This window comes from Rhinatrema bivittatum, chromosome 12, assembly GCF_901001135.1.
Source record: "Rhinatrema bivittatum chromosome 12, aRhiBiv1.1, whole genome shotgun sequence".
Taxonomy (NCBI): Eukaryota; Metazoa; Chordata; class Amphibia; order Gymnophiona; family Rhinatrematidae; genus Rhinatrema; species Rhinatrema bivittatum.
Window position 1 is genome coordinate 12263386 of NC_042626.1, and position 70433 is coordinate 12333818.

Here is a 70433-nt window from a genome sequence, read left to right on the forward strand (position 1 = left end):
TCTCACAATGATGGGGATTTAGGCTGGCAACACCGCTACTTACAGCTGTTCCCCAATGGCAGCTCCTTTCTAGGAGTGGAGCAGGCCCATTTAATCCTTAGTTCTGAGCTCCTCAGGTGTATCTGCATGAAGACATTAGGCAGTGGTGAGCAGCACCAACGTACCCGAAGTTTTCTTGTACTAAGAACGTTTTCCATAGATACAAAATGTGTGCTCTGTAAAATCTCATTTGGAGAAAAAGTGTTGTGTAACTGCAAGCTGTTATTATTAATAAAAGAGGGTATTATCTGTATTTATGTAATAGGACTGGACACGATCCCTTTCTTCATCTAGAAAAGCGAGGTACAATAGCAGCTTAATGGGAGATGGACAGAAAACCATGAACAGCAGCTGAAGTCCAAAGCCCTACCCATAATCTGGGTATTTCCTGGTGGTCCGAGCTTGTCTGGAAACTGGTGGGATAGTAAAGTCCCCAATTTTGGAAACCCCTGCCCTTCTGGGAAAACACCCAGATTGAGGGTCAGCAAATGCAGCGCTTCAGACTCTTCAGCCTATCTCTTCATTTTCATGAAGAAGTAATAAAACTGTACCCACGAAACAACAGGCTCTTAAAAGTATCTCCTACACAGGCAAAATCATCCTGAAGGTCTGCGCCGAATATTAATAGCTGCAAAGCACAGCACAGGCCTCGTGAAACTTTTCCTAGGAGCGTGAAGTGCATTTTCATGAACGTTTTTAATTTTCCCCTTGCAAATGCATTTGAAATGGATTTCCAAGAAAAGGCACTTGGAGAAGGGGATGACAGCGACATGAACAATGAGGGCAATATGCAGTCCTATGTCATTCTGCAGTCTGCCTTCATTTTATAAAGGAATTGCATTGGAGAGGAAGTCAGATGACACTCGCATGTCTGTACTATGCAAAACCAGCACTTTTATGATCACTTTTATGAGGCTTTTGCAAATGTGTGAATGAAAAGCAGAGCAGGAAAATGAATGCAATAGCTCTGCTCTGATTAACAAATGTCTTGCCCGCCCTCCCTGGAATTCTGCCTCAGCTTTCAGGTTATTTAAACTTTGCCATTTGTGTGTTCATTGAGCTTTATGGTTTGAACAGGTGCAGGACAAATAATCTTCTTTCAGCAGGGAACGTGCTTTAGGTAAGAATTATGCAATAAAACTTGATTTGTTCCCCCCCCCCCCCCCAAATGTCTCAAAAGAGAATTTGCACAGAGAAGGCAAATAGTCACTTTTTCCAGGAATACAGAAATATAAATTTGCCTGACCTTATAAAATCTGTGTATTTAGGGAGAACAAATTCAAGTTAATAGGATAATCAGTTTTCTCTGCATCTTTTCTACTTAATCAAGATGCTCATTTGGGAGCAGCGGCTCCATCTCCGGCTGTTTGGAGGAATTGCCCCCCCCCCCCCCCTGATAAAGAAAAACAGGGAAAGGATCCATTTCACTGAATCATACCTCAAAGCACTGGAGCAATGTCAGCAATAGCAATCCTTGTACACCTGGGTAAATAAAACCTGTTGTCAGAGTTCCATCGATAAGGCAAATGCGAGCGTATTGAGGAAAAAAGGGACAGGCAAACAAAATTTTAAAATATGTTCCTGAAATGAACGTCCTATGAGCTGTGAATATTTAGCAGTTCAAGATACAGCTCACCGATGAGACCTGGTGGAAGGAGAATAACCAATGGGACAGTGATATACCTGGGCACAAATTATATTGCAATGATAGGGAGGATCAACTTGGGGGGGGGGTGCTTTATGTCCAGGAGGGGAAAGAGTCCAACAGGAGAAAGATCCTGCAAAAGATTAAATGCACATTTGAATCTTTATGGGTAGAAATCCCATGTGTGTAGGGGAAGAGTATAGCAATAGGAGTATACTACCATCCACCTGGCCAAAATGATGAGCTGGACAGTGAAATGCTAAGAGAAATCAGGGAAGCTAATCAATTTGGCAGTGCAGTAATAATGTGAGATTTCAATTACCCCAGTATTGACTGGGTAAATTTAACATCAGGACATGCTAGAGACATAAAGTTCCTGGATGGAATAAATGAATGCTTCTTGGAGCAATTGGTTCAGGAACTGACAAGAGAGGGAGCTAATTCTTAGTGGAATGCAGGATTTGGTGAGAGAGGTAATGGTGGTGGGGCCACTTGACAATAGTGATCATAACATGATCAAATTTGAACTAATGACTGGAAGGGGGACAATATGTAAATCTACAGTTCTAACACTAAATTTTCAAAAGGAAAACTTTGATAAAATAAGGAAAATAGAAAAAAAACTGAAAGGTGCAGCTGCAAAGATTAAGAGTGCACAATAGGCATGGACATTGTTTAAAAATCCCTTCTTAGAAGCGCAGTCCAGATGTATTATACTCATTAAGAGACGTGGAAGGAAGGCCAATTATCAGCATGATTAAAAGGCGAGGTGAAAGAGGCTATTTTATTTATTTATTTATTTATTTATTTACTTATTTTAAGTTTTTCTATACCGGCATTCGCGATAAATATCGCATCATGTCGGTTTACAATTAACAAGTAGATAGGGAACAAAAAGGCAATAAATAACATTGATCTAAGTAATAATAATAAAATAATAGTAATGGTAGTAAAAAACATTAAACAAGAGAAGGCTAAGGAATGCAGTTACAATAAAACAAGGGAGTAATATAACTTGGATCAGAGAAAAGAAGCAGGGGTTTAAATATAGATAACAATATGCCAGTCAATGTGCTTATAGCGTTGAAGAATTGCCCTTATGAGGCCAAAAAAAACTTCCTTCAAAAATTAGAAGAAGGATCCATCTGAAGAAAATAGGAAAAAGCATAACCATTGGTAAGTTAAATGTAAAACATTGATAAGACAGGCTAAGAGAGGCAAAACCTCATAATAAAAACTTTTTAAAATATATCTGAAGCAGGAAACCTGCGAGGGAGTCAGTTGGAACATTAGATGACCGAGGGGTTAAAGGGGCTCTTAGGGAAGATAAGGCCATCATGGAAAGGCTAAGGGGTCGATTTTAAAAGGAGCATGCGGCCATCCATGTGCACACAGTTCCCGGCTTGCACTCATGCATATGCTGATTTTATAACATGCATGAGCTGGCGCGCACATGTTATAAAATCTTATAGCCGCGCATGCAGGGGGAGAAAATTTTCATTAAATAGATGCAACAATGCAATCAGACCTTCCCCAGTTCCCTCCCAGTCCACTCCAATTAAGGAGCGGACTGGGAAGGAACTTCCCTACCCCCCTACATAAACTTTCTGTTGCGCCGGTTGGCCATGGCTTCCGTGGCCGACCCTGCTCACCTTTCCTGGCCACTGGTCTCCAGCCCAGGGCCATCTGATGCTGACTCTGGGCCTCCGGCACCCTGCACGGCCTGCTCCGCGGGTGAGAGGCCTTCTCCCGCGGCGGGAGCATCAGGAGTTATTTACTTTTTCAAATAATAGAAGGACTAGATGTACTCCATGAAGTTAGCAAGTAGCACATTTAAAACTAATCAGAGAACATTCTTTTTCACTCAATGCTCAATTCGAGCTCTGGAATTCATTGCCGGAAGATGTGGTTAGGGCAGTTACTGTAGCTGGGTTTAAAAAAGGTTTAGATGAGTTCCTGGAGGAGAAGTCCATAAACTGTTATTAATCAATCTGAGTTAGGGAATAGCCACTTGCCTTGCCTCTTATGGCATTAGTAGCATGGGATCTATTTGTTTGGGTACTTGCCAGGTACTTGTAGCCTAGATTGGCCACTGTTGGAAACAGGATGCTGGGCTTGATGGACCATTGGTCTGACCCAGTATGGCAACTTCTTATATTTTTATGCTCTTAAGAAAAGTGTACAGGCCAGTAGTACACCTGAGCATCTGCAGTGTATACTGTTGGTCTTCCTGCATCACCCAATGTCAATGCAGTGTGAATAAACTGTAATCAGTGCCCACTGGATGATCATACCCTGCTGCATCAGCACACTCATTGCCCACAGAATGTTCTACACTTGGAATCTACGTCATGTGTTTCTACTGCGACCTCCAATACTTTTCTGCTGTTGGTGCCAGTCCTACAGAATTTAATTTGTAATTCTTTTTTTTTTTTTTTTTAAATAAAACTCCAGTTTCTATCTCCAACCCCAAATAAACAGTAAATGGAAGCAAGGCAGCAGCTGAAATCTAGGCAGATTGTCACGTGAACCATTCCTTAACTCCATCTCTTGCACTTGCTCAGGACTCACATCCCACCTTTTTTAGCAGTGTTCACACCATCCTCTAGAAATGATTAAACATACACTATTGTGCAGCTCTCATATCTCAGGAGAGTGTCCCCTGTCCAGTAAGTTGCTATGGGAATAGTCTCCCTGCACAGCCCTTTCATAATGCTTTAAAATGTTTCTATGATATAATCAAGGCTCATGAGCCTCTCCTGCACAAACAATCCCTGCCGTCTCGTTAATCAAAGATGCCAGGCTAGAAATGTTTGTGTCGGAAGTTTGTGAGCAGGGCTGATCTTGTCTATCTTTTCTTGTCTCTTCATATCCTTCCTGAAGTACTGAATTATTATTATTGAACTCATAAACCAGCACCAAAGGGCCTCATTGAGCAAAAATGGACAATTATTTGGCAAACTCAAACTCCAGACAAGGGGCCAAAAATAGACATTTGATTGAACAGCAGATAAAAAGGCTTTAAAGAAACCAAACACTATAGAAAACTTGAGGGCTTTAACTCTTAGCTTCACCTATTTGCTTGACCTGTGAATCTTGTAGATTTCATATTTTGTCTCTAAGATACAAAATAATGTGCAAAATTAGTCATGGGGTGCTATAATTCCCCATATTCCAAAATAAGTTGAGAGACAATAATCACCTTATTTATAATTTATTTATTAGGGATGTGCATTCATCACATCTGTTTCGGCAGGTACACGCATGCCTCGCCGACTTTCTAGCACACGTGGGAAACCAAGAAAGGAAGATGGATCATCACCTTCCAATGCTAAACGTAACCTGGAGATTTAACTTAAGACCTATTAAAAATGGTATTTAACCGGAGTAGCTTATATTCCATTTCCTGGTTGTTTCTGAATACAGAATTATGCTGCATATCTGCGGCAGAATCCTAGAAAATCCTTCCAATTGCAATCCCAGACTGCTGAAACCTTTGAGAAGCATCCAATAGTGACTAGGTCAATAGGTGAGGAGATAACTGATAGGAGATCTTCCAGTGACCTCAATTAATTTGCATTCATTAAATCTAAGTCAGTGACAATTCTGCCTACCTCAACTCTGTGTGTTCCTGCCCTCTGGTGTTTTTCTTTAGAAATGACTGTGATCTCGAGATGTAAAACTGTGTTGTATTTCTGTTAATCAGAAAGCCATTTGGGCTGCAATTATAAGTTAGAAATAAAAATGGGCAAGAGTGTGTATCATGACCTTTTCCTATGTGTAACCCTGACATGGCGGTATATGCAAATTATACTCCCACATTGTCACCAACAAGGGGTGACATCAAGGACAGTAAACTAAATGGGAACTGAAAGCATGTGCAGACTTTCAGAACATGAGATCTTGGAGGTAATGATTAAGTTCAAACAATCCAATTATTCTACAAAGGCCACAACACTAGACCTAGACAGCATGAGCTCAGTCTTCTTAAGCCAACTAATATAGTATACTCCTGTTATTCTTCTATACTTAAAATCCAATCTTCCATGGATGCCCCTGACAACTTCTGTTTTGGGAATTCCTGTCGCTCATCATTCTCTAGATACAACTGCTATCTTCTTGCAAACTTATAGACACATTTGAAGGCACCTAGGCAGTTTCAAAAGCTCACGATAGGTCTTTTTTGTTGGTCTCTTCTGGCTAAGATCAGAGATGGTGCACAGCAGGAAGCTCATGAGCTTTCCTCCACCCCCTTTACTGGCTTCTCCTCTTCCACATAGGGCCATTACTGTCCTCAGGTAAAAAGGTTTGCATACCCCCCCCCCCCGCCCTGGGTTAGAGATATGAGCTGAGAAAATAAATAAATAAATAAATAAATAAATAAATAAATAAATGTTTTTGTTGATACTTTATAAAAATATCACAACCTTTAAAGATTCCAGTTTTTCTAAACTGATCTAAATTGTACTCATTTTCTGAAAGCTGCAGTGGAGCTTCACTTGCTTGCCCAACTTAAAATATGTTGATTCTGGAGCTTAACATATAGGATGGTGTGTGGAATGAATAGGTTTTAGGTGACCTCTGCTAACTGGACTAAGGAACAAAATAAAAATCAAGCAGTAAGACAGCAGTGAAAACCAGAAGTGATTCTACCAGTGAAGGAGACAAACGCAAACAGAAAAATAACCTCATCATCTATGGAGAAATAATTTCAGTGTTTGCTGATAACCTCACTGAACATTTATCCTTATCAGGCAGAAAACAGTGTTTAACTGAAGGAATTGTAAATTGAAGACATTATTCAACAATTTGGGGTAACCTAACATCTTTGCAGATAATAATATCCAGTTCTATTTCCATCTTAAAAATGACCTGAGCAATTGCTAAAAATAGTTAATATGCTTGGCAGAAATATCTGCAAGGCTTAAAGAGAATAGACTTCAACTGAACCTGAATAAAACCAAAGTGCTTTAGATTGGCAAACAAATCCCAGAGCAAGACTGGCAAATTCTTACAGATGGCACTGCACTTTCAGTCAGTGCACAGGTAAGAGATCTAGGAGTTTACTTAAACACAGATCTGTCTATAGAAGTTCACTTTTCTAGGGCCACTAAAAAAGGTTTTGGTGAACTTCAGCTACCAGTGCTATCTTTCTGGGAAAAAAAAGGTGCAGGCACTCACATGAAGGATGCATGGGTGTTTTTGAGGGACACAGGGCAAATCAAGTAAGTGAAAGAAAAAGGTACTGGAACTTAGTACCAGCAAGTACCTCCTGAAAAAAAGGCTTCTCAGCTACTAATTCCAACAAAAAGACTTAACATTAATTCAGACCTTAGTAGTCTTGCAAATTGAATACTCTTTATGTTGGTCTGCCATGAAAGTGGCAGAAAAGTCTTCAGCGAGGTCAAAATTCAGCCACTATTGGTTATCAAGAATATATAACCCTATACTAGCTTCTGATTAAATAGCTCTGCCAATTTAAATTACTGCTAATAGCCTTTAAAACTAGACATGGAATAGGGCCTATCTATATAACTGATCACTGTATACAAAACTTGCTTTTGATTCCAGTACAGCTCAAGCATGCCTGGCAAAAATCTGAAACAGTTTTCTCAGTTATTGCCCTGGGTCTTTGGAACTCTTCTAAGGAGCCTTAGAAGAGGATATGATGTATTTTTAAAAAGGTCTTCACTAATGTGGCGCAACAACAATGTGGATGGTATTTGAAGACCTTTTATTTCTTTTGTGAAGATATTCTTGCATCTTTTGTGTGTTTATATATTATGTTTAAATTGTAAAATTGCATTTGTGAGTTTTATTATACTTTTATTTTTGGTTTAGAAACATAGAAATGTAGCTTAGTCTGCCCATCTGCCAAACTTGTAATTATATTTTGTTATATCGTTTGTTGTACATCGCTCTGTATTTAACTGATTAATAACATGAAATGAAAAAAATGAAATGGTATAATTAGGGCAATTAAATATTTTTTTAAAAGCCTTTCCAGTAGGGAGAGAAGCCAGTCAAGACTGGAGAATCCAGTGGAGGTTTGAGAAGACAATGTTCCAACGCTTCATTATGGCATAACATGATGTTTCCCCCTACTGCAGGATTGGTTTAGGATTTTGTTTTCACTTGCACTGGGAGTGGGAGTGGGAGAGAGTTGAGTAGCTTGTTTTGGTAGCTGCTTGGTTTATTACGCAATAAAAATAGGACATTGCAATCAAAAAGAGCTTCAGCGCCCGCCGCCTGCCTGCCTGCCTGCCTTCCTTCCTACACAGAAGGAGGCCCATTAAAAGAATCACCAAAGCTTTTTGCTACACGCATGAAATAAATTCAAAAACAAGCATACATAAACGCTGTTAAGCAAGCAGGAAGCGAGAAAGAGCCAAGCGCCCCTCCTAAATACCCAGCACTACCCAGCCCCGCCCCCTCGGCATCTGACTCCGACGCATGCGCACAGCACAGCCGCCACCAGCGAGTGCGTTATTCAGGCTAGAACGTCTTCCTAGTTCTAACGCTTATTCTTTATTTACCAAAAAAACTATAAAACAGCTCCACCCAAGCACGCGGACCTCCCAGCAATACAAGTTCCGTTTTATTAAGGATATCGCGGGTACTTCACGCTTCTCAGTTCGACCTTTGACCCCCCTCCTCTGAGCCCCTGGCGGGCAGCCCCGTGCCACCCCGCCCTCTCTCTTTCTTTCTCTCTCAGGCGGTGGCGGAGCTTGGAGCGTGCACAACGTTTCGCGTCTGTCATAGACTTAAAGTAAGTCCCAGCCCCGCTGCCCTCTTTCTCCGTTTTGACATTTTTTAATGATTTTTCATCGCTGCAGTGCGTGCTCCGCTGGTGAAGCTTCCCCCTCGCCGGCCTGGGACTTTTCTATCGGGGCTGCCCGGCTTGGGCTCGCTCTCCGGCCCCGTGACGTCACTGCGGGCCGACCTAGCAGCGAGCGAGCTGTCTCGTGCATTTTGCACGTGCTTTGTGGCCCAGTAAGAGTTACTGAGTTGTAAGGCACCCGGAGCTTGTTAGATCATGACTTAGGTGGGACTCTGATTCCTTGGGAAGAGCCACAGAAAGTAACCGCAAACTCTCTCACCAAGACTGTTATAGTCGCCGGGTGGACGTGATCACCTAAATCTGTGAACAAGTGATTAGGTACTTAACACAAAGTGCATTCTGGGATGGTTCTGTACGACCTATAAATGACTGGGCAGTTCCAACCAAATCACTTAATATTGGACACATTCCTCCTGTGACTGTTAATTGCAATTTCTTAACCGCTATCCAAACGTATCACACATCCTACCCCAACCCCAATTCTTTACACAAACTCTAAAGTCAAGCCTATCCAATGCAGATTTTGCCCTATTGCATTTATAGGGACTATCAGGCCGAAACCCGCAATTGGACGCACGTTTTGGACGCGCTAGCTTTACCCTTTATTCAGTAAGGGGTAATAGCGCGTTGAAAACGCGTGTCCAAAACCCCCCCCCCCCCCCCCCCCGAGACTAATAGCGCCCACAACATGCAAATACATGTTGATGGCCCTATTAGTCATTCCTGTGCGATTCAGAAAGTAAAATGTGCAGCCAAGCCGCATTTTACTTTCAGAAATTAGCGCCTACCCAAAGGTAGGCGCTAATTTCTGCCGGCACCGGGAAAGTGCACAGAAAAGCAGTAAAATCTGCTTTTCTGTGCACCCTCCGATTTAATATCATGATGATATTAAGTCTGAGGTCCCGAAAGTTAAAAAAAAAAATTTTGAAATGGGCTCACGGGTTGAAAACCGGACGCTCGATTTTGCCAGCGTCCGGTTTCCGAACCTGCGGCCGTCAGCGGGCTCAAGAACTGACGCTAGAAAAATTGAGCATCAGCTGTCAAACCCGCTGACAGCCGCCGCTCCTGTCCAAAAAGAGGCGCTAGGGACGTGCTAGTGTCCCTAGCGCCTCTTTTTATTGCAAACTTTACTGTATCGGCCTGTATATTTTTAGACATTGGTACTACGATTAAGAAGTGACAGAGCAAAACCAGACCTGAATTAGTCTGTTCAGATTAACCCAAATCAGGTGATAGCCCTAACATCACACTACCATTGTAATGCATCCTATAATTTACTTGTATATTCGGGAAATACTATCCATCACACATTCTCCACTGACCAGATGAGGGGAACATAGCTCACCAAAGCAAGTCACAAATAGATTAAATTAGTTTAATAAAAGGATTTCTCTACAGCTTGTTTTTTGTTGTCTCTTCATGAAATCAAGGTGAAAACCTTGATGGGTGCATGATTATCCAGCAAGCTAACTTCTTTTGCCATGTGTTAATTTTAGAATGCGTTACGTGGCCGCTTACCTGCTTGCTGTCCTTGGTGGCAACAACAGCCCATCAGCCAAGGAAATCAAGAAGATTCTAGACAGCGTTGGCATTGATACTGACAATGAACGTCTGAATAAGGTTGTATATGTCTGTTGTTTAAAAAGAAATTGAAGCTCTGTCAAAGTTGTGACCATGGTGAAAGTCAGTCCAGCCCCTTTTTTGCAAATTGTGGTGAGATATGCAGGGCCTTGAAAAGTAATAAGGCACTCATAAGCCACCTATTTCTGTGTAGTTTGCAGGATCCCTATCATTTCTACCAAAAATAGACGACATCCCCAAATTCCCGAGAAAGACTTATAACCTTCTCCCTCTCTTTTCCATATAAAAGGTTATCAGTGAACTTGGGGGAAAAAATGTTGACGATGTTGTCAATGCAGGTAAGACTTTTTATCAACAGGATTAGCCCTTGAATGTGATAACAGGCATCTAACTTTGAAATCCAGTAGCTATATGAGTAGAAATGTGTGGTTCCTTTTCCTACCCAGATCAGTCCAGATAAATGGGTTTTGCATCCCTACCAGCAGATGGTACTGCTACATAACCCAGAGAGCCACCTGCAGTCCCTGTCTCCAGTATTTCTCTGTCTCCAGCAGTTGGTAGAGGTGCAAACCTGCAGTTCTGACTGGCAGTTTGGAGATAGTGTGGCTTGCTCCCTGACGTGCTAGATTCCTTTTTGGGCCATCCCTCAGGTTGAGCCAGGCGTCTGGGGGCTTGGAAACACCTGTCTCTGCAGCCCATTACACCCAGAGATTCTGATAGCCAGGAGACTGGTTCCCTCTTGCCTGGGCCGGCTCTTCCTGCTAGCTGCTGCTCAGGGAAGTACCCTTTTTGTTTTTGTTTTAAGTTTAAAAAAAAAAAAAGGAAACATAGAAATGATGGCAAAAAAAGACCAATCGGCCCATCCAGTCTGCCCAGCAAGCTCCCACATTTATTTTCCCATACTTAGCTGTTTCATTGACCACCAAGTTCAGGGCCCTTGTTGGTAAAATGAGGCACTCAGAAGCCATCTATTTCTGTGTAGTTTGCAGGATCCCTATCATGTCTACCAAAAAATAGGTGACAGGGGTGCCTGTGCAGCTGGGAGACGGTCTCTGGGCATTTTGGGCAGCAGGAGCTGCTGGGATCACAGGAGGGAGGGCTGAAGAACCAAACAAGGAGCATTGGAAGGGACCCTGTGGAGGTTGTAGGCCCCATTCCTCCGGACAAGCAAGATCAGGGGAGGTACTCCATTTAGTTCGTGGTTCCCAAGAAAGAGGGCAGTTTCTGACCCATTTTGGACTTGAAAAGGGTCATCGTAGCGGTTATAGCAGTGGTCCTCAGAGAGTTCTGGCGTCCTTGGATGTGACCGTGGCATATCTGCATATTCCCATTTGAAAGGATCATCAGAACTTTCTGTGGTTCAAGGTGGTGGGGCAACACTTCCAGTTTTGAGCACTTCCTTACAGCGTAGCTATGGCACCTCGTACCTTCACCAATATGTTGGTGGTAGTGGTGGCAGCCTTGAGGCAAGAGAGAATCCTGGTCCATTCATACCTGGACGATTGGCTGATTCAGGCAAAGACGAAGAAAGAATGTTGGCTACCCTGAGGTCTCTGGATTGGGTAATCAATGTAGCGAAGAGTCATCTGGTCCCGTCTCAGTTGTTGGAGTATCTAGGGGCCCTGTTCGATAATCAAAAGGGTAGAGTGTTTCTGACAGCGGGCAGGTTGTCAGTGCCGAAGGTCTGGGATTACTTACAGGTTCTGGGCTCCATGGCCTCGACCTTGGATTTGGTTCTGTGGGCCTTTGTTCATGAGCGTCCATTGCAAAGGACACTTTTGTCCAGATGGAATCCGTTGTCGGAGGAGTATCAACTGCCGTTACCTCCTATGAGAATCCAGGTCCAGTCTCTGTTGGTGGATGTCGAGGGCCAACCTGGAAAGAGGAGTGTACTATATTTGTAAGAGTCGTGAGATTCCGACAGGTCTCAAGGTGCATTCGATTAGAGTGCAGGTGGCCTCTTGGGCGGAATGTCAATTGGTGTCTCCCCAGGAGATATGTAGAGCCACAATGTGGTCCTCTCTTCATACTTTCACTAAGCATTACAGATTGTATGTGTGGGCGCAGGAAGAGGCGTCTTTTGGTGAGTGTTCTAAGAGTGCGTCTTTCGGGTTCCTGCCCGCTGTGGGGGTGCTTTGGTACATCCCGTTCGACTGGACTGATCTGGGTATGAACAGGAAAGGAAAACTGGTTCTTACCTGCTAATGTTTGTTCCTGTAATACCACAGATCAGTCCAGAGACCCGCCCCATTTGCTGCCGGAAGACTGAATTTCCTAGTTTTGGTATACCCGACCTGTTTAAGAGTTGATATTTTTTAGATTTGCATATTTCTTTCAGTATTTAGAAGCAGTGTGTTGTGAAGGGTCAGGGGTTTTCCAACCCTGTGTGTTTCCGGTTCGCCCTAGAAAGGGGCAGGCTATTTCCATTTTTTGGCTTGGGTCCATGTCAATACTGAGGGGCTGCAGGTGGCACTCTCGGTTACATAGCAGCGCCTCAAAGGTTTTGTTCTCCTCCTCCATCTGCTGGTAGGGATGCAAAACCCATTTGACTGGACTGATCTGTGATACAGGAAGGAAAATTAGCAGATAAGAACCAATTTTCCTGTATAACTGCTTATTTGCTTGCCTGCTGTATTCCTTGTGTGTTACAGAAGTTGGCAAACCTGGTCAGCTGCTCATTGGGAATACTTTCGTATAATTTCTTTGAGAAAAGAATTTGGTTCAGAATCAGCTGTGAGGCAGGTTTGGAGGCTCGGTTGCTATTGCAGCTCAGTGCCATGTGGAGAGCCAAGGTTTGGGTCTTCTGTTCCCCAGGCCGGTCGCCGATGGGGGGATATCGCGAAGAAAGCATTCACAGCCGATAGGGAGGGAGTTGCAAAATGGTGACTCAAGATTGGATGGATTATTTTGGTCTTATCTGCCAATTTTCACCATGTAAGCTTAGGTTACATTACATAGAGGCCGGATTGAGGACCATGATGGCAGGGTTCCAACTAAGGGCCTTTGCTGCAGTGACTGGGTTGGGGATATAAAACAGGGGACAGATTCCTGCGTAGTTACAAACAAAGACTCGTAGCACCATAACTCCCAATGGATGCTGGTTCTGATGGAGCTAGAAGCTTGAAAGCGGAAGGAGGTTGCTGAATTCTTACAAAGCCTGTTAAATGAATTGAAATACTGTGAACGCTTTCTAAAGTTTTATGTAAACAAAATCTGTGGTAAGCTGTTTCATAGCCTTGACGTGCATTAACTGAAATGGTTTGTTCCCCAGGCCTCGCCAAGCTAGCCTCGGTCCCAGCAGGTGGTGCTGTTGCTGCAGCTCCCTCCGCAGCTCCTGCCGCTGGTGGGGCTGCTCCAGCAGGTAGGCTCTGGACAGCTTTCTAACACAACCTGTTAAGCTGGTTATGATGTAGTTTATTGTTGAGCTCTGGAAGGGAATTTGGATTTCAAGTTCATAGTCTGTGTTGGTAGTCCTGAAACCTTTTTCTTCAGCCAGATGTTGATGTTCCAGTAATGGTTTCCTGGGTTTGCAGGATGATTCAATCCGTGCGTGAATGGGGTGTAGGGTTGCTTATCGTGATTATTTGCTTTGTCTCCTCGTTATTGTTGAAATGTGACACTGCCACTGCAGTGTGAAATGGGATGAGGAAACCGTGTGTGTTTTTCAGTAGTATTCCTCTTCTCAGCTGCATGAATAGCATTAATTTATTTTTTTTTTTTAATCTTGTAGCTGAGAAGAAAGAGGAAGAAAAGAAGGAAGAATCAGAGGAGTCGGATGAAGATATGGGATTCGGGCTCTTTGATTAAATGCGTTTTGTTTCTAAAATAAAAACTTGTTCATAAAAAAAAAAAAAGTAAAAAGTTTATATGTTTGTCTGTCTCTTGCAAATATTGGAATTGCATCTGTCGCAGTCATTTGCGGTGGTTGCTGGAAGACTCATCTGCCCTCCGTGGCATGCAGGATGCCAAAAAGCAGTGAAGCAGAACTTGGAAGATTAGGTTGGTTGCCCCCATGATCAGGCGTGACTTGCCGGCTGCTGCAGAATCCTCGCTGCTCTTTCTTTTTGCCACCGTTCAATCACTGAGTGTATTTTTTTTTTGTCTCCATGCAGAACCGTTTCCCCCTGATTGTTGCAGTAAAGCATGGCTTAGCTCATGTGCATTAACTAGCAGAAACATACCTTGGCTAGCGGCCATGTCAGGGAAGGCATGTACTTCCACCATCCGTGTTTGCCTTTTCATGACGAGAACTGCCACAGCAGGGATGTGGGCTTTAAAAGACCTTCAAGATACGAGCCTAGCACATAAGGGAACTTACTGCCTCCATCGTTGTCACTTTAAAGTTATTTCCATATTCCTTTTTGACCCACTGGATCTGGCACCATAGGCCTTCATTTGCATCTATCTGGGTATTTCCCCCCCCCCCCCCCCCCCCCCCCTATTTTATACTGCCTCAACCTTATTTAGTGCAGTCATTGCAGGGGCCAGTTTTCAGCTTGGGGGCCATGCACCAGGGCCCCTGGAACCCTGCAATCATGGCTCTTAAATCTAGGCACTAGATGTCGCCATTGCACAAGGACTATAACTCCTTTCCTCTCCAGGGGCTGTGATTGCTACCTCTGCAGCATCCCAAACCCAGGAAGCAGAAGGCCTGAGCCCGGGCTCTCTGCATGGCGTGTGAATATTGTAAGCAGCTTCCTTGCTGATTCCCCTACCTGAGAAGGGCCATAGGTGTAGCAGATCATGCAGGATGAGATATGATTGGTGACATCAACCAATTACCCCCAGAATGTATGACTAACTTCAAACAATAGTCAAATAGTAATCTTGTTAATTGACAGGCTGGAGCATTGCTGCATGCCATGTATGCTTTTGAAATAGTGCAGGATGGCAACCAGTTTTCAATGTTGCAATTCAATCTTAAGTATTGTAATTTGAAGCTAATAAAGTTTCTGTTCTTGTGTGAGCAATAACCTAAATAAATAAATGATTCCAGTACTTTGCAAACCTTTCCTGTGCCCTCGAGATTGCATGTTCCAGGCAAAGCTCTATAGGGGGGAGGGGGTAGTTAACCAGCCAAAGGACTCGGGCTTGGCTGCGTGATCTCATTCTGTATCGTTTGACCCAATGCCTGGACCCATCCTGTTTTTACTCTTCAGTCTGTTAAGGTATCGGGATCATTCGACGCTGCACCTTTTACAGGTGTTTGGAATTTCTAGTGTTTCGATCTTCGTTCCGCTAGGAACATTTCCTACGAGTCAACACATGGCTCTCCCCAAAGTCGGCCTGGTGACCCTACAACCTGGCCGATTTGCAGGTCATCCACAATGAATATGCATGAGCTGTATTTGCATAGACGGCATCTCCAATGTATCCAAATCTTATCTCCTGCATATTCATTGCTGATATTGTTACACTTCATGTTAAAAGCAAAAAATTCAATAATAAGCCACTACTGCATCCCAGTGCTTGACCACTTAAACGGTGGCAGTAGGCCTAAATCGCCCGTTGCACTGGTGTTCTTTCTTGAGCATTGGCATCAAAGTAGAAGCTGCCCAGACCCCAGCACTGGTGGCAGCAGTTTGTGCTTTCATCGATCCTGACGCGAATGCAAAGTTTATAGCAAAAGGCAAATGGAACAAAAACGCTTGGTCATCATGTCTGACCATCTTTCTATTTTAATATACAGCTCTGCTTTAATATTTCAGCATTTATCTTCCCTGATGCCTGCAAAATTTAGAGGTTAACGTGCCCTATGGGCGAGAGCTGCCTAGAGCCGTGCTTCTCAACCCAGCCCTCGGGGCACGTCGAACCAGTCAGGTCTGCAAGTTATCCACCAAAAATATGCACGAGAGAGATTTGCGTACAACGGGGGCAGGGTTTAGTCATTAGGGATATCCCGAAGATTACACTGGCCCGGGTGGGTCCCAAGTGCCAGGTTGAGAAACAGCTTCCTGGTCAGTGCTGGTCCTAGGGCTGTGTGACTGCTGCAGCCGCAGGAGGGCATCACTGCAGCTCCCTCCCAGCCGCAGAGGGCATCACCAGGCCTAAGGCAGGGCCCGGTCCTTGGTTCCGTCCCCATGCATTCACTTCAAGCAGCAGAGTTCAAACCCATCCTTGGCTCCTCAGCAGTGCAAGCAAATACATCTCATGCATATTTATCAGGGACATCCTCAAAACCCGACTGGCTAGAAGGGGCTTGAGGACAGGTTTCAGCATCACTGATTTAAAGTTGCCTAATTCAGCGATTCCCAAACCTGTCCTGGTGTCCTCATGGTTAGCTGAGTTTTCTGGACACCCACAGTGAAACCGCATCAAATACATTTACATATACTGTGCCTCCAATGTTTGCAAATATAATCTCATGTGGATATTCTGAAAACCTGACTGGCATGGGGTCAGTAGGAAAGGTTTGGGAAGCCCTGGAGTAGTTAAAGGTATTTAGTTAAATATATTAATTTAACTAATTTATTATGTACCTGGAAATAACTCATGAGCTATCAACTCCATTTCCGCAAAATGAGAAACACAGCTAAATGTTTCTTTGGGAGTCGCTTGCTCCTGAGCTGATTATCTTATAATTATTGTAGGTAATGTAAAAATGGTCTTTGCCTATGAGAAGATGAAGGTTTTAGCTGTGGTGGTTTGGAGCTTTCTCCTGGTTCTGGTCCTGGTTGCCACCTCATCCCAGGCGGATCCAGGCCTGGCTTTGCCCTGTTGCACGCAGCCAGATGTACTGATTTCCCCTAAGAAAAACAAGAACTACAACTCCCCAATTGTGGTGGAGGCATAATCAGGACTGGCTCAGCCTCTCTGGGTTGTTCTGGGTAAGGTGATTAATGAATTCTCTGTTTTGGTTCTAGCTATTGCTGCCTGCGAGAGATGGGGCTCCTTTGCTGAAGTCATATCCCACTGCCTCACATTTTGAAATGTGCACGAAGATGACATCATCTGTTGGTCACAGGTAAGGACAGATATTCGGCTTCTGGCAATCTTGTCAGGTTTTCCCCTACGATGACCAGCTGGTTCTTTTTTTTTTTTCCTTAGGACAGGCAGATCCAGAATTCACCCTGCCCAGGTCAACCAGAAGAGTCTGAGCCAGGCCTGGTTTTGCCCTCATTGCATGCAGGGAGTTGTAGTTCTGATCTTCCCGGCAAAAAAAAGTAGCACACTGCATCTCCGCGCATTAAGCAGATCATTGGCAGGACCGTGCAGGGCAACACAAAACATTGTGCCGCAGTTCCACGATGGAGGAGGCTTATATAATCTGCCTTGGCACGGTCTTAATTTCACTGGCAATTGCCGTGCCCTTTAACCGTGGCTAGACACCGCCGGGCTGATGCAATAAGCCACACGCAAAAGCGTGCGTCCAAATTGGGCGCCTGATGCAGTAGGGAAATGAGGTGCCGCACTAAAAAGGAAGCGCTCTAGATCAATTGTGCGTCCCTAGCACGACCTTGGCATCGGGTGCCCAGGAGACGTGGCTGTGCGCCAGCCACGGGTTAGGAAAACGGGTGCTGGTAAACCGAGCGTCTGGTTTTTTCCTAAGCTGGCTCCCGTCAAGAATCATTTTTTTTAATGTTCCTGCTTTCTGAGGTTCCTCCTCGCGACGATTCTAATAGGAGGAGGAGGAGAACCACAGAAAGCAGGATTCATTTTGGTCTTTTAGTGAGCCCTTGTCGCCAAGGGCAAGACTTAACGCCCGAGGCTGGCGTTAAATTTACTGTGCTAAACATTGTGCGTCAGGCGCGCTGCATTTTTTTGCACGGGGTTAATAGCCCATAGCCTCATGAACATGGCATTTACACGTGGTGACCACTATTAGCTAAGCGTGAGTTTGGCCGGGCTTTTTGAACACGCCAATCCCCTTATTGGTAGCAGGTGTTAGCCTAGCGCGTCCAATCACTGGTTAAGCTGTGCGCTAGCCTGAGCGCACGATATTGCAGCGGCCCCTGTGTGGGAAACAAGAATGGCCAATAAACCTACGGGGTTTCTTAGAGCAGGTTTCAGAGCTGTTCAGCACTCTGGTCTGGACAGCTCCTATGACAAACAGATGGACAGACAAGGGCATGGCCTTTAATAGCAGGTTTTACGTTTTTGAAACAAGCTGAAAAGGGCAGTGGGTCGGCATCATTAGCATAGCCACGCAGCGGCTGTGGGCAGTGGAAGGACCTCTTGCCCCATCCAGTCGCTTCTCTGCCATCCCAACCGGCATGTCGCCCTGTTGCATTGCCAGGCACCTCCCGCCCTTGCCCTCAGCCCTACCTCGTGTCTGATGCAGTTTTGTCTGTCCGGTGATTTGCTGCTGTCTGACAAACCACAAGGCTCGATTTTACAAAACAAAAACCAGTGCTTTATTATTATCCCTCTTATATACATACAGTGCTTTATTATTATCCCTCTTATATACATTCAGGCATTGCTTGGGTCCAGCCCATCCAAGGCAGGAGACACCCCCTGAACATCAACAAGATGGTGGAGCCCAGCGGGGATTTTCTGCCGGGTTACCACTCGAGTGGGAGGAGGGAGGCTGCCACTGGACCTGACCCGGCACCTTTTTCTTATATTTATTATTTAGACCATTACCACTGGAGCGTTTGGCAAAGCGTGCGGTCTGATCCGTCTAACCCCTCTCTAGAAATGGCGCAGAAGCCAAATTTCGGTGAATGTCAGGAGGAGTGCCGGCAGCCAGTCCATCCTGCCACTGCCACCCGTCGATTACGTGCCTTGCGCACTGCAGGAGTTGGGCAGGTGCCCTATCACCCCGGGACCCTTCCTGGAGCCTGCCACAGCAGCTGCCCTCAGGTCACATTGATTTTATAAAGTGCAAAACAGAAAAAAAGAGTTAACGTTTCAGAGCCAGCTGCAGTCTCATGGTTAGAGTCCTGAAGAGATCCCAGGATATGAGTTTGACCCACCTTCACCACTGAATCTCTGTGAGCCTGGGGAAGGCCCTGTGCTTGTCTTAATGAGGCTCTCCCTCCGGATCGTAGTGTAAAAGTTAAAGATTATATTAAATGAGCGTCCTTTTCCAGCACATGCTGTGGTCTCAGGTCGTTTGGTTTTCTCTGCAGCTCTGCCTTCTGCAGCTCTTTCCACTGCTTTTCAGTTCACAGCGATTGACAGTCAGAGGAGGCGTCCAGCTGCCACTTTCCTCTTCCTTGCCTCCAGCACGTGGCCCCGGAGAGCCGGCCTCTCAGTCTGGACTTGAGCACCTGTCCAGTCTGTCCGTGTCACTGTCCTGTTAAGATAAAAAAGGCAGAAGGTTGCTTTCAGTCTGAGGTGGGTCTGAGCCTGACCTTTCAGGAGACCCTCAGGTTGCAAACGCCTCTGTTAACCCCACAGTCCCATACAGATGTGTTTGTGTGCATTTTGGCAGTAGGCGCATGTTGGTGGATTACACCCGTTTCCGGTGTCACCATTTTTTCTCTCTCTGTGGGCCAATGAAATAAGATCCATAGTGAAATTGGCGCTATTTTTCAGCGCAAAATTCTTCTAGCGGGGGGGAGGGGGGGGGAAGCGGGTGCCTCCACAGGATGCAATAAGGGAACGGCAAGCTAAGGAGATACATGCAGAAAATTCACATGAGAAATATCTGTGCAGATATGCGCGCTACAACGCGTGCTGAAGACCCACCCTATGCAATAAACCGGTTGAAAGCCGAGTTAGGGGTGCGGGAGTGGGGACTGAACCCTCTTTATAATCCTTCATTGACTGCATGGGAGCTCTAATGGATGCCAGTGAATGGGGGAAGTGCAGCAGAGATCTGGAAGGGACTACAACAGCGTTCAGCATTTCTGTCATGTGCCTGCTTCCTCTCTGACCTCTCTTCTGGCTTCTGTCACTTAGTTGTTTTTTTTACCTCCAGACAGGTGCTTACGCTTAACTCCTGCCCTGCCCCAGGCGCTAAAAATCCCTCACTAATGCCAGCGTGGACTTCTGCATTGCCCATGAATAGTTAAATTGCCTCTTTGCCTGGCATCAGCATGGACTGGTACTTTTGGAGCGGGTTTGTGTGCACGTTTTATTGCGCACACGCGTAAGATTAGCATGGGGAAAATGCAAGTAATACCACTCACAAAAGCCTGCAGCAGGTTTACCACAGCTTAGTAGATTGGCCCCTGTGACTTAGTGGGGTTTCACTCATGTGCACCCCTAGTTATGAGATCGGCACAGAGCCCGCCTTATGTGCATCAGGGCAATCCTTCCTACTTCTAGTGCTGCTATAGAAAGGATAAGCAGGAGGAGTAGCAGCCTGGATTGGCCTCTGTTGGAGACAGGCTGCTGGGCTCGATGGACCCGTGGTCTGACCCAGTATGGCAGGTTCTTCTGTTTGAATTTATTCTTGAAGTAAGTTCTAGCTGCTTTTTGGGTTTTTTTTCTCTCAGTCTGGTTGGGATGGCTGCCCACTTTCACAGGCAGAGATATTCAGATAGAAACTGGACGATGCTTATAAATTCTTCTACTTACATCTATTCACGTGACTACAAACAAAAAAAAAAAAGAAAAACAGAACCAAAACCCTGGCAGGTATCGAGCACCAGCTAAAGATTTGCAAGGCTGTAAACTGGGCTGGTTAGGGGGTGGGGCGAGTTCCCCCAGGACCCCACAATAGAAAGAGGCCTAGAGAAATGATTATTTGGGACTTTTTTTTTGGGGGGGGGGGGGGGGAGATACCTGTTAACAGAAACAAAATAAGAAAATGAAAAAAAGATTTCCCAAACAAAGGCAGCAGCAGCTCAGCGAGGCCTGGTTCATCAAGACACAGAAGGGGAGGAAAGCTTTAGTGAATCAGGAGCTGAGCTTGCTCTGCTCTACCACTGCTTCCACTGGGTGGTTCCCCGTCCGTACCGGCGCCCGTGAGCTGCTTCCTCTGTTCCAGCCTCCACCTGCTAACAAGTGACCCCCCCCCCAGGCTGGAGTTTCCACTCGGCGCACTTACCAGGCCCATCTTGCGGTAGAACTGTGCGAAGGTGTCCTGGAGGTACTGCGTCCCGAAGCCCATGATCCTGCTCACGGGATAGTTGGAGATGCCTGCGACCTTGGCTGTCAAGTGCACCGTGAAGGCAAATTTCACCTCCTCGGGCGTTCTCTCGCCAGTGCTGGTCTTCACTTCCTTGTCCACGTAAACGTCCGCCAGTTGCTTGAAAGTGGTGTAGGACATGTCTTGGAAGAAACTGTTCAGCCTGGGGTCATCCTTGATCTGGTTTATATCAATAAGAATTGCCGGGGAGGGAGGACATAAAAATCAGTATCAAATAATGTACACGTCTGTCAGATAACACTGACATATCTCAGGCATTCACCATTGGCCTTGTGTCTGCATGCACAAGGCCAGCGATATCACTGGAAAGTTTCCATTATGACCGTTGCTAATTGGGGCACTTGCATCTCTGCCGAGAGGCCGAGAACCGTCTCTTCCTGACAAGCGAGAGCAAGCTGGAGGCAGGTTAGCAGCGCGGAGCCCCAAATTCACCAGAAATTAGATCCTGGATCCTTTACTTAGATTTAAAAAAAACCTCAATGCACAGATCCAAAACTGGCATTATGCCAGCCATAGTCCTCCTCTGGAGCTGTGACTGGATGAGTCGCACTCACCTTCTGATTCCACTGGTCGCCTTTCCGCTGGAGCAGAGCTGCTATCCTCCTTATCACAGCTTCTACAAAAGAAAAAAAAAAAAAACAGACTGCATTTAGGTTTTTATTTTCCAAGGTGATCTGTTAGAAACAAACAATCAACCCACAAAACTGTAAGTGAACGTTAATGCGATTTCACAGTAATGCACAATGGTGGGAACAGGTGGTTTAGTGAGTGGGAACCAGGTTCAAATCCTGCATCTGCACTGCCACTGGTTGTGACTTTAGGCGAGTCTCTTTACCCCCTATTGCCTCAGATGCCCATTCTGGGGCAGGAACTCATTGTGCCTGTGTGTAAGGTGTTGTAAAGTGCCGGACGAACACTGAAGTAAGAACAAGTGACGGCTGTTCACGTGGCATTTCCTGTAAATGCTGGGTGTTTGCATTGCAGCTTAAACTGCACAGACACTGGAGTCACAAGGACCACCCAGCCAGCATCACGTAACCTGAGCACTAACTGCACACCCCAAGGAGGAACCTCGGGGTCACTCGATAGCGTCAGCCCATTGCACCTCTGAATTTACAGTCCCAGTTCCTGTAAGAAAATCCGGAGTACGAGTCTGTGGATGCACTGGGGGGGAATAACACCAAGACTGGCTCAGCTTGTTCCCGATGACCTGGAATCAGCTGCTGCCTCCCCCATCCCGATTCTGCTTCAGTGACCCACGCTGCAAAGGCCCAGATGGTACCAGTTCTTTGCACGTGCAGCTGCCCGGGTTAGGAAGGCACATTGCGCGGCATGGGAAGAGGCAACTACCATGGGAGATGGGACTGACCAGTTTGGAGAGCTTCTTCAGCGGGAAGGTCGTCCAAGCTCTGCTTTCGGTTTCTGTCTTCCACGGATTCCTTTCCTTGCACTATCAGCTCTATCTCCTCTGATACCTTGTTACAGTAAAGATCAGTGTCTTTCTTGCCTGAAAAATAGAAGGAAGCGCAAGGTATTCATTACTCTTGTAAAGGAATAATCCAAACTAATCAGTGTTCTAATAACCACCTTTTTATCTGCTACCACTAGTTGTTGGGTTGTTTTTTTTTAATTAATCACTATCACCATGACAAAAGAACTCGGAAGTACTCTTTTCTAAAAATATATGTCTCAGCTTACTCTTCCCACCGCGCCCTCATCCACATGCATACACTAACAATTTGCCACTGGCAAATAACAACTTCAGCAGCCTGCTGACGTGTTCACTATTTACAACTAAGAGGTCCAGGTTCACGCCCCTATACCTGACCTTGCTGTGACCGTGAAGAAAGTCACTTTATGTACTGTTGCTCCAGACAGCGATTTGTCTTGTCAGCTCTTTGGAACAGGGACTCATTGGACCTGTTATACCTTATCCATGCCAGCACAAAAGCTGCAGTCTGCAAATAATATCGTTTGCCCTGTCTGAAAAAGTGACACAAAGAGGCCAAGCTCCAAGTGACCCAGTTCCTGGAAGGAGATACCAGACCATCACTTTGAACCCCCCCCGATGTATTTTAATACCCGTCCTACTGATTTGAAAGCAAAGAGTTTGGGCTAAACATTCCACATTGCAGTGGGAGGGAGATTTGCAAACTCCAGCACAGGCCAAAGGTTTCGCCCCCAGAAACTGGGTCACTTGGGCTCCTTGAAAGGATGATTCAGTCCAGAGCATGCAACAACTCATTCCAGGGCGAATACCTCAGCTTCAGAGGAACATGGCACTGTTTCCTGCTTTGAACCGGTTCTGTCAGAATACTCCCTTCTGCAGCCTCAGGGGCAGGGGGAAATCAGGACAAGCTTGACCACTGGCCAGCAAGAAGCACCTACAATGTCATTAAAAGGATGCGACTCTGCTGCTAAAAGCTGTAAAACGCTTGGGTCCACAATCTGCCTGAACCGCACAAGCTTAGAAAGCAACAAAAGTCTATGGGGAATAGCAAAGGTGAAGCTTCCAGGGCACGGCAGGCAGCTGCACAACCTGTGTGAGTGCGACAGGCTTGCACAGATATTGCTGCACAACCTGTGTGAGTGCGACAGGCTTGCACAGATATTGCTGCACAACCTGTGTGAGTGCGACAGGCCTGCATAGATATTGCTGCACAACCTGTGTGAGTGCGACAGGCTTGCATAGATGTTGCTGCACAACCTGTGTGAGTGCGACAGGCCTGCATAGATATTGCTGCACAACCTGTGTGAGTGCGACAGGCCTGCACAGATATTGCTGCACAACCTGTGTGAGTGCGACAGGCCTGCATAGATATTGCTGCACAACCTGTGTGAGTGCGACAGGCCTGCATAGATATTGCTGCACAACCTGTGTGAGTGCGACAGGCCTGCATAGATATTGCTGCACAACCTGTGTGAGTGCGACAGGCCTGCATAGATATTGCTGCACAACCTGTGTGAGTGCGACGGGCTTGCATAGATATTGCTGCACAACCTGTGTGAGTGCGACGGGCCTGCACAGATATTGCTGCACAACCTGTGTGAGTGCGACGGGCTTGCACAGATATTGCTGCACAACCTGTGTGAGTGCGACAGGCCTGCATAGATATTGCTGCACAACCTGTGTGAGTGCGACAGGCCTGCATAGATATTGCTGCACAACCTGTGTGAGTGCGACAGGCTTGCATAGATATTGCTGCACAACCTGTGTGAGTGCGACAGGCTTGCATAGATATTGCTGCACAACCTGTGTGAGTGCGACAGGCCTGCATAGATATTGCTGCACAACCTGTGTGAGTGTGACAGGCTTGCACAGATATTGCTGCACAACCTGTGTGAGTGCGACAGGCTTGCATACATATTGCATGACACTCCGGGGGTGACGCCATGTCACAAGACTCCGGTGCAGAAACTCCCACTGAATAAGCCACAGCTTCTAATGCTGTTTTTACCCTGTGAACCAACAGAAACAAAAATGCCCAGAATGTGCACAGGAGAACACAATTTTACTGACTTCAGCAGAACAATGAGCTACAAATGAACTCATGTGCTGGCAGAGGGGAAGGCTTCAGCCGCCATGAAATGTGCTATTCATTGCACAATCAGCGCCCAAGCTTGCAGGAAACATTGTATCGCGCTCTCTGTGTCCAGAGTTTTCAGGAACCTCTTTCACTTTCAGCAGAACTGCGTTTTCTCCAAAAGCAAACGGCGTAAGGGACTGGATTACTGATGCTGCCCGATGTGCAGGGGGGGGGGGGGGAGGGGGAAGGCTCGGGGATCCGATGGCTTCGTGGGTGTTAGTTTCAATATTCACCCATCAGTTCCCACACAAGCAGTGCAGGCCCGCTCTGTCGCTACACAAACACCAGGACACTCCCACTGCCATCCAATCCGGAACGTGCGAGGGAGCTCCTGGCGTACGTGACGCCCGCAGCACGGATGGGAACGCGGCGCTGCGAGGGAGCAGCGTTGGCAAGGTCGCACCCAGGGGCCCCGCCACCCCAAAAAAAAAACCAAACAAAAACCGCTTCTCGCTTAACTCCGGACGGCGCAAATCCCGGAGTCGGAGGATTCATCCCCTCCAGTGAACGCAGCTCGGCCTGCGGGATGAATGCGAACCCCCAGAGCCCCCTCTCTCTCTGGTGCAGCCGCCCCGCTCTCTCACCCGCTCGGGCCGGCTTGTAGACCTGCTGCAGCGGCAGAAAGTTTGGCCTCTTGGGCCTGCCCGCCGCCTCCTCCTCCGTCGCCGCGCCGCCTTTCTTCAGGGAGATGACGCGCCGCAGGCTGCTCCCCCTCCTCCTCGGGCCCTTGCCCTGGCCCGGCTCCCCCGGGGAGGCCTCGCTCTCCAGAGCCCTTCTCGCCTCTCTGCTGCCGTCCTCTTTCTTCTTGGAAAAGAAGCTGAAGATGGCCTTAATCCAGGAGACTTGCTTCCTGCCCTTCCTCAGGCCCGCGTCCGCCGGGCCCCGCTCCCTCTCCTCCTCCTCCGGCCCCGCTTCCTTCTCTCCCGCCGGCTTCTCTTCTTCCCTGGGGCCCGGGGCCCCCGGCGTCGCCTCCCCCGCCGTTCTGCTCCCCGGGTACCGGCCGCGGTCGCTTTCCACCCTCCGCGGTTTCCGGATCCTTTTGCCCGTCCTCTCGGGCCTGCGGGCTTTGCCCTCGCAGTTGCTCAGGCTGCGCCGGACGTACATTTCCAGGATCTTCTTGGCCTCCCGTCTGTCCAGAGACAGGAATTTCCCTCCCTCCATCTTCAGAGAATTGCTGCGGTCGGCCATGCAGATCCCTGCAAGGAAAGAAGCACTAGGAGTGAGCTCTGGATAAAACTTAAGTAATAACAAAAGCAGAGCACACCGGTTCTCCAAAAAATGGTAACGTCAAAGCTGAAGTTAGCGCCTGGCCCGGGTGGACAGCGCCGGGCTGATCCCGTCCTGACTTTGGCTTCCCTACCCCCCTTCTCTCTTGCTCAGGCAATGCAATAAGGTGAATTTCAGCAGGGGTTGGGCGTGCAAACCTTACAAAATGTGCGCCCTGGCATGGAAATGCCAAGCAAATGAGGGCGTTAAGCATTACCCCTCCCCCCCCCTGCGCTGGTCCTGACCCGGGTGAAACTTTACTCCTGCTCAGAGATGCAGGCGCTGTGCAGCAGAAGAGGTGGGGGCTGCCTCCCTGCTGCTTGCATTCACACACCCCCCCCCCCCCCCAGGATCTTCTGCCTTCAGGGGTTGTTTTTTTTTTTTGTTTGTTTTTTCTCTCTTTGCCCCCGGTCCCTGGGCTGCACGCACGGTGCGGGAAGCACTTTCATTTCTCAGTGACTTTCCCACATTGCTTCACCGCCGCAGCCTTCCTCTTCATTTCAGAGGCACCAGGGCCATGTTTCATGCCTTCGGGACGCCTGCCCATCCCCCCCCGAGTTAAAATGTGCGCCCCGGCATCTCACTCCTTTGCTCCACCATTTGCTCCAATGGCAAGGCAGCTTTAAAAATATAGTTGGTGACCTGAAAATGCACCCTTACCCCACTGCGATATGTCAAAATGTATTAAAGAAAAAGGTCCCCCTTTGTTATCCTCCCTCACAAAGTGGATCCCACACTTTTAATGCCAGAACATTTTCTAAGCCCCGCGCCACACGTCTGGGTGGGCATTCCCAGTGTCCGAGTGCTGAGAGCTCTTGCCCCACAACACACCTGAGCCTGGCTCCATAAACCTTGGACCCAGGATTGCGTTCATAGATATTTCACAGGTTCAATAATTGTAAAACCAAACTAGAGAAGCTGATCTAGCAAGTGCAGTTCACCTACTGTGTAAAGAGAGGCTAAAACAGAAGAGAATGAGTTCAGCAAACACTTAGAAAGGATAAAGTTACCTTCCAGGCTCTCCAAAGAGGGTGCAGAAGTAAAGCGCGGAGTTCCTGCTTACAGAGGCCAGCGGGGAGCTCTATTTATGCAGCTTCCGAGGGCACCGCCCCCAGAGCAAGCCAAGCCCAGGCAGAGGTTAGCAAGTCAGAAGGAAAAGTCCTTATTAGGAGAGAGGGTGAAGGTTTGCACCTGACAGCAGGAGAGAGATAAGCACTCTCCCCCTTCAGACAGGTGCAAGTGTAAACAAGCCCTGCCGGCCAGGCCTCCCAGGAAGACGTGCAGAAGAAAAGTCCCTCTTACCTGCCAGGGGGTCAAGGTGCACTGCAAACCCAGCTGCTTTTCCGCCCACTGCTGCAATAAAAACTCCACACTGCTCTCTCTCTCTACGGCCTAAGTTTGATGACATTTGGCTGCTGTTTGATACCAGATTTCAGAGTTCCAGCTGTTTGCACAATTTTGCAAAACAGCTTCTTTTGCCCCGTCTTTTAATTTCCTGCCATTTCTGAAGGAAAGGAAATGCCACAGGGAGAAAAGAAAAAGAAGTGCAAACCCAACTCTTCAAAGGTTTTCTGCTTAAGGGGCCGCAGTTAAAAATAGTGGTTTGCCTCCTTGAGCTCAGGAGGGAATTTTGTTCTTTCCTCGTGGGTTTGGTCCACCATGACAGAATCTCTTTTTCCGACGAGAGACGTAGCATAGAAACATAGAAATGACGGCAGAAGAAGACCAAAGGGTCCATCCAGTCTGCCCAGCAAGCTTTCCCACTTTTTTTTTCATACTTTTCTGTTACTATTGTCCCTTTAAATATTTTTTTTTGTTCTATTTCCCTTCCACCCCCGCCATCGTAGATAGCAGTGCTGGAGTTGCATCTAAGTGTAGTATCTAGCTAATTGGTTTGGGGTAGTAACCGCCGTAATAAGCAAGCTACTCCCACGCTTGTTTACCCAGCCTGTGCAATTCAGTCCTTTTGGTATATATCTGAATATAAATCATCTTTTCTTCATTCCCCCTGCTGTTGAAGCAGTGAACTGCGCAGGATATGTATTCTAAGTGAAGTATCAGGCTTGATTTGGGGTAGTAACCGCCGTAACAAGCAAGCTACACTCATGCTTATTTGTTTTACTCAGACTATGTAATTCAGTCCTTTTTGGTATATGTCTGAATATAAATCATCTATTCTTCATTCCCCCCTGCCATTGAAGCATAGAGCTATGCTGGATATGCATTGAAAGTGAAGAATCAGGCTTTTTTGGTTTGGGGTAGTAACCGCCGTAACAAGCCAGCTACTCCCCTGCTTTTATGTGGATGCAAATTCTTTTCCCCACATTTCCTCTTGCCGTTGAAGCATAGAGCACTGTCGGAGTGGCATTAACCGTGTGAATGTTTATTGAATAAGGGTATTATCTCCAGGTAGTAGCCGACATTCCCGCATGCCTCTTCTCTTCATTCACTTCCTCCAGAAGTAGAAGATGTCTGGAGATAAGAAGCGCTCAGTCCATTCAGTCTCCCCGCTGGTACCCGCCAGCTGCTCTTCCCATCTCCGGCCTCCTCCCTCCCAGTGTGTGTCTGCCCCACCTCTGCCTGAATTCTGCCACCTCTGCTGTTTGTTCCAGGTCTGCCCCACCCTCTGAATTTCCTACCTTCCTCTTGAGCCCCCCTCCCCCGCCTACAGAAAATGCCACTTTCTACCTAAGGATTTACAAATGTCAGTGTGACAAACCATCCTGACAATTTTCAAAAGCCATTTACTTGAGTTAAGTGCACTTATGCGCTTAAATCCTGCAGACAATTCAATGGCATAGACTGCAGCAATTTTCAAAAGCCCACTTGCATGCGTAAAGTGCATTTACACGATTAAAACCTGGCTTTATGCGTATAAATGGTTTTTAAAATCGGGTCCTAAACGTGCTGTGCTCGGGCCCGGGAAGGGAGGGGGAAAGCTGCAGCAGACCCTTACAGTAGGGGCCGTAATAACCCTCGGACTGGCAAGTAACCCCTGAGCCACTTGGCCATGCAGCAGCCTGGGGAGCAAGGAGTGGCAGAGAGCACCGGGAGAGAATACAGAGACAGAACTGAATCCTGCTCCCTTCCTCCTTCGAGACGGCACGTCTTTAACATTTCAGGTCTGTCCACGTAAGGCTTACGGTGCAGACCGTGCACCGTTTTGGTGACCCTCCTTTAAATTGTCTCCGCCTTCGCAATGACCTTTTCTAGATGTGGGCTCCAGAACTGGATGCGGTACTCAGGGTGGGGTCTTGCCAGAGATCTAATACTTCACTTGTCCTACTAGTGTACGATCAGCCTTCCCTCCTGCTTTGTGACTTTAATGCCCTCGGTGACTACCACTTTTACCCCTCGCAAGAGGCAGGTGGCCTCCTGGATTTCTGCGACCCGCATGCATGGACTGCGCAGCATTTTCTGCCTTTAGAATGTAAATGCTAAACCCTTGACCATTTCTTCAAGTCCTGCTTCATTTTTGTCTGTGGCACCTTTTCGTGAGAGGCCAATAGGGAGCAGATGGAACAGCATTCTCGCTGTGCTCCCTGGGACTACTTGACTAAGCAGGGTCAGACCGAGAGCCAGGCAGCTGGGAAAACCAATGCTCCATAACCAAGAGGTTTAAACTGAATACGTAGGATGACCAAGAAACAAACAAACAAACAAACAAACCCCCGTGCCATCCCCTAAAACCACCAGCTTATGAGCTGCTGAGTTCTTTATGTGGCTGGAAAACCTGAAGATTACAGTTTAATAGGCAGGGCTTCAGATGATGTTGCCTGCATGGTTGAATGTTCAACAAGCAGATGGCGGCCAGATTAGGAGGGTCAGAGTCTCAGGGTGGACTCTTCCTCGTGCATTCATACCTTGAACCGGCAGAGATAAGTATTCTCCACTTTCACCCATGATCAGGAAAGGAACTATGCACCTGATTTCCTTACCGTGAGCAGCACCATCAAGCTCACGGGTTTTTCTCTGTTTTCTTTTCTTTTTTTTCCTTCCTCCGAATCACCTCAGACAAAGACTTGAAAGAGGTTTGACACACTGGGCTGATGAGTTATTCTCTTTTTTTTTAATCTGATTTTTATATTCCGCTTTTCGGCACTTCAAAGCGGATTACGCTCAGGTACCGCAAGTATTTCCCTGTCCCCAGAGGGCTCACAATCCAGCTGTGCAATGAGAGGACAAATCGGCAGTTGTAATATTCTGTCACATCGTGCATGGCACCGCATAGCCCAATGACAATGTGGTAGCAATACGACATATACCAAAATATTTCCTGCAGTTCCCTTAAACCCCTGTCCCTGAAGTGCTGCATGCGCATGTGTTGGTGTCAAGGGCTTGTGCTGGCTCTCTCTGCATCCTCGCCCCTCTCTCCGCTCCCCGCTGGCACTGTTCTTGATAAGGCGGGCATTGACGCTCAGCTTTTCCACCGTCTGCTGCACTGCGCTACTCTTACTGCTTACTTTCAGGTCGTGCGGGATGGGCTGGCCCACTCCTGTTTTGTTTTTTTTTTTTAAATCCCCTCTCACTGTTTTCTGGGATTATTACTCCAGTTCTTCCCTAGGAAAACAGGGCTACAATAAGTCCATCTATGCAGTGGGAGAACAGAGAAAAAAAAAACTGCCTTGGCTTGCCCTGATAATTCCAGGCTTGTAGAATATCACTGATTTCTCTCCGGATCAAATGGACCGGGAATATCACTCTTGTCCGTGTTCTGGCTAAGATTCAAGTGAGAATCTGAGCCATGAGCTGGGGATGGTTCCTTGTTGGACTTTTGGCTGAGATTCAGAATCTGTACAATATTGGGGGAGGGGGGTTAACGCCCTGACACCCAACCCCCCACCAGGGACAAAATGACATTCCAACCATTACTAAAGCAGAAGAATTAACTTCCTGGAAAAAATATTATAATATGGATATCCAAGCAATATTTAGAATAATTAGCCAGAACTGTTTACATATTAGCCATAGCTGCCATGATTTCATAGGCTCTTGTTCAATGTGCCTTAGCTTTATAGCTAGGCCATATGTGTAATATTGGTCAAGCCAGCCAATTCTTGTCCATGGACTCTTACACATTTTCTTGATTGTAATGTGCACTGGCGATCTACTGTCCCTAACTGGTCTCCCTGTAGCACATCATATTTATGGGTGAGGGTCAAAATGTTAACACTGATACACAAGGGATTGAGTGGGGACACCCTGATTTCTATTAGTAACATATTAAAGATGTAATAACTGTGTCCCTCTCCCCCCTCACCCCCAACCTTCTGTCTGTGCGCCTGATCCGTCTGACTGAATCACACAAAAGAGCCTTTTCTATAGCTGGTTCTACGGCCTGGAATTCTCTTCCTGACCATCTGAGACAGGAAACTTGCATTAAACTTTTATGAAGGAGATAAATTGAAAGAGGTGTTTGGAGAGCTGGGCCTGGATTAGGCTGGAGGGCGGCTGTTTGATTGGTGATTGAAGCCAGCCCTTTGGAGCAGTGTTAAGTTTGGCAGCACTGTAAGACAAATGTTTATCTCTTTAGTTTGCATCATTTAGTTTTATGTATTATATATTAATGTTTTTATAGTGCAGAATATTAGATGTTTTAAATAAATAATCACCGCTCTTCTTCTCCTCCCCTCTAAAAAGCTCATTGGTTTTCTGTTTCATCGCAAGCATTCTTTGCATTTCCATTTACAAATCATTCAGCTTTTCTGTATTCCATCTCCCCTGCTGTCTAACTTTCTGCCCCTTTCTGCTTTTATTCAAACACCACCAGGTGCATTGGCCAAATGTGTCCTTATCAACAAGTAAGTACCACTAAGGTTGAATCATAGATCGCTACTGGAATTGAAGCACTAGGAGGCAATTAGAAATGAGTAACATCTGTTTAACAGGGAGATACAAATAAATAAGATGTTTCCTTCACATTGTTGTTGTTGTAACTGGTTCATGGCAATGAGCAAGCGCCTTTTGCATTCATTGCAGCATGACTCAGGGACTTTATGTAGGTCATTCTCGTGTTCCATAGACTCTCTCTCTCTCTCTCTCACAAACACCTGTGTCATGTTAACCTGCACTCAAAGTCCACAGCTGGCTGATGGCGCCTTCTGGCCTCTTCATAGGTATTTGCTGTTCAGTTTCAGAGCCACCATTCATGAGAGCTGCCACCTAAGCTAGGACTCCTTCAGGGGCTGCTCCGCATTGTGGATGTAACAGTTCAGGGGTTTGATGTAGGCGTCACTCTGGTTAGTAGAGTACCAGTCAAAACTGCATTCAGTCATAAGAACATAAGAAATTGCCATACTGGGTCAGACCATCAAGCCCAGTGCCCTGTTTCCAACAGTGGCCAATCCAGGCTACAAGTACCTGGCAAGTACCTAAATATTAAATAGATCCCAAGCTACTATTCCTTATTAATTAATAGCAGTTTATGGACTTCTCCTCTAGGAACTTATCCAAATCTTTTTTAAATCCAGTTACACTAACTGCCGGAACCACATCCTCTGACAATGAATTCCAGAGCTTAATTATGCATCGAATGAAAAAAAAATGTTCTCCAATTTGTTTTAAATGAGCTACTTGCTAACTTCATGGAGTGCCCCCTAGTCCTTTTATTGTCTGAGAAAGTAAATAACCGATTCACATTTACCTGTTCAAGTCCTTTCATGATTTTGTAGACCTCTATCATACCGCCCCCCCCCCCCCCCCTCAGCCATCTCTTCTCCAAGCTGAACAGCCCTAACCTCTTTAGCTTTTCCTCATAGAGGAGCTGTACCTGACACACCTGGCAGCCTTTGTCCACAATCGGGCATAAAACTGATTCAACCCAACATACCTTACCAAGAGAGAATGATCTCATAGTTTTGCATTGCAGGTACTGGAAGTCACCCAGAAGGCACTGAGGGAGTTAGCACAGTAGATGAACTAGTAGGAATATCGGTACTAAACAATAACAATTTTAGGTGTATGCAACATCTGTCATTCTTCCAGGATCCCAAAGTGCTTCAGAGCCACGCAGCTTGGAAACATGCAAGCAGTCACCTCCGGGGTCTTATATGCACAATAGGAACACCCCAGAATCAGTTTCAGTTCAACCAATATATTTGCAGGGATCAGAAACATAGCTCATATATCCCGCAGAACACTGACCAACAGTTCCCAGATTTTAGAGTAACCAAAATACTCAGGCTCACGAGATCCTTGGCTCAAATGTTTGTAAAATGCATTGCGTGCATGTCGTAACCTCATAGAAGTGATAAGCAGAAGTGGCAGCATAAATGCGTGCTGTGGATAGTGTACACCACTTCGGATGACTCTATTTTGAGTCAGCAAAGCAGATAATTACCAAGTTTCATTCTGGATATCCTTAAAACTTGATCTGCTAGAGGGTCTCAAAAATCAGAATGGTGAACCCAGGGCCGGCGCTTCCATTAGGCGATCTTCGACGATCGCCTAGGGCACCGAGCCGTAGGGGGCGCCGACGAGCAGCCACGTGGTGCCTATCCCACTCGAGGCAAACAGAAATAGAGACTGTGTGCTTCTCAGGGCCGCGAGCAGCGCACTGCCTGCAGCCCTGAGACGCACACAGTGTCGCCCCCTCCCCTTACCTGTTTCGGCATCGACTTTCCTATTTCTCTTTGCCGCGAGCGGGATAGGCCCCGCTTGTGGCACCACATGGCTGCTCTTTGGCGGCCCCTACGGCTCGGCGCCCTGAGAAGCCCACAGTCGGCGCCAAAACAGGTAGGGGGCGCGACTGGGGAGGGGGGCGGTAGCGCAAGGGTCGCCTAGGTCACCCAATACCCTTGCACTGACCCTGGGTGAACCACTGACACAGACCAAGGTCTGATGCCAACGTTTCAACCCAGATCTGAGCCTACCTAACAAGATGGCTACACCAAGGCCTTTACCCTGTCTAGTGCACCTCTACAGCTCCCTGGAGACGTTGAAATAACCCGAAAGAGGTAACATAAGTCTTCCCCTTCCCAGGGCAGCCCGTAATTACTTTGTGGTCATTTATGCATGAAATGGGCCAGCTTAGGGGAAGCTGCAGCCCATACCTATTGAAAGTCTGATAAATTCAGGGAGAAACCAGGGCATCACGGGACTGAAGGGCGTAGAAACACAAGCACCTCTTGCCAAATATCGCCTCGGAGCACACGTGCAGAAGTTCAGCAAAGGTTACTCATGTTTACATCTGCCCCAATAGCTTCCTGTATTTCCATCGACAACAGATATGAAGGGAGAGGCAACGAGTCCATCTGACCAGATCCGCATCATCCCACCCCACTGTTTCACCTCAGCAGCTTTCTTCAGCAGATGAGGTTGCCGACCCAGGTCACCTGGTCACGGTTACATGACCTACTCTCATTATCACTGCGTCCTCAGCCAGCAAATGCCTACCTCGGGCTATGACTAAGGTAAAAGAAAACCTCCCTCAGCACTTCCCAATTGTGTTCAGTTACTGTCTGACATGTTTATTTTATTTTATTTAGACAAATGTTTCTCCCTTTCCAATAGACTCTCAGAGCAGGTTATAATAGCAATATAAAGCAAGGTTCAGACAAACAATAAGTTACACTAAAACAACTACACACAATAATCAAACGGTAAATAAACGACACTAAAACCACTGCACCACATAAATTAACCAGACAAGGACCTAAATTAAATAAGGAATATAAATGTGAAAAAGTCACATTTTGATGAGCTGTCTAAAGAGAAGAAATCCATTTCCAACCTTACCAAAGGGAACAGTTTCCATACTGCTGGCTGGCGGCCCTCACAGGGAGGTGCAGCCTCTGGAATTAGCCAAATGTATGTCTGAAACAGAAATAGATACAGAGGCGGCTTGCTTCATCCCAGTGAAGAAAGCTAACGGGGGGGTGCAAACCATAAGAACAGTAAAGGTTCGCCTGTCCCGTGAATTCAGTTTTCGGATACAGGATCTGTTTTATTTAGTTTGAACACTTTTCTGGAGAATGAGTCCATTAAGCCATTATGTCCCAAATATTTTAAAAAGCTCTCCTCTAAATAGGACACTGGGACATCATGGGCTAACAGTTGTTAGCCAGATAGACAGAGCGAGCGGTAGGGACGAGATTTCCCCCTTAGGATCTAAGCGACCCGGGCCGACCACTGCCGGAGTCTGCTGTAAACGATGCTGAAGATGATTAATGTGGAAAGGATGGACGTACGCTTTGGAGAAGAGCGCCACGCCTCTGCTTTTCCTTCTAGTTTCTAATCCGAATTTTCAGGCCTGGCTGGGATTTGCCTGGTTCTCCCCAGTTCAGATTTTTTAGATTTTAGAGGAGGGAAACTGGGCGGAGGATTAGCTGCACCTCACTAATGCCCTTTCTTGTGGCCGTAGCCAAAGGAGCACGAAACACGCGGCTCGCAAGTTAGGGCTCTCTGGACTCCAGAACCGGGCCAAGGATTGGCACCCAGGCTTTGCCCTGTGTCTGGCAAGTTGGCTTTTAAAATATGCGTGAGAGAGGAGATGTTCTTGCTGCAGTATTGTTTCATGTTATTTTGTCCATAATTTGTTTAATGTTATTTTTCGTTCGTCACTTTGGGCGATTTCTAATTTGTGAGGCGAGTAAGAACTGATGATAAATAAACATAACGTGGCATGCTCTCATCTGCTGCTCCAAGTGAGGATTTCCCCTCTGCCAAACACTTAAGAGTTATGGCTCGGTTACAGCAGTCTGTATTACGGAAGTGGGTTACACTAGATGTGCTTAGTCCTCAGGATGCCGCTTATTTCTCGGCGGAAGCTTAATTCCCCGCTGGGCCAGCAGCTGGAGATGCAGCTTAAGGAGACCTGTGGCCTGCCGCCACCTGCCATTCCACCGGCCGTCTACGGATTCTTCCAAATTAATATTATAAAAAAACCCCCAGAGACGAAGCTAGCCAGGTGAGATGCCAAACGAGCGAGCGGAGCTTGAGCCAGCTCTGCTTCTGCTCCACAGCAGGGGCTCCATTTCCACCTGTAGCATCCACCACCCCAGCGTAATCCAAAAAAGGGAAGGGATGGGATGCAAGTTCTGGGATCCAACTGCTGCTCTTTGCTCCTTTCCTTTTATAATTTATACTGCCTTTTCTTTTTCTCGTAAATTGGCACCGTTCTCTATGGTGACACTTAATTTTGTCAGTAAAAAAAGTCTGTAATCTCGCAATCACTGCCTGTGGAAGGAACCTTGATGTCCCTAAAAGAGGCCTCTTCAGACCATCAATAGCCTTATAAGGTCTCATTTCTGACAATCTACCTTGTTCTTTTCCTTTTAAGTCTCTCATTCTAATGGGCTGACATAGTCTGTTTTATTTAGAGAATGTAACGCCCATGAAAGTTACCAGATGCACGCACACCTGCCCTGGAGGCACCCGCTCTAAGGGTAAGAGGGCCAGGCAGCCTCCAGGCCTTTCTGCTGCCTGCACGGCGTTGTGCGTTAATGGCAGACTGGAATGTGGAAGGCTTTGTACCCCCGGGCTAATCTCCGAGCCCCAGCCGAGGCAGATTTCTATTGCTTTAAGGATAATCGGGGGGGATTATTTCAGAGAAAAGACTGTTTATGACAGAAGACTGGCCTTTTGTAGTATAGAAGAGTGCAGTTGCTGGGCCGAAGAAGAGGATAAGAATTGATGCTGAGTGTGTTACAAGATGCCCAAGTAAGAGATGCACAGACCACACACACAGCGCCAAATACACACACACACAGCGCCAAATACACACACACACACACACACACAGCGCCAAATACACACACACACACACACACACACAGTAACTGAATAAAGCTTTATTTACAGCACATGCATTTCAGTTTCCCATGATTGATTGATTTATTTTATTTATTTAAAAATGTTTATATACCGCTTTTACAATATAAAAAGTAATCAAAACGGTTTACATAAGGTACATACATAATAAAATATAAAAAAAACCACAGCAGTAAAGCATAAAAACTAGATAACAATAAAAACAACAACAATGGAAGGGCAAAACTAATAAAAACTAAAATTAATATCCAGTCTTAGTATTCAGAATACCAAACCACAAATATTGTTAAAAGAAGTAGCTGGAGAATGGGGGAGGATGATAGTCGAGGGTGATTAAGTGTGTTCTGATGCAAAACTCCCAACAGCTAATTGAAACAGGTAAGAAAGAAGATGCTATGATGAGATGTTTGGTCTATGGGCCTACTCACTAGTTCCTACCCATAAATCAGCATCCTGCCTTTCCTCGATGGGGGAACTCCAAGGCGATCGGAAACAGGAGCACAGCTTCGACGGGAAAGGCTCTGAGCCACTTGTCAGTGCTACAGGCGAGGTTCTCGTTGCTGCTGGAAAGCCCCGATCTCTTATAGGGCTATTTACACAAGTGCACATGCAAAGACAAGCCACTGCCTGAGTCTGGGGACCTGCTGGCCAGGCATCCCTCCTCCTCCTGTTGAGTCAGGTCCCAGGCACAGACAAGCTACTCTCCCCCACAACCACCTGCTTAAGCCCTGCTGAGACTGTTCTTCGCTTGATCAACAAGAGGTTATACACAGTGTTTATCCCATCGGATTACAGAGTGCCTCTCGGTCCCCCACCCAGGGTGCAGAGGGCCAGAGTGCTACTGCTGCTGCCTCCCCTGCTTCCTGCCGCCGGCGCCTCTCTCTCCCGCCTGCGTGGCTCAGATGGCGCACTGCGTGGGAGAGACAGGCACCGGCGGCAGGAAGCAGCATTTACAAGTGCAAAGTCCCAGCTTTGCTCTCCAGCAGCATCTCTGCTTCATCCAGCAGATGGAGGGGAGGATGGAAGAAGAGGGAGGGAGGGATGGAAGGAGGAGATCACACCTTCAGTGTCCAAACGTAATCCGCTTTGAAGTGTCATGAAAGGTGGAATACGATAAAAGGTGTTGGGGATAGTGATGGACATTGAGTGCCAGGCTGCGGGAGGTGGCTTGATGGAAGCTGCTGCTGTTTACCAGCGAGGGGAGGGCCCAGTTTCAGTTTTCACACTGGGCACCAGTTTGCCTGTAGCTGGCCCTGCTCATTTCTTGGAAAAGGCGGTTATAAATTGAAAATAGAATAAAATAAGACAAGGAAGTGCAGCTTTCATTTGGCAAACAACACGCAATAAGGCTAACACCTTTGTAAATTAAATTCACTTACAAGCCACCAACTGCACAAAGAATCTTATCAATCCCCCTTTGTAATGAATCATACAAATGCACAGCAGGTTACTGAGGAAAAGCAGGTACTGGTTCTGCAGAAAAGTGGAGGTGGTGTGAACTGTGTCGCTCACCTGAGCCTTCCAGACTGCAAATAGGAGGCCTTCACATGCAGGCCGGCTCATGGCCACCACCTGCTGGTAGCCCTCAGTCACAGCACCACCGGCCAGGGTAATGGACGGACTGCAGAAGTATGGAGGCGGGAGCCCCTCCTTAACAAAAAACCTGTCAAGATGAATAACCCTGCACCTTTAAGGGAGAAACAGTGGAAGGAGAACTTCATCTCTTTTCTAAAATCACCAGAGTAAAAGAAATCATGGGAGGGAGAGACTGGGAGAGGAAACACTTTTGGATCAGTAGGAGGGAGGGTCCTTTCACCTCCTCTGTACAGGTTCAGGTGCACCAAGTTACCCATTTCCAGGAGGGGAAGCCAGACCCAAAGCAGTGTGGTAGCTGTAGTCCCTGCTTCTACCCATAATGCATCAGAAAGCCTGGCTTCTGTCACACCTGGCCCTCTAAAGGGAATAGTCGGGGGGGCAAGCCTGCGGAGAACCGGTCTGGAAGGATGGGGCCCACGAGCCTCTGGTGCGGCGCCAGCTTCCCAGCCGTCGCTGGTATTTGTGGTTCCTCGGCAGACGCATCGTGAGTCTGAGCCAAGTTTCTGAAAAGCTTCCCTCCCCTCCACCCCGGTTAGTGACTGCTGCACCGCCAGCTCCTGGCGTTTCAGAGTAGAAAATCCTGTCTGCAAACTTGAGGTGGGGTTGGAAGGGGGGGGGGAGGGGGTCCTCACTTTGTATCTTTGCGCAGGGACAGCACAAAAAAATCCCACACACATTTTATTTTATATTTTGTTACTGAAACCAGTGCCTTCTGGGATCTCATCCAGTTATTCCTCTACCCTTCATATAATTGATATTAAGTATAATTTGAACGCGCCTCTCGTCCCCACCCATGGTTTTGTGCTATATACAGTGTGGCTGTGCCGAACTTCTCTGAAGTAACATTACACACGACAGAGGGCACCAGAAGCCCGCCCCCCCCCCCCCCCCCCCCCCAGGAAAGAAGGCCCCGGACCCTGACTGCCAGCCCCCAGCCCTATCTCCCCAAGGCCCGCATGCCCTGCCTCCCTGCCAGAAACTCATCAGCCCTTTCAGACAGGAGCCTGACCCCAGAACCCGCTGGGTGGTTCTGCACAGCCCAGGCCCAGGAAACTCTCCTGTCCAACAGCAGGACTGCAAATGTGGCCTTGCTGACCTTGCAGAGAGCCCACAGACCATGGTCCCATCTGCAAGGATCCTGGAAAAGGGCAGAAGGAGAGCTGCAGCCTCCCTTGCACGCACGCATGGCTGGAAGGCTTTGTTTTTACACAACTGGACCTTTGTCCCCCATAGAGACACTGCCTGCCTCCTCCCTCTGCCGGCCGGACTGCGAAGGTGTTTGAACTTAGGGCCTGCTCCTGGCCACGTGCCAGAGAGGCACAGGTTTGCCTCCGTGCGCACAAACCGGCAATTGGATCTTGTTCCGCAAGGGGGGGTGGGCGGTAGGGAAAACACCCAGCGTTATCTGCTTCCTGGGTCATCAGCAGTGCAAGAAAGAGGGAGCGCGTGGAAGGGCAGGGCACGTGCCAGGTTCTGATCTTTACAGGAAATGTGAGAGCTTTAGAGGAAATGGGAGATGTTAAAGATCACCTGGAGGGTGCTGATACCTTACACTGTCACAGAAAGCACGACATGGCCAGCAATCATCAGCCAGAAACATGAAGTCCCCCGCCCCCCCCTGATCAGAAATACATTTCCCGTTTGGCTCCTCTCGTCCCTTTTCCTCTGATGTGTTGCACTAAAGCCTTGGAGATGCTGGCGCGCATGGACGATGAACTCCTCCATGAAAGCACCTCCCTGCAGCTGCACAGCACACACCGCTCTGAGCTTTGCCACCTCCCAGGACGCCCATTGCATACCTCCCCTCTCCTGCCTCCCAACCCTGGAGGTAAAGAGCTCAAAGCTGCCAGGCAGGCAAACCATAAAGGCTTCAACCCAATTAATATCTTCCCTGCTTGCCAATACAATATCCACAAAATATGCAAAATGTACCTCGTGCATATTCATTGTGGATATCCTCTCCCAGCTCAGCCCAGCCATGGCAGTGACAAAAATCGTGATCTCTGCCTAACCTGGCTAACGTGGACCTTGAATCTGTCCACATGATGCGCCCACTAAATGACAGCTGAAGCTCCTGCCACCATACCTCCACAGCATCCCCAGTTCCCGTCAGCCTTAGGAGTCACATCTGGATGCTCTACATGGCAGCGCACAGCTCTGACACTGAGCCCTCCATCCAGCTGTATTAAATGAAGATGGACATAAGAGCCTGAAAGATGTAGGTGTTCTTCACGTCTTAGGCTTGTTGGAATATGCTGATTACTATCATTTCAGGAGGACCGTCTCGTGTGTGTGGTCGGTAAGGAATTTATTAAGCAAAAAAATACATCATAGCCTTCTAAATTTAAGAAAAGAGAATCTCTTTTACTGGTGCACACATCGTCTGCAGAGGCTTTAGTGAAATTACAAAAGAGCAGAATATTAAACTATCTTAAAATTACATCTAATCAGTGCACATTGGGCATCTTTTCATCTGAAGTCATTTTTATTACAGCGTAATTACAGTGTTACTTTATTGTTGTTACAGCAGTGTGGGTTCAGCATAATTACAGTGTAACTAGAGCGTGACTGAAGACTAAGCAGTATAAGTGCAGTGCGATTAGGAGCGATCCCTGCCTTAGCAGGTTAACTGCAGTGCTGTTAGGGACCAACTAGTGCACTGCAGTTAGAAAACCAAGCAGCACATGAACAGTGTAATTACATAGAATTAGGCTTTATAGTGTACTTGAAGACCAATTAGTGCAGGAGCAAGATAATTAGAGTGTACCTGCAGTGCAGTTAGGGACTGGTGGGTGAATAAGCAGTGCAATTACAGTATAACTGTTACTGACAGGCTGTTAGGGAGCGATCACTGCATGAGCAGTGGAATTACAGTGCACTGTATTACAGTGTAACAAGAGTGCTTCAGAGAAACCGAGAACGTGATGCCAGATAAAGACCACCAACTCCATGTGTCCACAGGACTGCACTAAGAGACATTTGAGACTTGAGCACCTTAACAGGGGAGATGGTGCAGACATTTAAAAATGCTTTAAAGGTATTAATACACAAACCTTTTCCAAGGGAAAGGAAGCTGTAGAACTAGAGGTCACAGTATACAGCCACTCAGGAACAAGATCAGGACATTTTTTTTCATGAAAAAGGTAGTGGATACCTGGAATGCCCTCCTGAAGGAGGCGGTAGAGACATAGATGGCAGCAGAATTCAAAAAAAGCATGGGGTAAACATAGAAGATCCCTTATAGGCAAGAAGGTGGAAAGAAATCTCTGAGGTAACCTGTATGGTGCAGTGGTTCAACCCAAAACTGCACTGAAATGATTGTATTGTGCTTTCTGTTTAGGGTAATCTGCATGGAGCAGCAATTACAACCTTAAAACACCTTGCTGGGCAGACTGGATGGGCCATTTCAGTCTTTTTCTGCCATTTACTGAATTACTATGTAACTGCAGTGCTGTCAGGGAACTGTAGGTTCAGCCTTCCTTTACAGAAACACGTTCATCCGATGTTAAAGAGCAAATGCATAGGAACGCAGCCTCCCAGCTGCTTCTGCGTACACCAGGACTTCCTGCTCGCATCTGCTCCATGTATCAGGCAAGAGCACTTTTTACACAATTCTCCTCCTCTAGCTGGCAACAGGGTGGATGTTGAACGATTGTCAACTGATGATAGAATTACAGATGAACACACCCTGAGCTTTGCATTCTAGTTGCCCTCTGCAGGAACAATTTGTGGAAAACAAGGGATCTAAGCAGTAAACCGAGCAGACTTGAACTGGAAGCCACAGAACAGATGCACTCAGTGAAACTCAGTCTCCTGTTTGCACAGAGACTTTTTCCAGCGGGAGGACAACATTCAGTGTGAAAGAGAGGGGAAGACAAGACCCCCTTCCTTTCAAATTCCAATTTACTCTTTTTGTCTCTCTCACAGTGAATGAGCAAAAAAATGATTATTATTTTTGGTTTTGGCACTGTGGCAAAATAACAAGCCATGCTCATAAAATATATATATATAAAAAATTCACAACACAGAGCCTGGAAAAACGACTTTTAGATTTCTCTTCTCTTCCCAGGATAGTTCTCATGAAATTCTGCCCATACGCTGTACAACCAAGAGCTACAGTACGGAAAGAGAGCCTCGGTCATCAGCCGCTGGTGAGGTGAATGGAAGACACAGGCATTTTTTTCCCAGTGCGGTCGAGGTTGTCTTCTATCTTCCAAAAAGGAGGCAACAGCCTCTTTTCTCTTAAGGAGACACCTCTAACATGTCCTCGGTATAATCCAGGCAGTCCTGCTCCTGGTTTTCCAGGAGATCCAGTTTGGTTGATTTCGTCTGGGTGATCTCATCTGGAGTTTTTACAAATCTGAAGTTTCAACAAAAAATAAAAATAAAAAGCAAAATTACTCAAAAATTAGAGTCCAAAAGCTTTTTAATGAAGTGCGGGGCCATAAGGGTGAACGCTATTCAGGCTCACATAAAGTGACCATAGAGTTCCATGTCCAGAGGAGGCAAGCTGAAGCAGTCCTGGTCTTATCCCACTGCATGTAGGGAGATGTAGTCCTGTTTCTCTTATAGATATCAATTGGGAAATCAGAATTGCATCTCCCCTCATGTAATGGGGGTAAAACCAGGACTGGATCAGCAAGGTGCTTTTTGCTTTATAGTGCAGAATAGGACATCCTGTACTCTTTTAATTAGTTAGGAATAAGGATGGGCCTGATTATACATTAGGAGAATCTTGATCAGAAGTGGGGGAGGGCCCACAAAGTCCAACCTGAGTATTTTTGATCCAGATTAATTTACAGACTGCAATCTTTGATCAATATCTATGGAACTAAGAAAAACAAAATCTAAGGCTCTTGGTTGAATTTCTGGGATCATAAAATAACGGCATAAATTCCCACCCAAAAAATATAAACATACTACAACTAAAAATAGTTGGATGCAACCCCAATCCCCCTGATCATAATCCTCATGACGCAAAAATGCACGTGGCCCTACTCTGCCAGCCTCATTCTCCTGGATGAGCTGGACCCTTGTGCCCAGGACCTACACTAGCCACGCCGGCTGTAGGTATGTTAGTCAACGTGGCTAGCGTAGCGTTCTTAAAGCAATGCTGACACTAAGCTGGAAGACAGTCAGAGGGGACACCTGCTGCTAGCCTGGGGAGTTTGGAGGATCTGAGGGGGGGGGGGGGAATTAGGGGTGGCAGAGACTAGCCAGAGGCTCAGAGTCACGTTTCATTTTGACGGATTGGGTGGGGAGCCAGGCAGCCTGACCTGATCCAACAGGGTCTATTTTTCTTTTTTTAACCAAGAAGGGCATCTGAAAAGAAATGTATGGAGATGGTGTCATTTTGGATACAATGCCAACAACATGCACAATATCGCTCATATTTTTGTCATTAGCTAATGAAAGCACATCCCTGCATCCCTCATGATTTTATGAACCTCTATCTACTCTCAGCTGTCTCTTCTCCAAGTTGATGAGCCCTAACATGTTTAGCCTTTCTTCACAGGGGAATCCTTCCACCCCCTTTACCATTTTGATTGCCCTTCTCTGCATGTTTTTAGTTGTGCTTTATCTTTCTTGAGATGGAGAGACCAGAACTGCACACAGTACACTCAAGGTGCAGTCGCACCATGGATCGCTACAGAGGCCTCAGTTGTATTCTCCATTCTTTTCCGGATAATTCCTAAATAACTTGTGGTTCCCACTTTACCAAGAGAAACTGAAAGTGCAAATCCACGCATGTAACGGAGGTAAAACCAGGACCAGCCCAGCCTGTCCTGGATGACCTGGAGCCTGCTTCTATTAGCACAATCTGAGTGATCTTACCGAAATAACAGCTTCTGCCCTGCTTCCTTCTTAATAATGTTCAGTTTGTAATAATGTCTCAGTGCCCTCGACATCTTTTCATATGTCATGTGCGGGCGGTTCTGAAAAAATAAACAACACATATACCTTAGAACAACAATTCACCAGCACTTAGGGAGACTAGCGCATCCATAACCCTTCTCTGGAGTACCTACAATCAGCGTGAAAGGGTTTTAGTTGATTGTATCTAGATAAAAGGAAACCCGCTTCACAACAGTGCAGGTTATCTTCTAGGGATTGCTTGCTACATGTTTTATCAGGAGATAAAGCATAATTCCAGAAAACTGGATAATTCAAAATAAAAGTCAAACAAAGCTTACAAAAAAAGTTTTTTTAATGTATTCCATTACAGGTTCTGAATTTTGCATTTCACAATTTATGGGCGAGAACCAATTAAACCACAGCCTTTCTGGGCGTGGCCATTTTTAGAACTATGTCACAAGCTCATGCAGTGAAAGGAATGTCTTTGGTGACATCAGAGCCAGTATGGACCAATCAGATCCAGTGAATGCAAAGTAACCATGACTCTTGCTAACATGGCCAACTCCTGAGGGAGACAATGGACCTGTCTCAGAAATGGGAAAAAAGAATGATTTAGCAGTAACATTTATAATGAATACAGGGCAAGTATTACTCTTTGCACTTTTCAAATAGTACAGCAGGGTACAACTATCTTTTAAGTTTGTTCCCACCAGTGTCTGCCTTTAAGGCAAAGATGAGCCCATTGGTTCCAGTAGCATCTTACAACCTGTCTAAATTATTATTCTGTTCACAGTGATAAAGGTATTATTCAGTATTTAAAGAGGACCATCAATGTATCAAGGTATTTTGTGTGTCAAAGAGCTTACAATCTTATATTTGAGTGCAAGAAGATTAAGTGATAAGCTCAAAATCACACACTGGATGGGGACCTGGAGCCCAGGTCTACAGCCTACCGGAGTGTCTGCCTCCAGCGTGCACCATCCACTGTTTTATAAGCCACATTGGGTACTACTTTGAAATCTATAAACCTGGGTGACACGGACATATTCCAAATACATCAAAATAAGTAAATTTCAGCACAGATCACCTTATGGTTGCCCCAGAGTCTGGCAAGTCCATTAGGGTCGACAACTCGAAAAATTCTGGCCTCCTTCTCCTCCCATCGGATATAAGGTTGGTATCGGCTGTCGGAGAGGAGTTGGTACACGTAATTCCAAAGCAGCCTGCAGTCTGTAAACAAGCAGCAGGTAAGCAAAGCTTAGAAAGGTTTCAGAGAGCCATGGAAAAGGCTTTGCACATGTTGAAAGATCACGGCATCTACCAAGCAGGCCACATGACTGGGATTTTAAATTTTTATCACAAAACAAAATATGGCAAGCTGTAGAATAATCCCAAGTAGAAAATATATTAATAATACTTCTCAATTTTATAGCACTACAAGTTGTATACAGTAAAATGATGATAAGTCCCTTCTTCAAAGAGCTTACAATCTGAGTGGGTACCCTGAGGTCATGGGAGATAAAGTGAGTGCTAGTGAGAAGTGGGATTTGAACCCTGGCTTCCCTAGTGATTGCTCTCACTCCCTCTGCATGCCACTAGGCCCCTGCACTATTACATCCACAATGAGGAGCAGTTGCTGGAGGAGTCCCAGCTTGGACAGCAGCACTCGTAAATGGTGGCTCCAACACTGAACAGCAAATACCTCTGAAGTGGCCACAAGGTGCCATCACCCAAATGTGGTCTATGTGCAGACCATGCTAGCATGACGCAGGTGTTCCAGAACGAGTCTATGGAATACCCGTCGGGTGCTCGAACAACGAGGTCACGCTTCCTCTTCAAGTTCTGATTTTTTTCATTTTTATTAGATAGATTTAGGTCTGTGGTTGCTAAAGCTTCCCTCCCAATGCAGCTCTTTATCACTCAGAGTGCGGGCCAACAGTATCCGAGTGTATCCCGATAGGAATAAAGACCTGCACAAGGAAAATATCATTGTCTGGTTTCTTGAGCCAAGTAGCATGGCTGCTGTGCTATTCTCACTTCAATATATGGAGACAAAGGACAAGAGAAAAAAATAGCTCTCAAAAACTAATCAAGAAATGTAATGCATTACGTTATTCCAATAAAAAGAGGGGGGGTTTTATTATATGTCTTTTGACCTTTGGTTCTGTGCATGGTGCATGAAAAAGCAACTGTGCCCCAGATGTATCCAAGTCTCCTAGGTCTGCCTCTTGGCTAGTGTCCGTCACATTTACCAAACCTCTATCCCCAGCCAGTGCCACAGATGCTTCACACTCACCCGCTATTTTACCATCAAGTGGGGCTTGCTGTGAAGTGGACAGGGGACGCGTGGCCTCCCCTTGCTTAGTGACCTCTGACCAGTGCGAGAGGTTAAGTGGCTCCTCTCTGCGGCAGCTCTCCTGGAGAGATCTGGATTTGTTTGTGGGATCTGGACTGCTTGTGGACAGCAGGATCAGCGGGGGTGCTGGGGGGAGGCTGCTAGGGAGTGTCTCTGCTGCTCTGGCTAATCTGATGCTCCCATCTGCAAGAGAATGGCCAACATCTATTATTGGAGCACCGACGCTCTGGAAGATGATTAGTGCACAACTGTCTCATTCACCTTTCCCCCTCTCCCTCTCTCTAACTCCTTTCCTCCTTCTTCCCCTTCTCTTCCTTGCTCCCTCAGGTCTCTCTCTCTCCCTCTCCCTCCCCTTCCTCCCTCAAATTCAAAGAAACTTTATTTAAATGCCAATCTGTCTGCTGCCAAGCAACCCATTGAGTAATACAAGCAAGAAATGAAAGAGTCTCAGCCTCTCCCTCCTTTCCTCTCCATCCCTCTTGATCTCTTGCTCTAAAATTTAAAAAAACTTTGAAAAGGAAACAACTCCGCATGAGAAAAAAAAATGGCTCATACCCGTGCTGCTCTGAGCAACTTTGAAGTGCAGAGCACAGGGTTCGCCTTGGTTCTGGTAATTTCTTGAGGGCTCTTCTGTATGCCCGGTAACCAACTCCCTGGTCAAGCTTCTGATGCAGGCCTGAGCAGGACAGCTGAAGGGGCCTCTGTAGAATGGACTCAACGGTGCATCCTTCCCGTTCCCTACAGTGCAAAAGAAACCAATGGGTAAAGCGAAGCAGGCTCAAGATGCGGCAATGACCACAGAGTTTCACCAGCAATGCTTGGACCTCTGTTGGGATGAATAGATCAGGGTTCATGATAATGGGCATTGATTAGACTGGACCTACTGGGCCATCACTGGTACTGCGCTAAGCCCTTCCTCTCACTCCCAGTATCTGTAGGACTTGTGCCATCCATTTGTTCCTGTAATCCAGTGCAGATCAAGCCGGGCTGAGCATGATAACAGCTACGGTGGCCGGACAAACTCTTCCCCCTGTTCTCTTGTCTCTGAGATTCAACCAAAATGCCTCCAAAATTAATGGTGGGCATCATAAACCTTTACAAACTTGTAGGGGAAAGCAGGGTGGGTCCAGTCATTGGAGGCTAATAATTGACCAAGGAACAATCCTGTCAAAACCTGAAAAACAATCACTGAATATATGGCAAAGTCCCTAAATTATAGGATTCTTAATCCAAGCTGCAACTGAAATCCAAAAAGCCCCATTCATGTCCAGGTACCCAGGTTCTGGGTGGGTTTTGCAACTATGCAGTCTTTCTCTGACTGACGGCATTCAGTGTTCCTTTCCTTCATGTGTTCTCACAAGACACCCACGGGTGGGAAAAGTAAAACAGACATTATTATTTATCTAACATCCTTTGGAACCAGAAGTACCAGGCCAAAACTCCATGTCTTGTCAAACTTTGAACCCCTACATTTCTATAAGTAAGATGTATTTTCTTTGGAAAGAAAAAGCTACAGTCTCATGGCCATGTTTGCTCAGCCATGAGTGAGACACATTCTGTTCGTTCACCCTTTCTAATTTCTGGTAGAGCTGAAATTCAAACCCATCACAGTCAAGTCAAGGGAAACGGTAAAAACTTAAGGCTCAGAGATGCAAATGAGCCCCAGGATGGCGAGCTTCCTGACGAAGCTGGTTGATTTCGTGGCTGGCTACACCAATGCATTTCCTCCCCTCTGTGCCGACAGGACCCAGCACGGTGTTCAAGCCTCCCATTTGTTATAACCAAGCTTTGTGATAATGTTCTTTGAGGCAAAAAAAAGTCTCCCTCCCATCATGACTTTGTGTTTTGTTTCAGTGCCAGCCTGTTCCAAAAATAAAAAAAGGACACAAAAATAGCTCACTGGAATAATTAAGAAAATGTAACCACTGATTGTAAAGTCATGTAATAGGAGGGAATGGCCTTTGAAGACAGCTGTATTGCTGAAGGGTAAGCAAACAGCATCTCTCACTCAGTCATCAGTCAGAAAAAACATTTGAAAGTGCTATATATGCAAAACATCTACCCAGTGCTTCTCAGTGTGGTGTTAAGAGTCCATTGATGTACAAAATCTAAGTACAGTATTCTTGTGCCCATGCATAACACCGTAAATAGATTTTACTTATCGGTCGCGTAGAGCCAACAAAAAGAAAAAACTCTACAGAGCCAGCATTTTGCCTGGAGGCTTCTTTAGGGTATACATATACTGTCAATCCAGCAGGAACATCAAATTTATAAGCCAGTGGCAAACATCTGGCGTGAATTTACAACTAAGCAAATACATTTTTATGCGTGATTGCTCTGAAGACCACGAGGCCCACCCTGTCTGTCCATCTTCCATTCTCACTGTAAAACCACGGATCCTACTAGATCCCCGGGTTGTACGCTCACTTTCCCACAATCAAACATCCTCCGTGCACATCCCAAGCTTTCCTGAATTCTGATACTGTTTCTGCCCCCACTGGAAGGCTATTCCATGCATTCACCACCCTTTCTGTGAAGAAATGTCTCCTTGTGTTACACCCAATCTCTTCTGGAGGCCTTTAGCATCTCACCTAAGAAGATCTCACATGCTTGCTATTTAGGAGTCTAACTTTTAGTTAGGCCCCTAAATTGGTCTTTTGAAAATGTATTAGGTTGTATCCCTAAATTTAGGTCCCTAAAGAAGTGGGTGCTCTCAGGAGTGGAGTGAGGGCGGGGAAACAAAATTAGGAGCTTAGCATGGATTTTCAGAATTAAGCACCTTATTTAGGAGCCTAAATCTAGACAAATGAATATCAAGCCTAACCTTGAGGCCTCTAAATTTAGGTGAATTTTCAGCTGAAAACTTAGGCACATAATTTAAAGGCATACATGTAGGAGCTCAGCTTGTTTCTGAATATCGGCCCACATGAGTATTACGCTCAGGATCAATAGCGCAATGGACTTCCCCGAGAGCCTGACGCAAATGGTCTTCCTTGGCCACCTTTGTTGTCAGCATCTCAGCTTCCCTTAGCAGATGTCAAATCCAGCTTGTGCGTAAGACGCAAATATAAACCGAGTAAGGTTTCTTCATGACGCTCCATCCGTAGAAGGAGGGTGATTTCCAGAAATGGCCCTCTTAGAATACTGTGCGACTGATGTGCATAAAATTTGCATGCGGAAACATTGTGGGGTAGATTTTCAGAGCCCTGCTCGCCTAAATCTGCCCAAAACCGGGCGGATTTAGGCGAGCAGGGCCCTGCGCGCCGGGAAGCCTATTTTACATAGGCCTCCCGGCGCGCGCAGAGCCCCGGGACTCGCGTAAGTCCCGGGGTTCTCGGAGGGGGGCGTGTCGGGGGCGTGTCGGGGGCGTGTCGGGGGGCGGGCCCGGTCGTCGCGGCGTTCCGGGGGCGTGTCGGCAGCGTTTTGGGGGCGGGTACGGGGCGTGGCTACGGCCCGGGGGCGTGGCCGCGCCCTCCGTACCCGCCCCCAGGTCGCGGCCCGGCGCGCAGCAGGCCCGCTGGCGCGCGGGGATTTACGTCTCCCTCCAGGAGGCGTAAATCCCCCGACAAAGGTAAGGGGGGGGTGTAGACAGGGCCGGGCGGGTGGGTTAGGTAGGGGAAGGGAGGGGAAGGTGAGGGGAGGGCAAAGGAAAGTTCCCTCCAAGGCCGCTCCGATTTCGGAGCGGCCTTGGAGGGAACGGGGGGAGGCAGCGCGGCTCGGCGCGCGCAGGCTATACAAAATCGATAGCCTTGCGCGCGCCGAGTTCTTTTTGGGCCGAACGAGCCGTCCGGCGCGAACTCGCCGGGAATCACGTGGCGCCGGCGTCACTCGACGTGCCGCCGACGTCACATGCTTCTCGCCAAGGATTGCAGAAATGGCGTCCTCACTCCTCGCTCGATCACCAGGGAGTTGTGGTAAGTCTGGGGGGGGGATTAAGGAGGGTGAGGGGGTTTAAATTTTTTTTTTGCACATATGTACATATACCCAACTCATTGAATTTTTTTTATGTCCATATTGACCGCAAGTGGGACCCCCTTTCGGACATAAGTAATATGAACATAAAATTTTGCTCTGCACATCCCTAACATCTATGCAGTGTATGCCTCACAGATCGGAAGAAGAGTGGGTGAGTTGAAATGATGCTCTTACCTGCCAGGCTACTGATCTTCTGCATATGTTTTACCTGTGCTACAGGTGAGCTAAGGAGAGGATTGTGGATCAGTTCTCTCCTCTGTATCTTAATGTACTGTAGTAACTCGTACAAAACATCACCTAGGGTTATAAAAAAAAAAAGCTGTATGATGAAGCTTGTAAGCCAACTAGGTTTACAAATTCATTTTATATAGCCCCCTTCTGAAATGGGATCTCGGACATGAAAGGCCCAGTGCTCCATATAGCGTGGGAGCCTCCAGTTTTCAGAGCTATTGCTGCAGGTTCCTGCACTGGCTGAAGAGGCTGCAGAAGCAGCAGAGTGGACATTGTCTAAAATAAAGGAAAAAAGGTGCCGGGTCAGGTCCACTGGCGGCCTCAGGCCCGGATTTAGGCAGAGCGGCCACCGCTGCCTGCGGCCATGCCGATGTCCTGCCGGCACTGGCCCCGACAACAGCAGTAATTCTGGGACAGAATATTCCTTGCAGGGCCCTGCCAGCCCACGCGCATTCAGGGGCCTACAATGACCCCGCCCGTCCTCCCACAGGAACTTCCTGTTACCAAGGAAACCCATGTGAGGGCCCACACCACAGCTGCTGTTGTGGGGCCAGTGCCCCTACGGAGGACAGCAAGGTGAGGTGCGGACACTGGAAGAGGAGGACCCCCTGCCCCATTGTCTATGGACACTCGCGTGCTCAAGCCAGCCCTGGGCGGCCCTGCACCTTCCACTTCTTCCCAGCGGGGAAAAGGAAGCTAAGTTAAAAAAGGGACCAAAATCTCCACTGAGAAGCAGCACCGCCGAGCTCTGGGAGGCGACCGCCAAGTGTCACCTGCAGTGAGGAAAGCTCAGAGCTGAAGGCGGCGGCTGCTTCCTGTCCTCTCCGGGCTACATGAAGCCTCTCCTTTCCCTCTGCTGTTTTTCTGATCCTGCATCAAGGGCCGCTCAGTCAGGGAGCAGCTTGAACCCAGATATCTGCTTAGACGCCGGATCAGAGGTTTCAGTCTCTCACACAGAGATATTTATTGACATAATTGTTTACTTAAGTACTATCTCACCATCCTTCAAAAGGTAGACCATAGCAGTTAACATAAAAAAAAACCCAACCCACATCATCATAAAAAAGAAAAACAACCAAACAATTCTAAAATATATAGACATAGCTATAAATATACACAAACACGTTTTGTAATACCTAATGAAAACCTCTGCATGGTGCTAGCCAAGGCCGCTGTAAGGTATGAACTGAGCTGGTTGTCCTCATGGAAAAAGGTTTTGACTAAGCCAGACTTTGGTTGGACTGTGATTTTGCTATCTGGTCATTTCTATCTATTCAAGGGGACTAACAGCAACCGGCCAGTACTATACGAGGGACGTGACCGGTCCGCGCTGGTGCTTCAGCTGCCGGTTGGCCGATCTGAGGAACCTTGCAGCGCAAACATGGAGGAAATCAGGAGATCTGAATTCCTGCTTGCATGTTCTCCTACAGCTCACTAAACCAAGCAGAGGACCAGCGAGCTCACAAGAGACTTGAGATTGTTTAACAAGTCAGGCTATTTTGGCCGTTCGCCCCGGTCCCATCCCCGAACCTGAACTAGGAGAGCGGTGTCGGAAGTCCTCCTTGGTGAGGATGCACAGGGCCTTGCCATTCATCTCAAACTTGCTTTCCTCTGTCCTCCGCAGCGAATATTCCTTCTCTGCCCACCTTAGCCAGTAGATCACATCGTCCTTACTCCACAGAGCAGGATGGATTCCTGATGAAAAGAACATTTTAAACAATGCAGGGACAGAAGACCTTTAAAGTTAAAATGACGAGACACGTGGAACGGACAAGAAAGGACTCAGCAAAGACCTGGGTTTCTTAACCCATAATGAGCCATAAAATGATACTGCCTGCTTACCTTCTGATCATCCACCAAACCCTTCACTTTATCACTGGAAGGCCTTTTCTGATTCACTTATATTTTCTAGTAATGTCACCTTTCACTCGTCCTATTCTATTCTATTCTATTCTGTTACCCCCGAAAGCCGACCAAGAAATGTATTAGGTTATTCCAATAAAAAGGTGTCACCTGATATATTTTTTGTTTTCATTTGTTGATACTGACTTCCGTGAAACCCAACAGAAAAACACCCATGTTCTATCGGGTCATCTTATGTATTTATCTCGCTGGCCCCTCCATAGTCCTAGGCGAGTTACAACGACACGTACAATACATAATCATAAAACATACAAAAACAAATAAAATATACACTTATGAAACAACATTGGAGCATAACGTCAGCAGATGAATCAAATCAAAAGGCACACTTCCCCAGCACTCCAGGTGAAAGCCAAGCTAGGAAATCAGACACAGACATGTTTCTCTCTTTGGTATTCATTTATATTCCTTTACAGTGCAATGGCAAAATAAGATGAAAACAGATAAAATAAAACCTGTGCTCGCTTGAAAATCACCGACAACTTGCAGGATGCCTTAGGCAATCCTCCCTTACAATGAACCTCTGGTGCCATGTGCAAGAACCAGTAATGGTCCCCTCCACAGCCAGGGGTCAGTCTCCACCCCCCAATCCCCACCCCAGGATACTGAAGGCAGTGGCTACTGCACAGGCCACCCATCCTTAAAACCGGCCCTGAAGGTCTCTCTTTCTAGTTTCAGAGAAAACTTGGTGAACTGTGAGCAGCTGCCCTGCCTGCAATCTCCATACGGGATCCCCACGATCTATCTCTTGGTATCTGGGATTTGTAGTCTTACTTTTATTAGGACTAGAACATATGACTACAAATCCCAGAATGCTCAGAGGCAGGCTTGACTGAAAGAGTTCCTTACAGCTTGGAGTCCGTTAGCACTGCAGCTCTTGCTTGCTGCCTCTGGCAGTGGAAGAGCCTCATGGCAGGTGTGCTTCACTGGCACCCAGGGTCTTTCCTTTCCCTTCCAATTTTTACAAACACCAAAAAGCCGACTGCCCCCCTCCTTACAGCCCCCACAAAAACCAAGGATGAACCTTGAGGGTCAGATTCCCTGAAATCCTTTCTATTGCACTGCACTTTACCAGGTTCCATTTCTAGGCTGTCTCCTCGGTATCTCTCCCTCCGCAGCTGACAGTCCCTGCTCCACAGAGCTTATAATCCAATCAAGACAAACCATTCATGACAAACAAGCGTCTACGGGAGGTGAATTTATTGTAGAGAAGTGTTTAGGATTTTAAAGCAGCCTAAAAAAAGTGAGTTTTTAGAGTGGATTTGAATGCAGCATGACGCACAGATTCAGGAAGTCTACTCCAGGTATTCGGCACAGCCCAGTGGAAAAACCACAGCCGGGAGCTGGCAGGGTAGGACCACGTAAGAGCAAGGTGTAGGGAGAGAGAGGAGAAGATAAGGTAGTAAGGACTTGCAGAGCGAATGAGTGGATGAGAAGAGGGGTTACATGGTCATAGCGAGGACGGAGGAAAATAAGCTGTGTAGCCGAATTCTGAATAGATTGCAGGGGCATTAGTGGAGCCTGCAGGAGGCAGGGATACAGCGTGCCACGTCTCTTCTGCTCTTCCTTCTCTCTCCCATGAGCTCGCTTTGTCCTGTGGCCTTGGACCTTTCACTAATAAGCTCTGAACACACCCAACAGACTGCGGGGGATTTCCATTTCCACGAGCCGCTGAAATGCTGACCCTGACAAAAAAAAACAAACCCCAGCCTTCTCAAAGGATGGATAAAATAAATATCCCACATTTCAAGCCAGCTTCCTTTCTTAGTAACACTTGGGCTTATTTACATGAGTCAGGGGACATGAAAAATTCTGCCTTTGATCCAGTCGAAATGAATTTTAATAGTTCTTAGGCACTGGCATTTTGAAAATTATTTACACGCACAGAATGTTTTTGTTCATGGCGATCTTACGCCAAGAGAACTTGACACAGGTTTAGAATGGCAGAGTTTTGTTGATGCCGGATTACATTGGAGGTCCAGTAATGAAAGGCCAGTACGGGTTCACGTTCCCAGGCCCAATACTGGGAAAGAAATCTTTTCTTTTTTTTTTTTAAGCCAGCAACATGGGCACAACACTGTTGTAGGTTCATTTATGTTTTATGCTTTATGCTTTTATTGTGATTTTTATTTTGTTGTATTGACATTTTGGTTGTATTTATTATATTGTTCACCGCTTTGGGCAATTTTACCCGGAAGGCAGTGTATAGACATCTGTAAATAAATAAATAAAACACAGCAGGGCTGGGAACTAAATAGCATTTTAGTGGATGGGACGACTGCCACTTTTCTGAATGTAGGAAACACTCGAAGAACGCACATGCCCGGGGTCGAGCTTTGGTGAGAGGCCGTGGCAGAGAAAAAAAAAACTCCTCCCTTTAGCTGAGCAAGAGATGATTACATGGCGGGGGACAGGTAGTCCCCTTCTGAATAACAGCAAGCTTAAGAACGACGGCACGCTCATAATTCTTTCACTGGTCAGAGGCCCGGAGGGGGTGGGGAACCACGGAAAATCTTCTGCCCCCGGGCCTCCTTCGGCAGAAGACTGCCCGGCAGTGCTTCACTGCTGCCTCGCTGTGTGTCCTGGGTACACTGTGCTGACTTGTGCTTCCAGAGTCCTGAGGGCCCGCTCTGCACAGGGAGTACAACTGGAACAGCCATGGAGAGAATTCGTTTGTTTGAGAGGTCTTGGCTGCCAGAAGTCACTTGGAAAGAATTAAGGCCTTTGCGTCCACCCAAAGTGTGCGGTCCAGCTGTGCCGCATCAGCGCCTGAATTATTCGCAACGCAAGCCTAACAAGCAGTTGGACAGAAATTTCCGTCAGCTAGTAAAGAAAACATGACGAGAGCTGCCCTGAAATTATATTTTGGATGCTAAAAGGAAACTGGACCTTACTTTCCTGAATAAATTAGCAGAAAATTGCTCTGAAGGAAGGTGAGGGCAGCAAATTTAAAAAGTGTAAAGTAAAATAGGGCCTTTTCGATCATAGGGGCAAGGCCAGAGAGAGCAGGAATTAGGCCCGTGCCAGCTAAGAAAAGTAGGCCCCTATGTAAGGTTCTGATGTGATACTTAATAAAGAGAAATTGTTTTCTAAATTTCCCAAATAATTTTTATTTATTTAAGAAGGCTTTACGAGTTTTTTTGTTAGCAAATTCTTCAATTACAATTGAAATTTTTATTTACACATGTTAGAAATAGATTTATTTAGCTTTTTTAAAAATTTTGCCCAACAAAAGTAGGCCCCTTGAACATTGTAGGCCCTGGCCAAATGGCCATGCTGGCACCCGCTCTCTCCTGGAGTGCCTAGGGGCGTCTACGATTTGGAAGTCTTTGCCCGCTGCCTTGCATACAAATCAATGATACAAAATGATTTCCGAAAACCTTTTTATGCCAGGAAGCTTTTCGGTAGATTTATTTTATGGATTTAAATGTAGAGTGCTCACTCTGATTGTTATTGTTTTTTTATTTGGGGTTATGATTTTAGCTTAAGAATGGATATTTTGTATTTGTTTTAACTATGAATCTGATATATTGTAATCCGCTTAGTATAACTGGTCCGCTATAAGCAGGCTATAAGTGTTTTAAAATAAATGAATAAATTCATTAATACTCAAATATTTTATTCCATTGGCAATGTCCAACGGGTGTACTCCAGGTGAGCCAAAATCCATGTGTATGAGCAAAAAACATACAAAAAGTGAAAAAAGACCTCACTTTGCTTGGTTTCGATGTCACTGTAATAGTGTAAAAGGGATAAATACTTACTGAGCCTATCTGGCAACCTGCAGACCTCCCCATTGCTCATCAGAAATTGAAGATCTGCACAGCCAAGTTGCAAGGAAAAGGAGTTACGGGCCAGTCCGTCCTGTAGGGGGCACAAGAAGTGATTAGACAGGACCAAGTTCTGGTGCTCAGTTTAATGGTGAAAGCAGCCTAGTGAACTGCGTCCGCTGAGGGACGAGGTTACATCAGTACAGTAGTGCCATTTCTATAAGCACTACTATAACACCTACAATATCTGAATGTGCCTGAAAAAACAGAATATAAATCTAAGAAAGAGCTGAAATATGAACTTGCAAACTTATTGCTAGTAATCTGTGACCTAGCATTTAAAACAGCCACAATACGTGTAAGGTGGCCAGTGTCGTGCTGATATTTAAAAAGGTCTGCCAGGCTACTTAGAGTCACCCCAAACCACTGTGAGCCTGTAGATGTCTGATATCAAGGTACTGATTAAGCAGCAAATACACATATTAATGCACTTATATGTATTTAAGCCATGAGCAGATCATAAAAAATAAGAAGTATGCTGCAGTGGAATATCAGAGGGGGGTTACATTATTATTTCAAGAGCTACCGTTAGCCGCATCTCTCGCCAGTTTATTTTTCTTTAGCAATCTATTCATTAAAAGTAGAGCAACAGGAGTCCAAATATTTTCTGAAAGAGGAGGTACATTACATGCCCAAATACAATATACACACAATCTGATATTAGTATAATGATTTGGGCAAACACTGAAGTTTGCAGCGTGCTTCCGGTGATCACACAGGTCTATCCTATACAAATTCCGCCCTAAAAACGATATTATGGCATTACTTCCCTGAAAAGGGATTCTGCCTTTTTTTTTTTTTCTGGAGACGGAAGAGAGATTCTGTACAATTCTGGAGCCCGCACCTTCAAAAGGATGTAAACAGGATGGAGTCGGTCCAGAGGGTGGCTACTAAAATGGCCAGCGGTCTTCGTTCTAAGGCATACGGGGATAGACTTAAAGATCTAAGCATGCACACCCCGGAGGAAAGGCAGGGCAAAAATGGAGTCGCTGCCAGGGCTGGATGTAGGCACAGGCAACAGAGGCAATGGCCTAGGATGTGAGGTCCTGAAGGCATCAGATACCCATTGGAGGAGCCTGCGCCCGCTGTCCACTTCATAGGGGCACTGCTGTGGCACTCTGGGAGGTGAAGGGGGATGGGGATGTCTACCACTTCCCGCTGTCCAGGGTCTCCCACCTCCCACTCTCCATAAGATATGCCGTACTGGGTCAGACCAAGGGTCCATCAAGTCCAACACTGACTATGAGCACCAAACTCTTAAAACCGGCCGGGTTGCTTCAAATTAAAAGTGAAACCCCTGATTTCCAGTTTTCCTTTTGACCTGATTTTATTCTGTGCAGAAGAGAATAGAAAAAAAACCTGAAGAAATGCGGACAGAGTAGTGGGGCTGCCCAGAAACCGAGGTTAGCAAATTAAGCACAGAGATGTACAGCGACCCAACTTAATCCATTGCTAGACGAGCTCCTGAGCTCCTACCGCTCTCTTCCTCAAAGCAGATAGGAAGGATCAGGTTTGCAAAACTTAAGCATTTGCACTCACCGCTTCCAATTCTCGTCAGTTATCCCGTGAGCCATTAATTAGCAAAGGTAGTGGGTTTAAAATACGCCTCCGTTTGGACTTTGCGCCTTTGAAAGGGACACCCAAAGCTTTGATCTTGACAGCAACTTTTGCTTAAACAGATCTTAAGGAAAACCTGCACTAATCCAGGGAGCAGCCGACTCTGCAGGGTGCACGGGGCGAGTCCGGGCACCTTGCAGCCGCCGCCCTCGGTCAGCAGGCACGGCCCCGGGCACCGCTGGCACTTACCTGGCCGCCAGGTGCGGCGCTGCCCGGCTCGGCCATGTGGCCCAGCTCTCCGGCCAGGGCAGATCGGAGCTCCCCCGGGGGCTTCGGACAGGGAAGACGGGGCCACGTATTTAATACCAACAACGAATCGGGACTCCCAGCCTGGAAAGGGAGGGAGCCACCCGGGGGATCTCCGGCAACGTCCTTCCGGGAAACGAAAACGAAAGGAACCGGATCTGCGAGGCAGGCAGAGGAGCCTGGCAGCGGCCGGGGCAGGCTAGCGACCAGCGGGGCTCACTGCACCAGGACCCCCCCCCCCCCCCCCCCGGGAGCCAAGTCTCTAGATCCGGGCGAGGGAGGAGGAATCGGATTCCGATCCGGATCCGGATCCCACAGCGATGAGAGGCAATTCCTGAGGGCTGCTGCCCAGCATTTGCTGATTTGGTACAGACCATGCTTTTCGCTTCTTTTTCTTTTCATTTTTCCTGGAAATGTATCCGTGTTAATCACAACAAAACCGGGAGAGGCGAGTGGGAGAGAATGACCATCGTTCACTCTTCACTCAACCCACAATTAAGCTCTGGAATTCGTTGCCAGAGAATGTGGTTAAAGCAACTGGTGTAGCAGGGTTTAAAAAATGGTTTGGATAAGTTCCTGGAGAAGAAGTCCATAAACTATAGGGAATAGTAGCAATGTTTGGGTACTTGCCAGGTCCTTGTGGCCTGGATTGGCCTCTGTTGGAAACAGGGTGCTGGGCTGGATGGACCCTCGGTCTGACCCAGTATGGCATGTTCTTATGTTCTTATGTTGCAAGTTAATAGATATCATGTTTGTTCTTGTAATAAAGGCAGGTCCCTGGTTATTGGAAAGTTGCAGGGACGGGGCTTTGACATCTAATTCCAGTGTTTTCACCGGACCTGCCCTTAGCAAGCGAAACAATCGGAAACCCATAGTGGGACAGTTTACCCAGCTGATGCCAGGACAATTTTCCTGCAATATGATCTGGGACTTGTACAGAGGAGCAGAAGCCAATGCCTGCTGGCCAGTGGGATTCCAACCTATTTATCTAAATTTCTAAATCCCCCCCCCCCCCAAAAAAAAAATGCTCAAGGCAGGTAGCGAGATAAATAAAAAATATAAACATTGATGGCGTCAGATGCTGCTGGACCATGAAGAAGGAAGTATGACCAAGTAGGATATTTAAAGATGGTCAGCAAGTGATCAGCCAGATTGCATTAAGAGCGTTTGGGAAGTCTATGTTTGCAACACAAATATCAAGACCTTTAAGATAAGTACTCATTGTGGTGACCTGGATCGGATTGAGACATTTATTTCAAACAGTGCAATTAATTACTATAAGCATATGACTTTTTAAATGCATAAAAAAAAGTTTAAAAAAACAATTTTTTGGTCACATATAAGGGACTGATGGTTACACATGCAATGGGCAAAGCAACTTGCTAGACAAGCCTTGATTATGAAGGTCCTTACACATTAAAATATCATTGCATTGGGAGTGCATAAAAATTCATACTTGTTAAAAATCTAAAATAATTGTACCATTTAAGTTGTGTGAACCCGTGTCACATTGTGAGTTTTTCTTGTGGTTTCCACTTTGGAGTGTGGTGAATTAAAAAAATATAAAATCATAAAAGAAAGCCACAAGACCCATAATTAAAACAATACATTTATTTATTTACTTTTCTAATCCACTGTACCCAAGGATTGTTTTGTATTTGATGTAGAAGAAAGTATATACCGCCTAGTCAGGAGTTCTAACATAGACAAACACACATTGAAAAGAAGGTCCACCCTGGTGAATAGTGATGGGAGGGAAAGCCACTATAGAGCCATGAAGTATCATCCACGCAGTACGCCCTCAAGGACCCACAGAATGGGAAAAATGGACGTCTTTGGGAGCCTCTGGAGCCCAAGCAGACAGAGAGAGCTCAGTCCTTAAAGCCTCAGGGACAGAAGGGCCAAATAGAAAAGGCTTGGCTGCGGGTTTCTGCACGGGGGCACTGAGCATCATGGAAGGGATAGCCAGAAGGTTGTAAGGAACAAAGAGCTAGAACCCGCGTGGATTAAAGTCAGCACTGTGAGTACCTGCAACCAACAGCTGAAACACATAACTAAAGGCGCCCAGAAGAAACAGTACAATGGGGGTGGGGGAGGAGCCCAGCCATTCGTACATCAAAGGCTTGCAGCGTCGAGCCGGTCCGGGAACGCCAGAGGAGGACGGCCAGGAGACGCCGCAGCAGCTAGCCTTCCATCAACCCCGAAGGGAGTTGCCAACGAGGTAAGGTGGGCGGAGCAGAGACTTCAGACAGCGACGGACACAACAGGTTTTAATGATCCAAAGTCAACAACAAACCTTTTCTGTTGGAAAAAAATCAACAGAACCTGGAGTCATGATTTAAAACTCCAGGGAGGAAGACTCAGAACCAATGTCAGGAAGTATTTCTTCACGGAGAGGGTGGTGGATGTCTGGAACGACCTTCTGGAGGAAGTGGTGAAGACCAAAACTGTGAAGGTTTTCAAAGGGGCATGGGATAAACACTGTGGATCCCAGTGTTTATCTTGAGGATGTGAATGAAGAGAAGAGGCATGGGGATGGCTTGCGGGAATGACAGCTACTACCTGGTGATTAATACCCTTATTCAATAAACATTCACATGGTTAATGCGACTCCAACATTGCTCTATGCTTCAGTGGAAAGAGGAAATGTGGGAAAAAGGATTTGCATTCACAAAAAAGCAAGGGAGTAGCTTGCTTGTTGCAGCGGTTACTACCCCAAACCAATTAAGCCTGATACTTCACTTTCAATGCATATCCAAGCAGCTCTCTGCTTCAATGGCAGGGGGAATGAAGAAAATAGGATTTATATTCAGACAACAACCAACAAGGACTAAATTGCACAGGCTAAATAAACAAATAAGCATGAGAGTAGCTTGCTTGTTGCGACGGTTACTACCCGGAACCAATCAAGCCTGATACTTCACTTTCAATGCATATCCAAGCAGCTCTCTGCTTCAATGGCAGGGGGAATAAAGAAAAGAGGATTTATATTCAGACAACAACCAACAAGGACTAAATTGCACAGGCTGAGTAAACAAATAAGTGTGGGAGTAGCTTGCTTGTTGCAGCGGTTACTACCCCAAACCAAATAAGCCTGATACTTCACTTTGAATACATATATAGCATAATTCACTGCTTCTACAGCAGGGGGGATTGAAGAAAAGAGGATTTATATTCAGACAACAACCAACAAGGATTAAATTGCACATGCTAGGTAAACAAATAAGCATGGGAGTAGCTTGCTTGTTGCGGCGATTACTACCCCAAACCAAATAAGTCTGATACTTCACTTTCAATGCATATCCAAGCAGCTCTCTGCTTCAATGGCAGGGGGTGAAGAAAAGAGGATTTATATTCAGAAAACAACCAACAAGGACTAAATTGCATAGGCTGGGTAAACAAATAAGTGTGGGAGTAGCTTGCTTGTTGCGGCGGTTACTACCTGGAACCAATTAAGCCTGATACTTCACTTTGAATACATATACAGTAGAGCTCACTGCTTCAATGGCAGAGGGGTTGAAGAAAAGAGGATTTATATTCAGACAACAACCAACAAGGACTAAACTGCACAGGCTAGGTAAACAAATAAGCGTGGGAGTAGCTTGCTTATTGTGGCAGTTACTACCCCAAACCAATTAGGCTTGTTACTTCACTTTGATGCAGCTCCAGCATCAATGGCAGGAGTGGAAGGAAATTAGAACCAAAAAGTTACCAATAAGGGCCCTGACCTCAGTGGTCAGAGTAACAAATAAGGATGAGAAAAATAAGTGTGAAAGCTTGCTGGGCAGACTGGATGGGCCATTTGGTCTTCTTCTGCCGTCATTTCTATGTTTCCCCCCCACACACACACCCCACCCCACATAGTCGCCCAGGAGTCCTCAAGCCTCCAATACCTGGAGGGTTACCTCCAACCCAGAGAAAGAAGTCACTCCTTGCTGTTACCTCAAGGCTCCTCCTCCTCCTCTCCCAGACCAGTAGTGCATCCTCACAGTCTTAACTACTTCTCTTCTGGGGAGGGGACCAGAGCAGACCACACTGCACGCCCTCTTCTCCAGGGAGGAGGGGGCCTGAATCACACTGCTTGATCTCTTCTCCTGGGAGGCAGCACCCAGTTTGGCCCATGGATACAATTTACTCATCTGGGAGGAAGGACTCGAATCGGACCCACATGGCGCACTGTCCTCCGGGTGAAGGGATCAGAATCAACACGCACGGAATCCTCTCGCCTTCACTCTCTGCACCACGTGGCGAGTGCTGTAGTGGACGGTACCTCCCTGCTACTGTTTATTATTTAAAAGTGCTACTAACCATGTGCAGCGCAGCTCAGGGCTTTGTGCCCTGTGCACTTCACCTGGCAGGTAGTCTGCCCCATGCCGGGGGTGGGGGGGGGCGGAGAAAGCCCCTCCTACATTTTACAGTGTAAAATTGATTGCACCACCGTCCCCTGACTCACGTGAGACAAAACAAAGCTAACTGATCTGCAGGCCAATCTGGTTGTGGGCAGGGATAGTTTGACAACCAGAACAATGCATTCCTCATGCTGTAGTTTGGGGACCCCTGCTATACAGATTCTGAGTGTCTCTTTTGCAGGGTTTTGTGATACTTCACAAAGCATCTGGTGTTGGAGGGATGTTGTGTTGTTCTTACTAGGTGACACCAGAATTTGAAAAAAAAAACCCAAACATAATTATTTTTGTATGGTGAGTTGTTAAGGGGAATATCCTAATTCTGCTTAGCAGTCATTGGGGGAATTTCTCTGGATGCAGACTGTGCAGAGTTTAAATTGAGATTCTGTTCCATCCAGTAAAAGACTCCAAACTTCACTCTGATATAGTGCTCTCGCCCTTCCCTTTGCCTGCCTGGATCCTCCGCGCTGCTTTTGTGCTTTTTCCATGCCATTGATTCTTCAGCTTCACAACTAATGTACTTAATTCAAACAGAAAAGGTATGCAGCAACAGTACCTGTGCCACAAAAATGCTGAAACCTCTACTCTCAAAGAAAGCCTAATTAGCTGCAAACTAGACATTTAAGAACAGAAGACCTAAAAATGACAGTTTCTCTTTGTGGTGTTCTCTTTATTTATAATTCACAATCAACAAAAACAAAAGTACAATTCTGAGGGTGATCTTTCACTTTGGCTTCTCTTATTTTTGGGGGAAAAAAAAAGCCTCGACATAAGCTCATACAAGTAACAAGGAAGAAATTTTTTATATAGGACATCTACCTGCTACTTAAGATTATAATTTGTCCACCAATGCAACCAAACATGAATATCACTTTCATTGTCCAATGAGCTCTTTGCAAGTGGTTCCTTGACGTGCATCCCTTTACTCAGACCTTTGATCTTCTGCTATCATGTAGGCAGGATTCAAGGAAGAGGCCAGAGGAGCCCAACTTCCTGCCTTCTTAAGCAGCTCGTGACCCAGCTGAGAAGGGCCTCTGAAGGAAGCAGGGCGCCAATTTGTGAGCACTACCACACCACAACTGCTTTTAAAATAAAAAGCACTTTTTTTTTAAAGTGACTTGCTAAAAACATTAATGACCTCTGGTGCATCAGTGCCCCAGCGGCTTAGTCCCTCGGCTTTTTTTCCACCAGGGCCGTTTACAACAAGGAAATTCTTTCCTGCCTCTAGGCTACTCTTACTTAAGTACGGGCAGCCAGAAAATACTGCAAAATCTCACACACTCTCCTAAATGGAAATAAGAGGAAGTGGTGCCCTCTGGCTTGGACATCTCTCTGTTGCTCCAGCTGTGGATCCTGCAATAAAGCACCAGACAGGATGTTAGACGATCTGCCTTATAAAAGTAAGCCCTTAACATTGAAGTCTGGCTGCGCAGTGGTGTCTCACAAGCACACTGAACATTTCACCTGTGGTGCTAGGCCAAGGACTGCCTGGGCAAATGGGGAAGGAGAGTTCAAGAGTGCCTTAGTACCTGTTAATACCAGTAGAGGGGGCTCCAGAGCTTCTTAAGATTTAGTAGCAGAATTCCAATTTGTTGACGGCTGTGGGGTTTGTTTTTTTTTCTTACTACCCCATTCACAACCCTGCTGGCTGGCTCCTCTAAAATAGAGAATAGGGTAGCAGAGCATTGTCGGGGCAGGGAAGCTTGCACTTCTTTTCGGCTGCGCTCTGGACAAACAGAGGATTTTAGTTTCTGCTGCCCTCCAACTGGCACGGCTCATTAATATTAAAAAAAAAAAAAAAAAATTCACTACAATAATAAAATTAGGTTGAACTAATCATCTGCCTCATATTTCTCTCCCTCTACCCCGTTCATAGTTCCACGTCATCAATGATAGAGACAGATCCTCTGCACTAGGGAGTCAGGCTGGATGAAAAGGAATCCTTCTCAGGTTTTAGCCCTGCCACCCGACTTCTTTCTCACGGGATGTGACAATTTTGACAGGTGGAAGGCGCGTTCAATACTGAAGCCTGCCTTGAAGCACAGAACTGACCGATACAAGGCGGCATAGGCTGAGACAGCGGCAGAATAGCGCCACGGTGCGTGGAATTCTGCAGCCCTGCTATTGGCAACAGATTAGGGGCCTGGGGCCGAAGGCACCCTTAATCCATCCCTGTGTGCTCTTAATAATACTTTGGTGTTTAAGTCAATTATAGTCAGGCCCTAAATGTAATTTACCTGCTGCAGATTTTCCTGGTACAAGTTGTGTCTGAATTCCCTGACAATTCTTTCATTGATACTATCTCCAATGTGTGCGAGCTGCCTGGCCAGCTGCTGGCACGGATCCTCCCTGTCTGGGTAACCTAAATACACACACAGATAGTTAGACAGAGAGATAGAAAGCTACAGATTTATTTTATTTATTTATGTGTTCTATATACCATCATTCCATGTGAAAATCACTAGTTCATAATGGTGTACAGGTTTGACATTCGTAAATAGGGAAAAACTGAGGTAGGCATGCCCACAGGTAGTAATCTAGGGAAACATTTAGAAACAGAGGGTGCAGATCTAGGACAGGGACAATTAAGGAAAGACATAGCCAGGCAATAGAAGGGCCAAGGGTAGGGGGAATTGGTCAGTACAGTTTAGGTTTTCTGACCCACGACGAACTGGAGTTTTCTGTCAGACAAGTAGGCATTTGTGAATAGCCATGATTTTAACTCGCTCTTGAATTGTTTATGGTCTGTTATAGTTCACAGGTCCCCTGGCATGGAGTTCTATAGTTTTGGTCCAGCGACTGAAATCTCTCTCTCTTGTTTGCGTTAGATGAGAGTTTCTTATGGTCGGGATTTCTACGAGGCCTTTGTTTTGTGATCTGAGCATGCGTGGCGGAATATGTGGTTTAAATGTTATTCCCATCAGATCGTTGTTCGGATAAATGTTATTGAATATTATTGTAAGTACTTTGTAGGTTTTTCTTGATTGTACAGAGAGCTAATGTAGAGCGATCAGCGTTGGGGAGATGTGGTTGTATTTCCTTGTACTGGACAGTTGTCTAGCTGCAGCATTTGCAGGGGTACTAGGTGACTAGCAGGGAGTCCCAGAAGTAGGGATTTACAGTAATCAAGATTGGATAATATTAGTGATAGTAATACCGTTCTGAAATCTGCTGTATTTAGTAGAGGTTTCAATTTGCTCAGGATTCACAATGTGTAGAAGCCAGATTTGATCAGTTTGCTAATGTGGGCTTTCATTTTCAAGGTCTCATCAATTTGAACTCCTAGATCTCTCACTTGAGTTGCTGGGATTAACTGCCAATTTCCGAGATCTATACCTGTTGGAATAGATTTTGGAGGGTTTCTGCTCAGCCAAATTATTTCTGTTTTTTTGGGGTTCATCAATAGTTTCATTAATGCAAGTTTTTCTTTTATTGTGAGCATAAATTCAGAAATAAGTGATGCTGTTTTTTCAAATGATTTTGTTAGTGGGATTTAGCATTGCAGATCGTCAGCATATAGAAAGAATTTCAGTCCTAGGTCTGTTAGTAATTTGCTCAGGAGCAGCATGTATATATTAAATATGGTTGCAGAGAGCACTGAGCCTTGATCTAATATATGAAAAAGAATGTTTTGCAATTCATAGATAGGAGCTCCTTCAGAGTGCTGTATTCATGCATCACAGGCAGGTCATTGAGCATCCACTCTCCAGAGCAGTCCCCGGGGAAAGGAGAGTGGCCCACCTGCACTTCCAAGACCAGCAGCAAGAGCTGGAAGGTGCAAAGAAACAGATTCCCAATTCAAGTGGGCTAACAATTGTGAGAAATTAGGAAAATAAATGGTTAGGACTTTTTCTGGTGGAGGAGTTTCCCCATGAGAATCCTAACTTCTCAGGAAACGGAATTCAAAAGTAGGGCGAGGAGAGAGGTCGTTAATTAACTTTTTTTTGTGCCAGATGCTGAGATTCTCACTTTAACTGTATTTAGCCTGCCTCCTCCTCCTCCCGCCTCGAACGTGCAGAGCGCGCGCCCGCGCCCAGGTTGCGAAAACAAACAGCAATAATTTTTTCCCGCCCTCTCTCCCTCCTCCACCGGTTCAGCCAATCAGACTCGTGGCCCCGCCTGGCCCAGCCCATTGTTTACGACACGTAGCGAAGCAATCAAGGGGCGGGGCTATGCTCTCCCGCGCCTCTCGGAGAGAACAACAACAACAGGGGTGAAAAAGGGCGGGAAAAAAGTTGTTTACTAGAAATTCGGGGTTTTTTTATTTTTAGGGGACGAGGTGGTGAGGACGCCCTGGGGCGGGCAGCTGAAAACTCTCGTAACCAGAATTGGCCTCCTTCCTCAGCCCTCCTGCATTTTTATTTTTAAATTAGATTTGTGCAATTTTTCAATCTGTTCTCTGCACAGGGCGAAGCAGAGCAGCTGAGTCTCTGCACCCTGTCCACCTGCATGAGCAGAAATGTGTCCGGGCATGCCTGCAGCCACTTGTCCCTCAACCCCCTCCCCAAGCAGCCTGATCCAGATTTAATTTCCCTTTCTCCTTTGCATAGACTGACTTTCCCCAATGATGACCGCAAGAGAATCAGAACTGCAAGTCCATGCATGCAGAGAGGACAAAATCAGGCCTCCATCAGCCTGTGAGCTGGTGACCCTATGCCTTCCCCTCCCTAAGAAGTTGGTAGCTTTTGCTCTAAACAGTGCTCCCCAAAGAGATCAAAATTGGAAAAAAAAGTAAAAGCAGAGAGATGAGTCCCTGCTGAAATCATTATTTTAATATCAATTTATTTCTGACCTAATTCAGCTTATTTTCACACGGGCTCTGCAAGCCATAAAGGCTTTTATGCTTCCACTGGAAAAAATTCTGCAAAACAAAATTGCAGGCTGACCCAGGGGAATGCTTCCTCTGTAACCCCCAGACAGGCAGGTTTCGAGGGTACCCTCAAATAGGACCAAATTTCTTCTCACTTTCTTCTTTTCCAAAAACAAAGCGCAATAAAAATCTTCAATTCGGGGGATTTCAATGCTGGGCGGTAGCAGGCTTGTCCCCCTTTTACCTCCCTGTAAAATGTTTCTAAAAAATATATATGTCTCGTTGAAAACCCCACTCACTTAATCTTAGTCAGAAATGTCCCACTGATCAGTGCATTCTAGCACATTACTGCAGAGCTGAACAATGGGGGTTTTATTTAAAATCAAATAACTGGAATGAGCTTTTTGATAAAACTGGGGTTTGGTGCCTGATGGGTCTGACTCCTGTGTGTTTTCAAATCATTTCTTACCTGGATTCCTCTCCATCTGAAAGCTCAAAATCACTTTGGCTGGTGCCAGATCCAGCCTGTCTCCTGTCAGGTTTTGAATGAACTTGTGTGGGTTTTGGGGTTGTGGTTTGTTTTTGTTTGTTGCTCTGCTTTGCCCTTTTTATGCCCTTTTACATTGTAGGGGTTACAAGGTAACATTTGTAAAAGTCAACAGTTTGTGGCAGGATGCTCTGTGGTAAGAAGCCTGAGGTGCCAGCGCCGATTAGCGAGCAGCCACAAAACCATCATTCCTAACTGCACTCCCTGAGCAGTTATTTGCTGACTTTTTTCTTAGTTTGATGGTTGGTGTTATGTACTGTAAGGTCACTTCACTAAATTTCCTTTACATGAATTTCAGATGCCATTTAAAAACAGCTTTTGCAGAAGGAACTTTAGACACTGTTAAGTTTACTTTAAAAACACACAAAAAAAACCCATTTTTGTGTTATGGAATAAAAGAAGGAGCCGTGTTGCAAACACCTTTCCTATAATTCCCTCAGCAGGAAAATTATAAAAACAATAAAATAAAATGTAAGTGTCAAAATCCCTTCTATAGGAAGTAACGGGAGGCGCAGAGCAGCGGGAGCCCTTGTGCCTGGACAATGGCAGCCTCCAATAAGAGTTAAACCCTGACGCTGATCTTCAAGGCGCTAAGAGGAGACTCATCCCTATACCTACCATCCAGGTCACTAAACATCCTCACAGCTGCCTCCACAATAGCAGCACCAGCGACCAAAAAACAAATTCTGGAACTCCATCCCTCTCGGGAGCAGCACCTCCCAGAAGAGCTCCGCCAGCATGAACCACTACGCCCGTTTCAGGAAGCAAGCAAAAGCCCGGATCTTCCGCCAGGCCTTTAAAACCTAACTCTCCATCTTAGAAGCCATGCACTGAAGTAAAAAAAAACTACAATAATCTTTTGCAACATCTTTGAGTGCTGAATCTGGTGCTATAACATAGTATTTGGTTTGCAATGCTTGTGCATTTATTTCAAGTTAGTCTGGAAGGCCGACCGGACCTAGTGTCCGGTCGGACAGGATAATGTGGGCCCAGGCCCACGCGGGGAGCGGGTCGGGTCCGCGGTCGAGCAGGGGGGGGGGGTGGATAGGAGCGCGGCGGTTGGGGTCACCGGGAGGGCAGATAGCGAGAGGGAGGGGGTCAGAGCTGGAATCGCAGCTCTGCACAGGAAGGACAGGGATTGGAGGGTCGGACGCGTTGCCACGGCGCTGTCCGGCCCTGATTGGTCCTGGGGAATCCCGTGCGCGCGGGAGGGGTCCGTCGGGGTCGCGCAGTGAGAGCAGGAGGACAGCACGGTGGCTGCTTCGGTCAGGCGGACGACTTGCTGCTTCCCTCCCACCCGCCCTTGTGGTTATTGATTGTCGGGGATGTTAGTCGCTTGTCACAGCGTTGGGGGGGGGATTTTGGCGGATGGCCCGAGCCACGACTGTTATATGGGGTTGGTTATTTGATAAGATTGATTTCAGCAGGATGTGATGGTGGTTGACAACTGGGGCTGTTGTCGGGTAAGGGCTCCTTGCTGGAAGGCGGCGGGAGTCTGAACCTGGCGTGGGTGTGCCGGACATCCAGCCGGATGGCTGGTACGGACTATCCTGCCGGGGAGCGGCAGATGGAGGGGGTTGGTATGCTGAATCATAATGTTATGTCTTGTTATTAGGGCCCGGGCCTCCGTGTTGATAATAAAGCTGCGGCCTTATTTACCCAAGTTATTGTCTTGTTGTATTTATTGGAATGTGAAAGGGTGGTTGCGAACGAGTGAGGTCCTGGATGCCCATATTATTGCTGTGTCTGGAAGATTTGTAGTATATTTATATAAAGTGGGCATAAATGTGGATTTAAAGATGTCTGATTCTTGTGCAACTTTTTCTGTGTCAAGCTGCTAACACTCCTTGGTTATATCTATGCTGCCATTCTAATTTGTAGCAGGTAATAAATCCAAATAAGAAATGGATATAAATATTCAGGCCTGAAGCAAATATAACTAATCAGGAGTGATGTGATTTTGGAATAGGGCCTGTCCTTACATCCACTCTCCATTAGGTGGCACAAGCTCTTAACCTGTAGCAAATCTAGTGGCCCTGTGCTGAATGGAGCATTGGAGCTTTCATTCCACAAATATGTTATGGGGATTATTCATACAGAGCTGCCAGCTACAGCCAGCCAGTAAACATTAAGAGAAAAAAATAAAAAGTGACGTCCGTGAAGTTGTAAAAATAATTTCATGTCTGCAGAAATGTCAGCCTCATTCCTTCCATCCTGTACTCAGTAAAGAAAACATTTTAAAAGAACATTTGTTTGCAGGGCGTGCC

General features: G+C 46.4%; 3 protein-coding genes across 5 annotated transcripts; 1 reads left to right on the forward strand and 2 right to left on the reverse strand.

Moving 5' to 3' along the window:
- Positions 1-8302: 8302 nt before the first annotated feature.
- LOC115073704 (60S acidic ribosomal protein P2-like) lies at positions 8303-15104 on the forward strand. Its single transcript, XM_029572343.1, has 5 exons — positions 8303-8453; positions 10022-10145; positions 10396-10444; positions 13378-13467; positions 13837-15104. Exons 2-5 carry the CDS (start codon positions 10023-10025, stop codon positions 13911-13913), a joined length of 339 nt encoding a protein of 112 aa, XP_029428203.1. The 5' UTR covers positions 8303-8453; position 10022; the 3' UTR covers positions 13914-15104.
- Positions 15105-18422: 3318 nt separating this feature from the next.
- LOC115073703 (uncharacterized protein C6orf222-like) lies at positions 18423-27124 on the reverse strand. Its single transcript, XM_029572342.1, has 6 exons — positions 27014-27124; positions 25322-25933; positions 22520-22657; positions 21705-21766; positions 21049-21309; positions 18423-19347 (listed from the first exon to the last, which is right to left on the reverse strand). Exons 2-6 carry the CDS (start codon positions 25923-25925, stop codon positions 19303-19305), a joined length of 1110 nt encoding a protein of 369 aa, XP_029428202.1. The 5' UTR covers positions 25926-25933; positions 27014-27124; the 3' UTR covers positions 18423-19302.
- Positions 27125-40708: 13584 nt separating this feature from the next.
- ETV7 (ETS variant 7) lies at positions 40709-58621 on the reverse strand. Of its 3 annotated transcripts, none has more exons than XM_029572339.1 (9): positions 58347-58618; positions 56475-56574; positions 52318-52482; positions 50731-50853; positions 47137-47319; positions 46522-46764; positions 45313-45455; positions 44205-44305; positions 40709-42729 (listed from the first exon to the last, which is right to left on the reverse strand). In XM_029572339.1, exons 1-9 carry the CDS (start codon positions 58380-58382, stop codon positions 42612-42614), a joined length of 1212 nt encoding a protein of 403 aa, XP_029428199.1. In that variant the 5' UTR covers positions 58383-58618; the 3' UTR covers positions 40709-42611. The 3 variants fall into 3 exon arrangements, with proteins under 3 accessions (XP_029428199.1, XP_029428200.1, XP_029428201.1); XM_029572340.1 differs by having other exon boundaries at positions 42598-42729; positions 58080-58621; XM_029572341.1 differs by lacking the exon at positions 46522-46764 and having other exon boundaries at positions 42598-42729.
- Between the last annotated feature and the right edge of the window lie 11812 nt (positions 58622-70433).

Bases quoted from the DNA above. Each gene is read 5' to 3' on its own strand.
- LOC115073704 (XM_029572343.1), top strand. From the start codon at position 10,023: ATGCGTTACGTGGCCGCTTACCTGCTTGCTGTCCTTGGTGGCAACAAC. The intron at 10,146-10,395 runs GTTGTATATGTC...TCCATATAAAAG, and splicing joins ACAATGAACGTCTGAATAAG to GTTATCAGTGAACTTGGGGG. The intron at 13,468-13,836 runs GTAGGCTCTGGA...TTAATCTTGTAG, and splicing joins TGGTGGGGCTGCTCCAGCAG to CTGAGAAGAAAGAGGAAGAA.
- LOC115073703 (XM_029572342.1), bottom strand. From the start codon at position 25,925: ATGGCCGACCGCAGCAATTCTCTGAAGATGGAGGGAGGGAAATTCCTG. The intron at 22,658-25,321 runs GTGAGAGAGCGG...TCTATTTTTCAG, and splicing joins CTACAAGCCGGCCCGAGCGG to GCAAGAAAGACACTGATCTT. The intron at 21,310-21,704 runs GTGAGTGCGACT...GATATAAACCAG, and splicing joins GCGACCAGTGGAATCAGAAG to ATCAAGGATGACCCCAGGCT.
- ETV7 (XM_029572339.1), bottom strand. From the start codon at position 58,382: ATGGCCGAGCCGGGCAGCGCCGCACCTGGCGGCCAG. The intron at 50,854-52,317 runs GTTCGGGGATGG...TTATAACCCTAG, and splicing joins ACACCGCTCTCCTAGTTCAG to GTGATGTTTTGTACGAGTTA. The intron at 46,765-47,136 runs GTATGAGCCATT...ATTCTCTTGCAG, and splicing joins AGTTGCTCAGAGCAGCACGG to ATGGGAGCATCAGATTAGCC.